The sequence below is a fragment of the Canis lupus genome, chromosome 30 (genome assembly GCF_048164855.1).
Source record: "Canis lupus baileyi chromosome 30, mCanLup2.hap1, whole genome shotgun sequence".
NCBI lineage: Eukaryota > Metazoa > Chordata > Mammalia > Carnivora > Canidae > Canis > Canis lupus.
The window spans coordinates 13276299-13348387 of record NC_132867.1 but is presented as its reverse complement, the minus strand read 5'-3'; the positions used below and the strand labels follow the sequence as shown (position 1 = coordinate 13348387).

Sequence of the window (72089 nt, the reverse complement as noted above, 5' to 3'; positions counted from 1 at the left end):
CTGCTTTTGTTTTCTTTTTAAAGAAGAAAAGGTCATTTTCTTCTCCAACTTGAAGTGGTTGAGAGCAGTGTAACAGATGTGACCAATTTCATTTTTTTGGAGTGGAAAGGGACAAAATAAAATATTTGGATGTATAGTATCCCCATTCTATGTAGATCATGGCCAGAATTTAAAATAAAATATAATTGATCTTTGAACAACATGGGTTTGAATTGTGTGGGTCTGCCTATACAGATTTTTTTTTCTATATAATACAGCACTATTAGTGTTTTTTCTGTCTTGTGATTTTAATAATAACATTTTATTTCCTCTAGCTCACTTTATTATAAAAATATACATACAAAATATCTGTTAATTGATTGTTTATGTTATCAGTAAGGCTACTGGTCCATGGTAGTCTATAAGTAGTTAAATCTTTGGGAGGTCAAAAATTACATGCAGGTTTTTGACTACACAGTGGGTCAGCTTCCCTAAACCCCATGTCATTCAAGGATCAACTGTATATTTTTAAAATATATTCAAAACAATAATTTGAATATATAGAATCCTGATCTCATCAAAGCAATCAAAGTTTTGCAGTGTGTTTTCTGGAAATGTTATTTTTAAAGGTATTGATAGGTATTAAGACTAAAGCTCTGTTGGCAAATATATTTGGGAAAAACTGGTTTAAATAAGTCAGAAAAATTTAGATGTTTAGATATTTCTTCTCAGAAACTTTACAGTATCAATTTAGACTGTCATATATATGTAATATATATAAACACACATGTATAAATAATATAGACATGCACATATATAACAAATATAGAGGCAGACCAGTTTTCAAATGCATCTATTTTTTCTTGTTTTTAGAGCGTCTTATGGAGTAGGGTTCTGTAAACCATACCTAAGAAAACTGAAATAAATGCTGCCTCAACTTACCCACTAAGTCTTTAAGATGGCCATGGTGTACTGATATTCACTAATAAATAGACTAAGTAGTACTTAATTAGTCTGAAAATGCTAAACAATCTCAGATAAACAAATCATGTACTGGTTTCTATTTAATTCTGGTTAATTATGTGTAACCTGTGGAAGAAGGTCATTATTAAAATGTCCTTTAATTTTAACCTAAAAATCTTTGTCTATAAGAAGGAGGGGAGAAAAAAGACTTTATTTTTACCCTGAAATTATATCAGGCTGTGCTTCTGATTAGGTTAATAAAATACTTAGATCCCTCATGAAAGAAATCATTGAATAACAATATTTATAATCATTATTTTCATTTATGCAGAAAGAGAATTGACTTCTGGGTATTCTTAGACTAATTCTGTTTGCCACCACCAAATTTGGACTCTGAAGCAAATGCATTAGGTATTTCCTGAATCACATCCCCAGGTAATGAAGAGCTTCATTAAATATAGAAAGCTCTATATACCCTCTGCTTCTTACTAGTTTAATATATAAAAGTTTCCACTAGATACAGAAATTATATTTCCATTATCAAATCCATAAAGTTGCAGAGCAAGTTGTGTAAGAGAGACTTGAGGTCACACTATCTATCATCCAACAAGAGCTAGTATTTGGATTTGCCTCCCTTCTTTGCCTGATTTCAATTAAAAAAACAACAGCAACAATAGTAATGACATAAAACATTTCAAATCAAGTTTTCAAGAAATGATAGCTTGCATTTCTGCAAGAAAGCAAAGATATTCCAACTGAAAACTATGCTAACATCTGCTCTGGCGATCTTTCAAATCTATGCAAGGCGGACAAAAAACACCTATCTGAAAGAGTATAAGCTGAAAAATGAACTAGGAACCTGGGTAAATCTGCTATGGAAAATTATTGGATTGTGTAACAATTCATAATCTATAAATAGGATTTAAGTGAGAAAGTCAGGCCAGGCAAATGCTATTCTGATGGTCTGCAAGTCTAGTCTCCAGTTCAAGGCTCTGGGAATAAAAGCCTAGGAAAGACAGTAGATACCTGAAGAAACATCTTAACTGACAATTGACTGAAACATCTTGACAATAGTCAAGAAACATCTTGACCAACTTGACTATTTCTTGTGTATCCTTTAATAAGAACTTCAAAATTGCTAATTATAAACTTCCTAATAACCCATAAGATAAAAAAAATAAACCATAAGATAGTTAAAATCTATTGTAGGAATTTGAATTATCTGGAAAAAATGAGCATTTATCATGAGTTATGTAAAAATGAAGCTTTGCCAAATTGTGTAAGAGTATATATGTCAACTTGTGTGAAATGGCCAATGGCTAGCCAGGTGCCCCAAAACTACTTTCTTAACACAACAAAAGCCTAATCTTAATGGACATATTTTGGTAAATTTTACTACATTAAATTAAAGTCACCTGTGTATCAAGACAACTATAAACAAAGTTAAAAGACTTGTGATAGACCTAAAGAAGATTTTTGTAACTAAGATAAGAGAGTCTGTAACAAGGAATTACTAACCGGAATATACAAAGAATCACAAATTAATAGGTAAACCCAGAAAACTGATAGAAAAATGGATGAAGTATAAGGACAAGTAAGCACCAAAGAATAAATACTAATGTCTAATTCTTATAATTGTCATAATAAATTACTATAAACTCAGTGGCTTAAATAACATAAATTTATTATCTCATAGTTCTTGAGGTCAGAAGTCTGAAACAGTTCTCAAAGCATTAAAATCAAGTCATCAGCAGGCTGTATTTCTTTCCCATACCTTTGGGAGAGACGATTTCCCATACCTTTGGGTTTTTGGTGGAATTCTGTTTCTTGAGTTCACAATAACAAGGTCCTTATTTTCTTGCAAGTGCAAACTGGGTCATTTCCAGTTTCTAGACAATGCCACATTCCTTGAAAACTGGTGCCCTTCCTTCATTCTTAAAGCCAGCAACAATAGGTAGAGTCCTCAGGTCAATTTTGTTTGACTCTTCCTCTATTTTTGTGCTTTTAGGAGCTCATGGGATTAAATTAGAAGAATCCAGATAACCCAAGATGATCTTCGCACATCAAAATCTTTAATTTTAATCTGCAAAGCTCCTTTTTCCATGTAAGGTAACGTATTCATAGGTTCTAGAGATTGATGTATGGATATCCGGGGGACATTATTCAGCCTACCCCAGCTAATAAACATATGATGTTAGTTAAAATTCATTTATAACCAGAGAGGGATCCCTGGGTGGCGCAGCGGTTTGGCGCCTGCCTTTGGCCCAGGGCGCGATCCTGGAGACCCGGGATCGAATCCCACGTCGGGCTCCCGGTGCATGGAGCCTGCTTCTCCCTCTGCCTGTGTCTCTGCCTCTCTCTCTGTGAGACTATCATAAATAAAAAAAACAAAAAACAAAACACAGAGAATGTAGGTTAAAACAATGAGAGATGGATCGGAGGAGCAAGATGGTGGAAGAGTAGGGTCTCCAAATCACCTGTCTCCACCAAACTACCTAGAAAACCTTCAAATTATCCTGAAAATCTATGAATTCGGCCTGAGATTTAAAGAGAGACCAGCTGGAATGCAACAGTGAGAAGAGTTTGCGCTTCTATCAAGGTAGGAAGACGGGGAAAAAGAAATAAAGGAACAAAGGCCTCCAAGGGGGAGGGGCCCGCGAGGAGCCGGGCTGAGGCCGGGGCGAGTGAGTGTCCCCAGGACAGGAGAGCCCCGTCCCGGAGGAGCAGGAGCTGCACCGACCTTCCCGGGGGAAAGGGGCTCGCGGGGAGGTGGAGCAGGACCCAGGAGGGCGGGGATGCCCTCGGGCTCCCGGGACACTAACAGCAACTGCGCGCCCAGGAGAGTGCGCAGAGCTCCCTAAGGGCTGCAGCGCGCACGGCGGGACCCGGCGGGACCCGGAGCAGCTCGGGGGGCTCGGGGGCGGCTCCGCGGAGGGGGCTGCGGGGCGGGAGCAGCTCGGGGGGCTCGGGCAGAGGAAGAGGCTCCGTGCAGAGGGGCCTGCGCGGTTCCAGGAGCAGCTCGGGGGGGCTCGGGGGCGGCTCCGCGGAGGGGGCTGCGCGGCCCGGGAGCGCGAATCCACCAGCGCAGGCTCCGGAGCACAGGGCGCCGGGACACAGCCCAGGATCCCGCCTCCCCCGGGACAGGCAGAGGCCGGGAGGGCCCAGGACAGCGAGGACGCTCCTGCCCCAGCTGAGCAGATCAGCGGCCCCGCCCAGAGCCTCCAGGCCCTGCAGACGGAGTTCCTGCCGGAGCTGAATCCAGGTTTCCAGAGCTGCCCCGCCACTGGGGCTGTTCCTCCTGCGGCCTCACGGGGTAAACAACCCCACCGAGCCCTGCACCAGGCAGGGGCACAGCAGCTCCCCCAACTGCTAACACCTGAAAATCAGCACAGCAGGCCCCTCCCCCAGAACAGCAGCTAGACTGACAACTTCCAGGAGAAGCCAAGGGACTTAAAGAACACAGAATCAGAAGATACTCCCCGGTGGCTCTTTTTTTTTTTTTTTGGTTTGTTTTGTTTTGTTTTGCTTTTTGATTTGTTTCCTTCCCCCACGCCCCCTTTTTTTTCTCCTTTCTTTTTCTTTCTTTTTCTTCTTTTTTATTTTCTTTCATTTTTTTTTCTCTTCCCTTTTTTTTCTCTTTCTCTTTTCTTTCCTTCTTTCTCTCCTCTCTTTTTCTCTTTTTCCCAATACAACTTGCTTTTGGCCACTCTGCACCGAGCAAAATGACTAGAAGGAAAACCTCACCTCAAAAGAAAGAATCAGAAACAGTCCTCTCTCCCACAGAGTTACAAAATCTGGATTACAATTCAATGTCAGAAAGCCAATTCAGAAGCACTATTATACAGCTACTGGTGGCTCTAGAAAAAAGTATAAAGGACTCAAGAGACTTCATGACTGCAGAATTTAGAGCTAATCAGGCAGAAATTAAAAATCAATTGAATGAGATGCGATCCAAACTAGAAGTCCTAACGACGAGGGTTAACGAGGTGGAAGAACGAGTGAGTGACATAGAAGACAAGTTGATAGCAAAGAGGGAAACTGAGGAAAAAAGAGACAAACAATTAAAAGACCATGAAGATAGATTAAGGGAAATAAACGACAGCCTGAGGAAGAAAAACCTACGTTTAATTGGGGTTCCCGAGGGCGCCGAAAGGGACAGAGGGCCAGAATATGTATTTGAACAAATTCTAGCTGAAAACTTTCCTAATCTGGGAAGGGAAACAGGCATTCAGATCCAGGAAATAGAGAGATCCCCCCCCCTAAAATCAATAAAAACCGTTCAACACCTCGACATTTAATTGTGAAGCTTGCAAATTCCAAAGATAAGGAGAAGATCCTTAAAGCAGCAAGAGACAAGAAATCCCTGACTTTTGTGGGGAGGAGTATTAGGGTAACAGCAGACCTCTCCACAGAGACCTGGCAGGCCAGAAAGGGCTGGCAGGATATATTCAGGGTCCTAAATGAGAAGAACATGCAACCAAGAATACTTTATCCAGCAAGGCTCTCATTCAAAATGGAAGGAGAGATAAAGAGCTTCCAAGACAGGCAGCAACTAAAAGAATATGTGACCTCCAAACCAGCTCTGCAAGAAATTTTAAGGGGGACTCTTAAAATTCCCCTTTAAGAAGAAGTTCAGTGGAACAGTCCACAAAAACAAAGACTGAATAGATATCATGATGACACTAAACTCATATCTCTCAATAGTAACTCTGAATGTGAACGGGCTTAATGACCCCATCAAAAGGCGCAGGGTTTCAGACTGGATAAAAAAGCAGGACCCATCTATTTGCTGTCTACAAGAGACTCATTTTAGACAGAAGGACACCTACAGCCTGAAAATAAAAGGTTGGAGAACCATTTACCATTCGAATGGTCCTCAAAAGAAAGCAGGGGTAGCCATCCTTATATCAGATAAACTAAAATTTACCCCAAAGACTGTAGTGAGAGATGAAGAGGGACACTATATCATACTTAAAGGATCTATTCAACAAGAGGACTTAACAATCCTCAATATATATGCTCCGAATGTGGGAGCTGCCAAATATATAAATCAATTATTAACCAAAGTGAAGAAATACTTAGATAATAATACACTTATACTTGGTGACTTCAATCTAGCTCTTTCTATACTCGATAGGTCTTCTAAGTACAACATCTCCAAAGAAACGAGAGCTTTAAATGATACACTGGACCAGATGGATTTCACAGATATCTACAGAACTTTACATCCAAACTCAACTGAATACACATTCTTCTCAAGCGCACATGGAACTTTCTCCAGAATAGACCACATATTGGGTCACAAATCGGGTCTGAACCGATACCAAAGGATTGGGATTGTCCCCGGCATATTCTCGGACCATAATGCCTTGAAATTAGAACTAAATCACAACAAGAAGTTTGGAAGGACCTCAAACACGTGGAGGTTAAGGACCATCCTGCTAAAAGATAAAAGGGTCAACCAGGAAATTAAGGAAAAATTAAAAAGATTCATGGAAACTAATGAGAATGAAGATACAACCGTTCAAAATCTTTGGGATGCAGCAAAAGCAGTCCTAAGGGGGAAATACATCGCAATATAAGCATCCATTCAAAAACTGGAAAGAACTCAAATACAAAAGCTAACCTTACACATAAAGGAGCTAGAGAAAAAACAACAAATAGATCCTACACCCAAGAGAAGAAGGGAGTTAATAAAGATTCGAGCAGAACTCAACGAAATCGAGACCAGAAGAACTGTGGAACAGATCAACAGAACCAGGAGTTGGTTCTTTGAAAGAATTAATAAGATAGATAAACCATTAGCCAGCCTTATTAAAAAGAAGAGAGAGAAGACTCAAATTAATAAAATCATGAATGAGAAAGGAGAGATCACTACCAACACCAAGGAAATACAAACGATTTTAAAAACATATTATGAACAGCTATACGCCAATAAATTAGGCAATCTAGGAGAAATGGACGCATTCCTGGAAAGCCTCAAACTACCAAAACTGGAACAGGAAGAAATAGAAAACCTGAACAGGCCAATAACCAGGGAGGAAATTGAAGCAGTCATCAAAAACCTCCCAAGACACAAGAGTCCAGGGCCAGATGGCTTCCCAGGGGAATTTTATCAAACGTTTAAAGAAGAAACCATACCTATTCTCCTAAAGCTGTTTGGAAAGATAGAAAGAGATGGAGTACTTCCAAATTCGTTCTATGAAGCCAGCATCACCTTAATTCCAAAACCAGACAAAGACCCCACCAAAAAGGAGAATTACAGACCAATATCCCTGATGAACATGGATGCAAAAATTCTCAACAAGATACTGGCCAATAGGATCCAACAGTACATTAAGAAAATTATTCACCATGACCAAGTAGGATTTATCCCTGGGACACAAGGCTGGTTCAACACCCGTAAAACAATCAATGTGATTCATCATATCAGCAAGAGAAAAACCAAGAACCATATGATCCTCTCATTGGATGCAGAGAAAGCATTTGACAAAATACAGCATCCATTCCTGATCAAAACTCTTCAGAGTGTAGGGATAGAGGGAACATTCCTCGACATCTTAAAAGCCATCTATGAAAAGCCCACAGCAAATATCATTCTCAATGGGGAAGCACTGGGAGCCTTTCCCCTAAGATCAGGAACAAGACAGGGATGTCCACTCTTACCACTGCTGTTCAACATAGTACTGGAAGTCCCTAGCCTCAGCAATCAGACAACAAAAAGACATTAAAGGCATTCAAATTGGCAAAGAAGAAGTCAAACTCTCCCTCTTCGCTGATGACATGATACTCTAGATAGAAAACCCAAAAGTCTCCACCCCAAGATTGCTAGAACTCATACAGCAATTCGGTAGCGTGGCAGGATACAAAATCAATGCCCAGAAGTCAGTGGCATTTCTATACACTAACAATGAGACTGAAGAAAGAGAAATTAAGGAGTCAATCCCATTTACAATTGCACCCAAAAGCATAAGATACCTAGGAATAAACCTAACCAAAGATGTAAAGGATCTATACCCTCAAAACTATAGAACACTTCTGAAAGAAATTGAGGAGGACACAAAGAGATGGAAAAATATTCCATGCTCATGGATTGGCAGAATTAATATTGTGAAAATGTCAATGTTACCCAGGGCAATATACACGTTTAATGCAATCCCTATCAAAATACCATGGACTTTCTTCAGAGAGTTAGAACAAATTGTTTTAAGATTTGTGTGGAATCAGAAAAGACCCCAAATAGCCAGGGGAATTTTAAAAAAGAAAACCATATCTGGGGGCATCACAATGCCAGATTTCAGGTTGTACTACAAAGCTGTGGTCATCAAGACAGTGTGGTACTGGCACAAAAACAGACACATAGATCAGTGGAACAGAATAGAGAATCCAGAAGTGGACCCTGAACTTTATGGGCAACTAATATTCGATAAAGGAGGAAAGACTATCCATTGGAAGAAAGACAGTCTCTTCAATAAATGGTGCTGGGAAAATTGGACATCCACATGCAGAAGAATGAAACTAGACCACTCTCTTTCACCATACACAAAGATAAACTCAAAATGGATGAAAGATCTAAATGTGAGACAAGATTCCATCAAAATCCTAGAGAAGAACACAGGCAACACCCTTTTTGAACTCGGCCATAGTAACTTCTTGCAACATACATCCACGAAGGCAAAAGAAACAAAAGCAAAAATGAACTATTGGGACTTCATCAAGATAAGAAGCTTTTGCACAGCAAAGGATACAGTCAACAAAACTCAAAGACAACCTACAGAATGGGAGAAGATATTTGCAAATGACATATCAGATAAAGGGCTAGTTTCCAAGATCTATAAAGAACTTATTAAACTCAACACCAAAGAAACAAACAATCCAATCATGAAATGGGCAAAAGACATGAACAGAAATCTCACAGAGGAAGACATAGACATGGCCAACATGCATATGAGAAAATGTTCTGCATCACTTGCCATCAGGGAAATACAAATCAAAACTACAATGAGATACCACCTCACACCAGTGAGAATGGGGCAAATTAACAAGGCAGGAAACAACAAATGTTGGAGAGGATGCGGAGAAAAGGGAACCCTCTTACACTGTTGGTGGGAATGTGAACTGGTGCAGCCACTCTGGAAAACTGTGTGGAGGTTCCTCAAACAGTTAAAAATATACCTGCCCTACGACCCAGCAATTGCACTGTTGGGGATTTACCCCAAAGATACAAATGCAATGAAACGCCGGGACACCTGCACCCCGATGTTTCTAGCAGCAATGGCCACGATAGCCAAACTGTGGAAGGAGCCTCGGTGTCCAACGAAAGATGAATGGATAAAGAAGATGTGGTTTATGTATACAATGGAATATTACTCAGCTATTAGAAATGACAAATACCCACCATTTGCTTCAACGTGGATGGAACTGGAGGGTATTATGCTGAGTGAAGTAAGTCAGTCGGAGAAGGACAAACATTATATGTTCTCATTCATTTGGGGAATATAAATAATAGTGAAGGGGAAAATAAGGGAAGGGAGAGGAAATGTGTGGGAGATATCAGAAAGGGAGACAGAACGTAAAGACTGCTAACTCTGGGAAACGAACTAGGGGTGGTAGAAGGGGAGGAGGGCGGGGGGTGGGAGTGAATGGGTGACGGGCACTGGGTGTTATTCTGTATGTTAGTAAATTGAACACCAATAAAAAATAAATTAAAAAGAAAAAAAAAAACAATGAGAGATGATTGAATTGAGTCCAATAAATGGCAAAGAATAAAAATTGATTTTTTTTATTCCTTGAATTGTCAAAAATTAGAAACATGACAAAATCAAGTGTTCACTAGGATGTGGGGATATATTTATATACCACTGATATACACTGGTATAGGTAATAAACAAATGGCAGATGGTCATGCTAATATATATAAATAAAATCTATATTTTATTTATAAATATGTTCTACATATGCTTATATTCATATAAATGTTATAAATGTATTTTAAATAAAAAAATCCATCAAAATCATCACAATGATTTCCTCAAGAAGAGAGAGTATAAAGAGAATGTGACCTTGGGTAGTAATAAAAATAAGCTTTATATTATCTGTAATTTACACATCTTTTAAAAAAAATCCAGAAGTATAATGTGTAAAATAAAATAAGAACAGGTCTTTATTGTGGGAAGTGGGATGTAGGATTTGTTTCTATCTGTGTATCTGTTTATCTATCTATGATCTATTAATTCATTTGAATTATTTTTTACTTATAAAATAAGTATATCTGAAGACAAAAATAGAATATCTCTTTAGACTATACACATATACTCTCCAAAATATATTCTAACAATTGTTTAAACCAGGTGTCAGCAAAGTTGAACTTTTGGTCCAAGTCTTGCCTTATGCCTGCTTACATAAATAATTTATATTGGAAAACAGCCATTGTTAACATGTTGTCTATGGCTTCTTTTCTGATAGAATGGCAGAGCTGGCCGTTGCAGCAGAGACCATATTACCGACAAAGCCTAAAATATATACTATCTGGCCCTTTAAAAATATTTTTTGCTTAAAAGGGACACCTCATTAGAGTTGGCTAAAGATTATGTAGGACTATAGCCCATTGCCTAAATTTGGATAGTTGGGTTGCAGAATTATTTAGCATCAAGTAAATCAAATCATACCTTAATGGCAAAGATGATTACAATGTTGGATTAAGAACAAGTGCCAATGAAATAACAATAATAACTAGAAAAAGAGTAAGTGCCAATGGAATCATTAAATGTATAAATCACATCTTATACTCAGTCACAGACTGTTCTACTTAAAGGCATGTATTGAAAGATAGAATTTTGTTTGTTTTCTGACTGGGGATAGCTCCTCAATAATAAAAAAAAACATAATCAAATCAAATAATTATGCTTCAGTGTGTTTATATAGAGCTCTCTGCTTACGTTTTCACAAATAGTTTTAATTCTTTTAGCTTGTAACTCAATGATCGGACTACTCTCATTTTATCGAAGTAGATAGAAACTGAGGGTCTAAGAACTTAGATGAAAGTATTTGTAATTTATGACATGAGGACTAGAGCTCTTACTACTTGTTACCCAGTGTACATTTTTTTCTATATGTTTTCTTCTCTCTTGAATGAGGATAAGGAAAGTGAATATTTGATGGGTATATATTGCTGCTTTTTTAAAAGACAGGATATGACTTTGTTCTAGAAATAGAAAACTTGGAAATCATGTACATACTCCTTGTAAACCAAATGTTCCCAGCCGTCCCTAATCAGTAGGTGCAGTTAAAGTCATCTTTGGGTTACTACTGTCCTACCATCTTCAAGTTCCTAGTTGCTTACACAGTTCTTATCTCTGTTACAGTTCCCCACATGTATTCTTCATGTTGATTGTAAACCATTCTAGGTATGGTATTCCAGACTCACAATCTCTCCCTGGACCTTTGGGCACCAATGCAGGCTTTAATTGTTCTGTTATCTTCCTTTATTTAGAGCCCAGCTAATGCTGTCAGCTTTCAGTTTCCCCCTCCAAGTCCAATACAGCATGGCAGTCTCTTGGAAAAGGGAAATAATACATCTTGTTTTCTTTTGATGTTCTTGCAGTAGGGTTTCTGGAGCACAAAAATTAAAGGGCTTCCTATTCATTCACCTCAGGTATTTTTCTCTTCAGGGTCTGCAATGCCACCAGATGGTCATATTGCAATAGATTACTGTGTCTGCCTCCTCATTGCACCTGAATCCACCATTCTCTTTTAGACAGGCCTTATAGGTAAGATAATTGACAGTATAGGTTCTTATTTCTCTTTCAACTTAAACTGAGTCACTGGCTCTCTTCTCTTTTCTAGGTCTCTAGCCTGGTAGCCTTTGGACTTGACCTTACAACATTGGCTCTTGTGTGGGTCTCCAGCCAGTTGGCCCATCTTTCAGACTTTTGAGTTGCCAGCCTCTATAATCTTGTAAGTCAATTCCTTATAATGAATTTCTCTCTCTTTTTCTTTTTCTTTTTCTTTCTCTTTCTTCTTTCTTTCTTTCTCTCTCTCTCTCTCTCTCTCTCTCTCTCTCCACACACACACACACAGATACACACAGACCGTGCTCATACTCACAAAATATCCTATCAGTTCTATCTCCCTGGAGAATTTTAATACATATAACTTATAAAATACATTATTAATTAAATATATTTACATTTAAAGATTCATGCTGTGTAGGTACTCAATAAACTCTTAGGTTACACCATTTAACAAGAAAAACGTGACACATTATCTAGGACTCTTTCAGCCACTAGGATAGCCAGATTCTAAGATGGATTCCAATGATCCCAGCTTTCTAATGATATTCATACTTCTGTGTAGTATCTTCCCACACTGTATCAGGATTAGTCTGTATAATTAGTAGAACACAGGAAAAGCAATAGTATGTTATTTCTGAGATTAGGTTATAGAAGTCTTCCTGACTGCTTCTCGTCTCTATCCTAGGTCATTTTGTCTGAGTTTGAGAGTTGTGAATAGACCTTGTGGGGACACCCTTATAGAGAGGAATGGAGGCCTCTGTCCAATAGCCAGTGAGAAACTTTGAGTTCCTGCCAATATCCATGATAGAAACTTTGGGAGTGTATTCTCTAGCCCCACGACTTCATCCCAGATGAACTTCTCGACTACAACAGTATGAGAAGTTCTGGGACAGAATCATCCAGTTAAGCTGCTCCTGAAATCCAGATCCTCTGAAAATTTGTGAGATGATAAATATGTGGGTTTTAAGCTGCTGACCTTTTTGGGTAAATTGTTACACCATAGTAGATAACTAATACGGATTTTGGTACCAGGTGCATGATGCTATATAACAAATACCTATAAATGCAGAAGTGGCTTGGCAACTGGGGATAGAGGATAGAAGCTGGAAAGATTTTGAAGAGAACATTATTGAAGTTTTAATGCATCTCATGGCTTTCGAAGAGGCTGACAAGGAATGTCTAGAGGAGGGATGACTATCTTATTGGTAACTAGTAGAAAGTGAATCTTTATTATACACTGGCAGAAAGTTTAGCAACACTGTTGCTTTCAGTATAAAGTAGAATGTGGACCTACCCAACAGCATAATTTAGATCAGGAGAATTCCAGCCAGAGTGTTGAAGATGCTGCCTGGTATGTTCTTGAGCTTATCATAAAATTCAGGAAGACAAAGATAAGCTAAAGAAAAAGTACTGAACATGAAGGAACTGAAACTTACTTGATTGGTGGTCTGGAGTGCTCATGGGCTTTCCAGGCTACAAACAATACTAAAATTAAGATACGGCTTCCTAGCAAAGAGCAAATTCAGTCACCATCAGAGAAAAAAAAAATGTCTTATGATAGAGTAGACAATATACCTGTCAAACCCATGGTTAAAAGCTTAGAAAAACCAGAAGTTGAAATTTCAGAGCACTACTGAGTCAGATAAAGGGTTTTCTAAAGATGTTAAGGCCTTGACTCACAAATCCCCTTGAACAATAGGCCTCTGAAGAAGTTTTAAGGCAGTTTCCCTCACTATTTTAGCAGCTCTTCAGGTCCTTCTTGGCCTTCAGGTCGAGAAGGACAGGCCTTTGGATTTTCAAACTTCTACAAGCAGGAAGCAGCTGCAAATACACATTTCCTTCCATGAAACATAAAGGGTAACTTCACTCAGAATGAAGATCCCAGAGGGTGGACCCCAGAACCACAATAGTAAGTCATTTACTACAAGCAGTAGTTGAACTGAGTCTTAGTCAAGAAATATTCATTGCTTACCTGGATGGTTTTTAGAACAGCTGTGGATCAGTGGGTATGCCTCTCTTTTCTCCAATTTTTGAACAGGAGTTCTTACAGAATTTCTCTTGTGTTTGCCCCACCGATGTATACTGTGTGTGTGGGGGTGAGGTTTGGGGAACAGGATCATGTGTCTCTTTTTTCACAGGATTCTAAATTGAAAGGATCCGGACTCAATAAGCTTTTCTTAAGGAATTATATACAAGTAGACATCCCTGCACCTGAACCTGATTTTAGATGATAAGATTCTGGATATCACACTGAAGCTATAATGGAATGACACTTCGGGGTCTTGGAGAAGAGTGAGAATATTTTGCATGTAGGACAGCATGAATTCTTGGTGGAGAGGGCAGATTGCCTCCAAGATAGCTCCCACCATCTGACATACAGACTTTTGTAGTCCCATCCTACACTGTAACAAGATTGGGTTATGTGAGAAATTTTTACAAGTAATGGTGCCTAACTTATTTTCTAAAACTATTTATTTATTTATTTTCTAGAGAGAGAGAGCAAGTGGAGGGAAGGGCAGAGGGAGAGAGAGAGAGAATGCTGAAGCAGGCTCCACGCACGCACGGGGCTGGATCCCAGGGGCTGGATCCCAAGACCCTGAGATTGTGACCTGTGCCAGAATCAAGAACCTGCCACTTAACTGACTGAGCCACCCAGGCACCCCAATGGTGCTTTACTTCTATCATACATTACATTAGATATAGTGCCTTTCATTTTGCTGGTCTCTCCCTCTCTCCTTCTCTCTATTCCCCCTTCCCTCAGATCACTTGTTCTGAGAAGTTAGCTGTCATGTCATGAGCAGCATAACAGAGGGTCCCATGTGTTATGGGAACCAGGGCCTCTGATCAACCCCCAGTGAGAAAGTGAGGGCTATCAACAGCCACATAAATGTGCTTAGAAATGTATCCTCTGGTCTCAGCCAAGCTTTCTGCTGATGTCAGGCTAACTATTGACTACAACCTTCTGAGAAATGTCGGTAACCATCCAATTAAACCACTCCCTGCTGCCTGGATTCCCTTCTCAGAAACTATGTGATAAAAATAAATGTTGTTTTCATATTAACTGTCATGTTTTGGGTGTAATTTATTATATAGCAACAAATGGCTAATACAATCATCTGAGTGTTTATTGATATCTTAGTAGATCTCCTACTTTGTATAAGAAGCTGTCAGAGATAATGAGACAGCATATCTGACCGCTATATCAATCAAGACTCAATGCTCAAAATAGAAATCACCATAGGAATTATCAACTATAAGAGTTTTAACAGAAGGAAATAGGTACTAGAAATACTTTGGAGAACTTCAAGTGCATGGTCAAGGCAAGGCCTACAAGGAGCTACTGATTTTGATTTGAATTTTTTTTTTTTTTTTTTTTTTGCTGGTGCCAAGAGTTAAACAAAACAGAACAAAACAAAACAAACAAAAAACACACTCCTGTTGCTAAATGAGGCAGATGGAGTTAAAAAACAAAACAAAACACCATAGCTCCTGATGCTGCTGCTGAGGCATGTCTGTCTGTCTGATAAGATGGGAAATGGACACAATGTTCCTGCAGAAAACAGCACATGGCTAATAACATTGCACATGAGTATAAGCAATGAAGTGCAAAAAACGCGGCTTCTGCCTCATTCTTATCCTTTAGTTTTTCTCAAAGGAAATCCAACTAGTGGAACTTCATTCTCTTCTGAAATCTTAGTTGCCAGGAAGTTTAGAAACGTTTTTAGCTTTCTGATTTTTTCAGCTTGAAAGGAGGTAGACCAGAAGATGAGAGAACCAATTCTCACTCTTCCTCATCGTCTGTGCTCACAAGGGCTTTACAGGCTTAATGGAATGACAAGATTAACATAATGTGACAAAATTAGAGATGGGGCATGTGCTAAATGGAGTGTTATAGCTGAAGTTCAAGAGAAGATCAGAAAAAAAGGAGATTAGAGTATCATGGAGAATTTAGAGAAAGTTTCATGTAAGAACTTAGCCTTCAGTTGAAGCTTAAAAAGATGATAGGAATTGAACAGGAAAAAAAAAAAAAGGAATTCAGTGAAGGTAGATGTCAAGAGTAAAGGCATGAATTAATGCATTTGGCCGCAGGTAGTTAGCCTGACTCTAGAAAAGAATAAATAATTCTAGGTGGTGATTATAATGGACTTTGAAATAAAAAAAACTTTAAAATTGGAAGTAAAAGTTCAAATATATTGCCTCTGAGTATGCATGTTCTAAATGTCCATGACACATATCTATATGATGATGTAAAATTATGGATACCATTGTCATTCAGTAAATTTGTTTCTTTGCTGGATGATGATGACATCTAGACTGAACTACAGAAAGAGACATGCCCACAGATATCTCAACATTTTCTTCCCCTTAATCCCAGTTACACGTGTGTAGTGACTGTAAGTCTTAAGCCTTATTTTGATTCTTTTATTACAAAAAGCTTTCCTTGAACACCCTAATCTTGCTACTTCTTTCCCTATTAAAAGGCTATACTTTTCTTCATATTTTCCTACTTCATGCCTGTGGTCCTGTTTCTCAATGGATAGTTTTGGCAATGTCACATGAATTTGTCTGAGTAGTGCATATACCTAGAAATGGCCTGCTACTATGCCTCCTCATTAGATAAGCTCTTTTTATTATATTAATAATAATACTACTCATCACTTTTGAGCCTGTGCTGTATTTCAGGAAAGATATTAGATGCTTTCCAAAAGCCTTAAATCCAAATGATTTTTCTTTACATTTCACAGATGAAAGAATCAATGGGAATTCTTTAACACCAAAGCCTGTATGGTCGTCTTTCCACTATATCACAAATATTAGAACACAAAATATTTCCTTGATGTCATAGTATCACAGATCTCACAGCTTACAAAGTATTGCTATTGTTTATTATCTCATTTAATTTTCAGAATTAGCCTGAGAAATGAGAAAGGCAAAGATTTACTCTTCCTTTTTTTATAGATTGGAGGCACAACTAACTTCCAAGTCACCTGCCCTAGCAAGTTGAGTGTTGAATAATCATTATTACATTTTGATCAAATCATAGATGAAGAAGATTTTTGTTCACATTAAATAGATAGATATGTAAATTGACAGCTAAATAGATTAATTTAAGGACTTGAAGCTTAGAGAATTGAAAGTTTGGAAACTTCTTAATATCACAAAGAATATATATATTCTTTTTCAATAGAAACCAATAAAATAGAGTTATAAAACTGTTTTTCTTATATAACTGATTCAGGGTTGGTAACAGTTATTCATAATCCTCACCTGAATGTCACATGTCACACTGTGGACAAAGGAAACAAATCAAACATCTCTCTGAGTTTCTAACCAATGATTATTATCTTCTGTTGATTAATGCATTATTTTTAATGGTGCAAGAGTCAAAAGAAACTTTCCTAGCCCCCAGTGGCCTCTACTGCTATAGACCTCATAAGAGTATTCTTTAGCCAACTTATACATGTATGTTGACATTTATGTTGGAAGATGAGTTTTCTACTGGGGTTCACTATACGCTAGTTGTCTTTGAAAGTGTTAATGCATAAGGCACTAAGAAAATAAAATTTAACCTCAAATTTTTAAAAAATGGAATTTCGGTTATTTTTCAGTATGTGGGAAAGAATTATAACTTCAGAATGACCTCTAGTTCTCAAATTTCATTTTTTCAGCAATTAGATTCCACAACCAGCCTGTCCTCTTCCGATCAAGAAACAAAAATTTATGCTTATGTAGCATCAAAAATTCCTTGGTTATAATCAAGAGGAACATAAAGGTGAACATTTTCATTAGTGCATGTCATGAACATTGTAGAAAAAAGAATTATAACCCATCCCAGTTCAATCCATCTTCCCTGAGGAGCCGCTTAAAGGAGGCAATGGGGCGGGGGCAGAAATCCTTGGTATTTTAGTTATTCTAACTCCTTGAAATAAGTTTTAAAGTTGTACAAGAAGGTCCTTAAGGAATACCTAGGCTGCTTGATCTCAGTTGGAGCCATGTGAAAAAAATTCTAACTTAGAGACTAATGATTTTACATTAGGAATAATGTATTCAATTCTTAAAATCAGTGCTATTGATTGAAATCCAAGAGATAGATGTCAGACTTAAGCCTGGAGAAAGACAGTTAATACATTTTTTCCATATGTTTAATTAATCATGGTCATTACAGGATAAAGAATTAAAGATAATATATCATTTGTCTAGGCCTTATTGAACACTTTATAATTACATGAAATTTATATGAGAATTCAAATATTTTGCTTTCAAATCACAGGGAAGGAACTTTGTAGCTTAATCCTGAAAATTAAAAGTTGTTGGGAAACAATCAGTAGTTGGCTTAATAATAATATATTACTACTTCTGTAAAGAGCATAGAATCACCTTCTAAACTAATAGAACTACTAATAGATACCCAAGTTGTTATTACGTATGTGTATCTTTCTCAAAGGAGTATATTTTGGGGTTGTCAACTCAAACCATGTTGAAGAAAATTAGATTTTCTTAACTTGTGGATTTAATTACTATAAATTTGATGTTACACAAGGCAGAGCATTCTATATCACTGTTTGCTTATCCATGTTGATATCTATAGTCTTCATTATACTGGAATAACTTTTATTTTTTTAATTTTTAAAAAAGATTTTATTTATCTATTCATGAGAGACACACATAGAGAGGCAGAGACATAGGCAGAGGGAGAAACAGGCTCCCTGCAGGGAGCCTAATGTAGGACTTGATCCCAGGACCCCAGCATCATGACTTGAGCCAAAGTCAGATGTTCAACTACTGAGCCACCCAGGCACCACATCATTGTACTAGAATAATTTTCAAAATCTGAGAAAGGATCTGCTCTAGAGCCTACAATTTTGTAGAAGAATTCAGAACATTTACAGATCAACTTTGTATGAGACACTTCACATATTTCACAATCACACAAACAATTGTATATGGCAGATATCATTTTCCTTGTCTTACAGCTAAGAAAACTAAACTCAAGATCATGTAGCTTGAATTTGACTGACTGCTAGTTACAACTAAACTTTGCCTAATTTCTAGTCTTTGGAAGATTGCATATCTGAGTTAAAATCCTCATACCTTCCTGAATCTAGTCCCTTCATAGATCCTCTTAACAATTGTTTGGTGGCCTGAGTTTATCCAGGCCACCAGGGACTTGCTTTGATCAACGAAATTTCAGCAGTCATGATACTAGCAAGGATTAAATTGAGGGTACACAATGGGACATGATCTTTTGGATCTCTGTCATTGCCATAAGAATAATATATCTTGCTCACTCTTTTGGTTCCAGGAAGAAGAGAGACATAGGAGCATAACCTCCCTGGTTAAGTTGTCCAAAGTAAGCAGGTAAAGAACAGAATTCTCTTGGACTAGCAAATTGCAATGAGTAAGTCTGGTATACCTGGGTAAGTTTACTTAGACCAACTGTGTCTAAAGGAGATTCAAATAAATAAAATCAGAAATTAAAGAGGAAACATTATGGCTGATAACACAAGAATACTGATGGAGGAGTGTGAGACTATTATGAACAATTATATGCCCACAAATTGGACAACCTAGAAGAAATGGATAAATTCCTAGAAAAATATAACCTACCAAGACTAGATCATGAAGAAATAGTAAATCTAAATAGACCAATTATAACCTACCAAGACTAGATCATGAAGAAATAGTAAAGCTAAATAGACCAATTACTGATAAGGCTACTGAATCTGTAATAAAAAATGTCTCAGTAAAGAGAAGTCCAGGACCAGCTGGCTTCACTGGTCAATTTTACCAAACATTTAATGAAGAATTAATGCCAATTTTTCTTGTACTTTAAAAAGAAAAAAAAAGAAAAAAAAAAAGAAGGAACAATTCCAAAGTCATTTTATGAGCCAGATAAGGATGCTATAGGAAAAGAAAACTACAGGCTAACATCTCAGGTTATATAGATGTAAAAATCCTCAAAAAAGGTTATCAAACAAAATTCAACATTCGTTAAAAAAATCAAACACCATAATCAAGTGAGACTTACCTCTGGGATGCAAAGATGATTCAGCACATGGAAATCAATCAGCATGATGCATGACATTAACAAAATGAAGGATAACAAAATCATATGATAATCTAAATGTAGAAAAAGCATTTGGCAAAATTCAGTAGCTTTTTATGATAAAAGCTTTCAACAAGCTCAGTGTAGAAAGAACATTTCTCAACATAATAAAAGCAATATATAACAAGACCACTGTTAACACCAAACACAATAGTAAAAAGCTAAAAACTTTTCCTTTAAGATCAGGAATAAGACATGGTTGCCCACTCTTGTCAGTTCTATTCAACATAGTACTGGAAGTCCTATCAGAGCAATTAGTAAGAAAAATAAATAAAAGGCATACAAACTGGAAAGGAAGAAGTTAAACTGTCATTATTTGCAGATGACATGATATTATATAGAGAGAAACCTTAATACTACCTCATAAAACTATTAAAACTAATAAATTCAGTAAGGTTGGAGGATACAAAAATCAGACGTATTTTTATATACTAGCAATGAACTATCAGAAAGAGAAATTAAGACAATCCTATATGAACAAAATAGTATCAAAAAGAATAAATATTTGAAATAAATTTTAATCAAAAAGGTGAAATTTCTGTACACTGGAAATCTATAATAAGACAATAGTGAAAGAAATTGAAGAAGACACAAATACATGTAAAGATATTCCATGTTTATAAAGTGGAAGAATTGATACTGTTAAAATGTCCATACTTCCCAATACATCCTACATATGCAATGTAATCCCTATCAAAGTTGCACTTCCATTTTTTACAGATATAAAAATATCCTAAAATTTGTAGGGACCCATAAAGGACCCCAAATAGTCAAAGGTATCTTGAAAAAAGAAACAAAGCCACAGACATCAGAATTCCTGATTTCAAACAAACTATAGTTTGTAAACTTCATTACAACATTACAAACTATAGTAATTAAAACAAAATGGCATAAAAACAGACACATCAATTAATGGAACAGAAAAGAGTTCTGAAATAAACCCATATGTGGTCAATCAATTTATGACAAAGAAGCCAAGAATGGGTAATGAGGAAAAGATAGTCTCTTCAATAATATTGTTGGGAGAGTGGATAACCACATGCACAATAATGAAACTGGACGATACTTATTTAGATATCTCTTATTTGAGATATCATCTCAAATAATTTAAACCATTGAACATAAGACCTGAAATGATCAAACTCCTAGGGAAAAAAAACGTGGGTGGTAAGCCTTTTGACATTGATCTTGGTAACAATTTTTTGGACTTGATACCAGGAGCAAAGGCAAAAAGCAAAACAAAATTAAAAAAAATAAACAAGTGGGTCTACATCATAGTAAAAAGCTTCTGCACAGGAAAGAAAATTAAAAATGAAAAGAAAATCTATGGAATGGGAAAAAAATTGCAAATCACGTATCTGAAAAGCAGTTAATATCCAAAATATATAAGGAACTCCTACAATTTAATAGCAAGAAAAACAAAATCAAAAAACAAAACCATAATCAAAAACAGGCAAAGGATTTGATCAGACTTTTTTTTTCAAAGAATAGATAAAAATAGTCAAAATATACATAAAAGGGTGCTCAATATCACCAATTATAAGGGAAATAGACATCAAAACTAAAATTAGATAGCATCTTACTCTGGTTAGGATGTCTATCATCAAAAAGACAAGAGATAAGAAATGTCAGGAAGAATGTGAAGAGAGGGATTCTTTGCACACTCTTGGTGGGAATATAGTTAGTACAGCCATTATGGAAAAAGGTATAGAGGTTCCTCAAGCAATTAAAAACAGAGCAACCATAAAATGAAAAAAAAAAAAAAAAACACTTCTGGGTATATATCCAAAAGAAACAAAAATCACTATCTGGAAGAGATCTCTATACTCCTATATTCATTGCAGCACTACTTAAAATAGCCAAGGCATGGAAGCAATCTAAGTGTTCATCAATGGGTGAATAGTTCCAGATATATATATATATTTCAACCTTAAAAAAGAAGGAAACTCCGCCTTTTACAACAACATGGATAACATGGATGAAACTGGAGGATGTTATGCTAAGTGAAATAAGCCAGACAAAGACAAATACTATGTAATGTCATTTATATGTGGACTCTAAAAAAAAAAGTCAAATGCATAGAAATAGTATAACGGTAGATATCATGGGGCTGGGGCATGGGGAGAAATAGGAAGAGGATGGTAAAAGCATAAAATTTCAGTTATAAGATGAATAATTTCTCAGTATCTACTGGATAACAGGTGACTATAGTTGTTAATACCATATGTATAATAGAAATTTGCTAAGATGTTACAACTTAAAGGTTCTCATCCAAGAAAGAAAGAAAGAAAGAAAGAAAGAAAGAAAGAAAGAAAGAAAGAAAGTGAGAAAGAGAGAGAGAGAGAAAGAAAGATATGTGAAGTGATGGATGTGTTAATTAACTCAATGGTAGTAATCCATGGTGTATAACAAATCATTACATATACTTTAAATATCTTATAATTTTATTTGTCAATTATACCTCAAGAAAGATTTTTTAAAAGGCAGAAAGTCCTGGGTGCAGGTGACGGATTAATTTTTTTCACCTGGAAATGGTTCTTGGTGACCTCTATTAGTCTAGGGCAAAAGTGCAGAAACAGAAGGAAGAGAAGGATACTATCCCACAGTGTAACTCCGTGATTTTCCAGTACACGCCTGAGTTTACACACACACATTAAGAGGAAATATCTGCAACCGACTCTTCACTATTTTGTAAACTCTGCTCGGAGAGGTATAATTACTGACCAGACTCCTCTTTGTACTTTAAAGTAACCACAGACAGTTTGAATGTTCCATCAGGGATTGGCAAACTGTTGAGCTCACTGACTGTTTTTATAGGTAAAATTTCATTGGAATGCAGTTACGTCCATTCATTTCCTATTACCTGGTGTTGCTTCTGTTCTGTAATAGCATATTTGAGTAGCTGAGACAGATCTTATGGCTCCCACAATTGAAAATGTTTACTCTCTGGCCTGTTTCAGAAAAAGTTTGCCAAGCCTTTATCCTAACGTGCTGTAGAAGGGCAAGGCTGGGAGCTATAGACCAAGGTAGGAAAGTAGTGCTAAGGATGTTGAGAGATGGCAGCATGTATGTGTGGTTGTGGCTGTGATTGTGGCTGTAGTGATTGTAGGTTTTTTTTTTTTTTTTTTTTTTTTTTTTTTTAAGGGAAATGAGAAGTGATTTCAGGGAATTCTGAGTGGGTCTCTTGTCAGATTTAAGGCCAATTCTTCTGTCATTTGCTTGTTACAGAAAATTATTTCCTGGCTCACTCTCTTGAATAAAGCCTTATTTTGTTGCAACATGCTTATTATGTTGGTGTCATCTGAAAGATTTTATTTGATATTTGATATCCAGCTGGAAATTTGAGCCAAGACTAAGGAGACCTTCTTAAAAGGTAACCCGTCTCAGATTGTACTCTCTTTAAAGTATCATGTGTGTATATGTGTGTGTTTTAAAGATATGTCTCAGAGACTGTCCTAGCAGTAGGTGTATAATATTTGGATTTAGATGCAAGTGTGTAATTTGTTACAAGGTATATGCTGTTTGGCCAAATTTAGGGGCACTTTGTTATATGCATCCATTAGCCCTGACAAATCCTAAAGGACCAAATACCATCATTTCATCCACTTCAAAGTTCCTCTGAGTTCTTACTGTTCAGATTGCCATAGTGGCTAAATCCCCCTTTCCATTTGCTCGTCCTTTGTCTGTTTTCACAGTCCTCCTGGCTGTGTAATCACGTATTCTCTCTCATTTATCACAGCCTTTCCTGGTCCTGACTACACTATCTCCCCATTTTTGTCATGGTGCACTGGTACATTACAAATACAATTAAACCTCTTATGATACTGCAGCTTTTGGCCAACACATCCGAGCTTCAAGGTTGAAAGATTTCTGATATTACCTCTGATATCACTTCTTTCCCATTTATCGGCAGTGTCCGGACTAATGCAGTAGTGTTGCATTAATTAAAGGAAGCATCTAGTAATACTGCTGTTTTTGCCAGTCTGACACTGAATCAGGAGCCTGATGCCTGCTCATGTTTTAAGAACCATTTATCACCCATGTCATCCCAAAGCAGCCAGCTGTCTGAGCCAAGCCTCATTTGCATTTCATCAACCACGGGCTCTCTTTCCCCCATTTCATTCTCAAGTCTTTGTATAGCAGCTCCAATTTTTTTTTAAAGCACATTTTTCAAAGAAGGAGCTTAGCTAAAATTAGTATGCTACGTAGAAAGATGATTTGAATACCAGACACAAGTCTCCACACTCATTGTGGCCAAAAATAAGTAACAGAGATTGTGTATTAGATTTGTTCTTTCTCTTGGTGAGGTGGCGCAAGTTGTAACTACCACCGCACTCCCCAACATTACCACATGAATCTCATCAATATTCATACTCGATAGCAAACATAAAGATTCAATTTCATTTCTGATTATGAAAACAATTTTTACAGTAACAAATGAAGTGTATTTGATCCAATTTCATCCCTCATTTTGTATATGGCCCACTGTTCTCTTCACTCTTTCCAATCACGCATTATACAACCTTTTTTTCTACCCACCAAAGCTTCTTAAAGATATATCTTAAAAATGGCTCAAAATGTCCCAAACCAGAAAAAATTAACTTATGAAACTGCATTTTGAAACAATTTTGTAGTAAGTTTTGTGCTTGTCTTCATAATTCCAAAATCAATGTAATTAATATTTTCCTTTTTCATATAGGTAAGATTGCATATCATTTTTTTTCTATTTATTTATCCACTTTTAATACCTCTTGAGAAAATTTAGGGTTTTTTTTTCCTCCATTCCAGGCAAAATAATACTTCCTCATTTCCCTGAATCATCTTCTTAATAAATATGTTTTCACTAACTGTATGCAGAATCTGTTTACATATGTGTGTGAGTGTATGTGTATGTGTGTGTGGAGAGAGAGATTATTTTAACTCACTGTGCATAGACTTGCCCACTCTCAATGTTTGGACCAAACCAAATCTCTGGTGATCATTTTAAGGGGTAATCATACCCTTTTATGTTCTTGCTTCTTAACCCAGATGGTCAACAACAGTGGACACCTGTCTCTCACTGAGACCATATGATAAAGGTCATTTAACAGCCTTTCCTGGTAATGCTCTTTAGTCCCTGTGGGTTTGGTTTCAGATTCCATTCAGTGGCCTAGAAACTTGAAAGCTCTGTATCCATAACTAATCCTTTGGGATTTTTAGTCCTCAATAGGTAATTATTTCAACAAGTTTCTCTCTGAAAAGAAAGTGGTCTTTTGGAATTTCTGTTAAATTGAATAGGAAAATAAAAACTTTGTATGTATTAATTTTAGTTTACATCCATATTTTAAAATTAACATCATTTAAATTTTAGTCAGCCACACATTCCATTTAGAGCAAGAGAACAAATACTCTTTAATAAACTCTGTAATAGGTTTTAATTTGATTTTAGGATGTTTGTGATTTATTAATATGTATTGATAATCTTTCAATCTGTTCTCAAAGCACCTTGCAATCTTAAAAAGCAGCAAAATGTGTTTCAGTAGGGAAAATTATCTTCTAGAATTCCTTTTAATTTAACCAGGATACTATAATTTATTGCAAAAACAATATGAGTTTATTTTCCATTTACTTGAAAATTCCATGTTGATAACACCAAAATCAAATTCATTATTTAAATAGTAAACTGGTTTTCTGTAGCTTATGTGTTGCCATATATTCACAAAGATTTATGAAAAAGACATTTATTCTTTTACATTTTTCCTATCTTCTTCTAATGCTTTTATTTTCTACCTATTTCCCTTCAGATTTATGAACTAAGACCTTAATGCTTGAAGTTGAAACTTTCTCCCTCAGCTTTCGCGCTTGTAAATCTTTTTACATTACAACACTTCCTGCCATATCCAAGGATATTAAAATACATTCACATTTGTGCAGATGGATTGTTTCATTAATAACATTTTTGTAAACACTTTTCCTTTGACTAATTTGCTTTCGTATTTTTTCATGATGCATGCAATATCGTGGATTTTGAGACATGGAATAAAGGCTTCTAACATCAAGAAGAATGGATTTAATGAAACCAGCTTTTTCCATTTCTGAGTAGATTATCATGTCCCTCTTTAGCAAGGATATAATAAAAGTGTAATGGATATGTCTGTTGGTCGATGGATTATTTTTAAACACTAATTGGGTATGTATATGGAGACACTTTTTCAAAAACTAAATTTTTGTTTTAAAATTGTTTGGGAATGATAAAAATGTTATAAATATAGCTTAGAGAACTCCCATATAGCCCATACCCAGTTTCCTCTCCTGTAAGCATCTGACATTTGATAGGGTATGATTGCCACAACTAAGGAGTCGATATTGATACATTATACTGACTTAAGTCTGTACTTTATTGAAACAGATTTTCTTAGGTTTTTTTTTTTTTTTTTTAATTGAATGTCACAGGACCATTCCTACAAGAGAAAAATTTTATGGTGTATATCCATAGGTTGGCCACCTCCAAGAAACTGGGGCGTGTGGTGGATAAGAGTCCCTTTGAGTTAGAATTTTGAAGTTCATGGTTTTAATCTAAATTCATTAGCCATGTGATCTTAGTCAAGTTACTTTGTCTCTCTTTTAATCCCTTTATGTAAGTAAATATGAGTAAAACAATAATGCCTCTCTCATAGAGTGATGTTGAGCATTCAAATAAATGTTGCAGACAAAGTTCTTAATTCAGAATCTGGAAAATATTATGTTCTCAATAAATGTGCTCAAGGAACGTTGGATATTTTTCACTTTATTGCTGAATTTGAAGGCTGGGGGAAAAGTAGTAGCCTGAGAGTGTTCAGAATGACAGAATGTTTGTGTTGCTTCAGACTGATCAGTATCTTCACACAACGAATATTCACATCATTTTCAGGTATAGGTCATCAGAGAAGATATCTGATCTACCAAATGGCCCATCAGGTATCCAGCAGTGAAAACTAAGAAAGAGAAAATCCTGTTCTAGCTGGTTTGTCTATACGTGTGGCTGAGTTTTTCAATTTAGTAAAATAATGGTGATGTTTTTGATCTTTGAAGTTTTTTTTTACCAGTTTCAAAATATCTAGGAATTGTTGTGAAACAGAGAAACTAAAGAGACCCTCTTAAAAACTGCTTTATTCCCTCCTTTTCCTGTTTCCATTCTTGATAGGACCCAAACTCCCCACCTTATGCACACCATGTAGAACAAATAATTTATGTCCTTGTAAAGGTCAAGGATTTAATGATTTCTTTGGAGACTTCCAGCACAATAGATAACATCTAAGGGGTGACCAGATGGGGTTATCATGAATGTTTTTTAAGACCAAGGATTCATCAAGACCCCTAGCTCCAGGGTGTAAGTAACTTATGGAGGACACCTGAACACTCATCTTTATTCCTGGATTACTGAGAACACATATGCACCAGACCACCATCCTCAATAAAAATTGTAGGCACCAAAGACAAGAATTCCCTCCACTTCCCTCCCCTCCCCTTCTGGTTCCCTCCTGGGTGCTGTCTGTATGTAGTCTCTCTAAATCTTCGAAAACTTCGAAAACATGAACTTCCTCTTGGCTCAAGTTTCATTTCCATCCTGTGCAAATCCTGTGGAACCCCCTCTAGGTCATCAGAACCAGCAGCCAGCACCAGTTGTGGAAATGAATATTAAAAATTCTGACAAAATATGGAAAGATTTGTTTTTTTCCTAGTAAAGACAGAGAGTGGCTACTTTGCCTTATGCATAGAGGAAAGTGTCTTTCAGGCATTCCCAAAATCTAACATGAATGGACAAGGCCTTATTTTTTATTTTTTTAATAAGATTTTTTTACTTATTCATGAGAGACACAGAGAGAGAGGCAGAAACATAGGCAGAGGAAGAAGCAGACTCCCCTCAGGGACCCCAATGTGGGACTTAATCTGGGACATCAGGATCACACCCTAGGACAAAGGCAAATGTTCACCACTGAGCCACCCAGGCATCCCAAAGAACAAGTCTTTACACTTACTACTGTCTTCATATTGGTACCATAGAGGCTCAGAAAAAGATTTGCTTTAAAAAAACAAAACAAAACAAACACCCAAAAAAAACATGCCTTTGAGGAAAAAAGAGAGAAAAGGAAATAAAAGAGTTTTGAAAGGTCAAGTTTTGACAATGGCCTCAGATTGAAGGACACAAATGTAGATTAGTTTTAATTCATCAAAAATCAAAGAACAATTGCAGATATAACAATGAGTCCAAAAAATAGTGTGTGCACTGGGGGGAGAGAATTAGGCAGGGATTCAATAGCCATCCAGACATTTTCCCAACAGCAAGACTTTACAAATTGTGAATTGGTAACAAAAATTTATAAATTAAGAAACCCAATATACAGTCTACCCTAGGATAAAGGCTGCTCTGTGCACATAGATGGCTGTTTGAGTATGGCTTTGTGCCTTGTCATAACACTGGGTGATGGCAATAGAAATAATAAGAATGTGCATGAGGCATTGTGCTAAGATAACATGACCGGTAAGAGCAAAAGAAAGTGTTACAGGATTTTTTTTCTCCATCAGTGCCTGTGGTTCGTGGTCACACCGCTTCAAAGAATGAAGAGGTAGATGAGACAGGCTGGTGGGCAGGAAAGCAAGGTTTATTGAGTGATAGCAAAGTGATAGTACTAAGTTCCCGAGGAGGGAGGGGACCCGAGAGGGTGGAGTTTCTAAGTCTAGGGGTTTTTATGGGCTTCATAAAAGTTGCAGACTGTTTTAATCTGATTAACCCTACCTGCACCTGTCTTCCAATCAGGTTTTTGTCACATGGGAAAGGGTGGAAGGCTCCTTCCAGGGTTGTATAAAATTCTTTTAAGAGTGTTTTCCTCTTGGGGAGGTGGGTGGTTTGTCCCTGCCTGCCTGCCTTCCAACTATCCTTCATCAAAGAGCCATTACATTTAAGCAAAACCTAACATGATCAAACATTGAATGGGCTTATTCGTATTTAGATTTTATAACCATACATTTATAACTGTAAAGAAGAAACTATATTATTAAAATTTCTGTAGGTGAAAAAAACTTGTTGCAAATATGAATTATAAATTGACTTCATATAAGTTGATTATTATTATTATTATTATTAAGCAACTCAGAATAGACTTCTTATAAACAGGAATGAAGTGCTTTGATTACACTATAATATGAGACATACACCTTTTTAAAAAATATGCATATCCCTTCTCAGTCTTTCCTCAAAATATTGTCTTTGCAAATCAACACAAATCTCTTCTAGCAACCTGCCCCCAGAATACCTCTATTCAATCAATATCCATAAACCTCAGATAGAGATACAGAATGTTAAATTATTATTATTGGAAGTCAATGTGAGTTATTCAACATCAAGAATTTCAGGAGCAGTGTGCATCACACAGATCTGATTCATATTTGTAAGGCATTTAAAAAGTTAGATTTTACCAATTCATAAATTCATGAATATTTTGTTAATGGATATGAACAACTTGAAGTATCACTTTGACTTACACTTCTTTGGGAAAACTAAAGAATGAAATGATATTATAGTAACAAGCACATGGTCATGTGTCATTCATACTTCATGATTTTCAAAGCACTTGTCTATTTATTATTATTATTGTTTTATTCATTATTTCATGTGAATTTGCAATAGCCCAGTGGTTAGGACTTTAGATATCACCTAGAGTGGAGACTACATTACCATTAGTTTAAATGTACTTAACTCTTCATTTCCCCTTCCCCTTCCTTCACTACCTAAAATTCCAATCTTGGGTTCTAAAATAGTCATAGTGTTTCCACATGCAGTTGTACCTGCAAAAGAATTGTACTACACAAATCCATCTATTAAAGTTGTGGAGGGATAGACACAGAACCATTAACATTGATTATCTTAGTGCAGGAGGAATTTGAGGAGGCAGATGATGGGGAAAATGAGATGATTTTACTCTTTATACGATCTTACCATATTTGTGCAGATACAAAGCTCACGCATTATTTGTAATGAAACACCAGAATACTAAAATGCTCATATATTTAATGTACTGTAAAGAAAATATAAGGTCACAAATCAAACATTTATTCTTCAGGTGATTGATCCTGGTAAAGGTCAAGTCATTCAGAACTTGGAGATTGAGATATTTATGGAGATATTCAAACAAAAAACTATAGAGAAAGGAAAAAATACTGAATGCATTTTTCTTTATTATGTAATCACTGTTGGTAGATTGAAAGCATCTAATTTATAGCTCCTGAATTAAATCTGAGCTTTCCTTGGAGAGTAGTGAGGAGTGGTGAGAATGGATAGGGAACAGAGTATGTTTTGAAAGATAAAATTTAGAGAAGCTTAATTTAAAAGCTCCTTATGTGTCAAATAGCTATTAAACATAATTTTCATGATTTTAATATAAGTGAATCTGAACTAGCATATGGACAAAGTTTCTTTTAAGTTGCACATGGGTTTAAAATGTAGGGGAAAAAGATCACTTGGCAAATATGGTTTTGGTTTTGAAAAACTTCCAAATGTTTAAAAAGTAGTTTTCAAATCAACCATATCCATATGCACCCAGGTTTTCTCATCCTCACTATTGAAGGATAAAAAGAACTAGAATTGGGGCAAAATGGTTGGAGATGAGATACATATGCTGTAAAACTAAAAATCAGTTGATACTCCAAGGAATTGGTTAAAAAAATAAATTTGGTCCTTATGGCAACTTTACCGAAAGAATCTAACACTTTTATTCTTAGCGATTTAGGATCATGGATGATATTAATCTGTCACAAAATGATCCTATGACCATTTCCAGAAATGGAAAAATGCAGAAATAGAAAATGTGTATAATATTGCTATTTTATTTTGTTCCAAGTCCTGTTACTATCTGTGGAAAGCAATGTTCCAAGGGAATGAACATTTAGATGAATTATGACATGGAATATCATTTCCAATGCCGTATGCATAGATAAATTAATAATAACTGAACATTGTTGGCATATGGCTTCCAGACACAGAAAAGTTTCCCTCATAACATCTAAAAGTTAAAAATATGTGTATGCCTACTTTTTTTTTGTATGCCTACTTTTAAAAAATATAAAGACATTAAGTTTTGTCAAATAGTTATTTGAAATTTATTTAAAAAATAAGAAGTTATAGACTTAATTAATTTTTTTGAATGAGAAACTGTATTTGGGGGATTAGTTACCAATTGTTTCTCCCAAATAATGTATAAAGTATATTTTATTTTTACTTTTGTTTTAGATGAATTTGAGTATATTGATGCAAAACAAATCAATTGGCTACAAATAAAATATAGGTAGTGTTAGTAATCCTCAAATATCAAATAACATTCAATGAACTTCCTTATATGCATTTGGTAATTCATTATTAAATTAAGAAATAAACACATTTTCCTATTATTTTTGTCTTTGTTGATTTCTTTCATTTTCACTACCTATACCAAGTAATAAGTGTGACTAAAGACATTTGATGGGTTCCCCAATTCATTTAGCACATTTCTTTTTGTGTCTTTTTAATTTTATAGAATTTTCAGAAGCCAGTGAATATAGATCCTATAGTAATACTCACATGTATATTTGGGAAACACAAAATACTTTTTAGTCATTCAACATCAAATGTACTGACAGGTAAATTTGATGAAGAAAGAAATATTTTAGCTTAAGAAGAGAATTATATTAGAAAATAAATTGTATAGTCCCAGGCATGTGACCCTTCTATACACTCCCATTTTGGCTATTGTTGTGCTTTTTTTGTACTTTTTCTCTTCGAAGTGTGTAAATAAAAGTTTCTTCATATTATTCATCTTATTTTCTTCTGTAGAACCACCTACAAATACATTTTCTGGAATATATTAAAGGAAAAAAAGCAAAGAAACTACACGGCATCAAAATACAGGTAAGTGGCTGGGAGGGGGAGATATTACACATAGTTCAGATAATCCTATATGTATACAAGGAGCCCAAAGCAGTGCTCATCAATAAACTCACTTGGGACAGAGACATGGTCAATAATATGACCATGCAAGGTGATGCATCCTTTTTATCTTTTTTTTAAAGCAATACATAGATCTTTGGGAGAGAGACATGGAGTGCAGAAGAGAAGCATGGAGTGGTCTAAATGGTAAGTCTGATTTCAGTGTTGCCTTCTCCAGCTGAACACAAATATTGCCATTACCTTCATTGTCCTGAAGCATGACTCTCCACTTGGGAAAACTTCCATAGTTTATATTTACATCCAAAAATTCTTATACTACATTTTAAGGCCCCCTACATTTTCAATAGAACTATATATAAACTTATTTTTCTCAACTCTCGTTCACCATATCCCACCCTCCTTCATACCTACACCCCAGCCGCACTGCTCCAGATTGTAAGCTTCATGAACACAGGACTTATATTTGTCAGTTTCTCTCCTATGTAATGGTAGACTTGGTACAGTTCTAGTATGTAGGCAGTTGTTCCTCTTATCTACTAATCTTGCAGCTTGTTACCCTAAATCTTAGTGGCTTAAAACAAAAGCACTATTTCACTCCTGAATATGCATTATGGGCAGATTAAGAGTTCGTGAGATTGGTTTGTCTCTGCTTCATATGCACCAACTGGTGCAATTTGATTAGGGCATGAGGATACATGTCAAACATGGGTTATTCATATGGTTTATGAGTGGATACTGGTCATCAGCTTGGAGCTAAGTTGGGATTGTTGTGATTTCTCTTCACATCTGTCTCTTCACATTGCTGCTTAGAGTTCTTTACATTATGGGAACCGAGTTTCAGAAGGAGGTATTTCGAAAGACAGAAAGTAGAAGCCTCTTAAGGGCTAGACCCAGAAACTAACACAGTATAATTTTTACTATATTCTATTAATCAAAGGAGAGCCGTCTTAGAGTCAAGAGAAGAATCATCTTGAAAATTATTGAATGAATAATTATTTAACATTTCCAATATTTTTTTTTTTTTTTTTTTTTTTTTTGCATTTCCCACATCCTTTGTGGCTGGGCTTCTCCATTCATTCTTTGAGGGATGACTTTATATCTCTTAATCCTTCAAGGAATGCCTTTCTACCAACTCTACTTGCCAATGTCTTAAACATTACCACCATGAAATTGGTCATATTCTCTTTCTTTTATTTTCTTGTTTTGTATGTGTGTATGTGAATATTTAATTACTTCATTATCACTGATCACAATCTGCTTTGCTAAATTATTACGTATGTGCCTACCTTTCTCATTAGACTTTGGACTTCCTAAAACTAGTTTAACTATGTTCCAGTCTGTAGATATACTTAAATCAATGGGAAAATGGGGCTTTTCCAATAAGGATATAAATGATAGAATATATAACACATTCAGTTACACAAGCAGCTGGAAATAGAACTTCTGTTTAAAAGGTGATCTGGTTAAGCAAATTCTGAGGACTCTTCCATTTTTTCTAAATTAAAAACTGAATTGCTAGTGACTTTATGAAATGTGAGGTAAGAATAAGCTTTTTAGAAAATATACTAAATGGTTTTGAATACCTTTGATTAAAATCTTAACATTTTCTAATTCTTATGAAATAGAGCTAAGTATTAAGACTTTGAAGAACATCTTATGCTTTCTTTCTCTTCATTCTTGTAATGTTTAAAAAATTATTTCTGGGGAATGGACTATCTCAAGCCATGTATTCAGCTTCTTTCCTAGAACAGTTGATCAAATTCCATTTTTCTCAGGTGAAGGAAGATACATCACATGGTAAATGGCCAAGATGAATCTTTAACCTCTAAGACAGCAATTTTCAAGAGTTACCTGCACAATCAACCATTTGTATGCCATCATTCCCTCACTTTTATTATACAAGTTACTGGAATCGGAAAATCTAAATCTTGCAACTGAGAGGGACTATGGATAAGAGGTGGAGATGAGGTGAGATCATGGTGGGCACAGGGATGGAGACCAAAGAGAAACACAGACACAATTAATTATTCTTTCCCTATTTTAAATTGGAAGTAAGGTATTTTAATTGTAGAATTGTGGGATTCTTGCTGAAAATGAAATATTTTAGTTGCAGGTGAAATGCATCAAGAAAAAAACAGTGAAAACTAGCAGTCATCCTTTTCAATCATATCTACTTGTATCTATCATTTATCTACCTATGTCTATATTTACCTTAAAAATAGAAAAGAAAAAAGATGAGAGCACTGTTATTCATTTCTTAAAATCTGCTGACTTAGTGGAAATACTGCAACAAATGGTCTATGAAATGAGAGCCTTTGCACAAGTCAGTGAGCTTTACAGGCACTGACGATATCCCACTCTGCAATGCTATACTATGTGAGGATTCTGCATTTCATTATAACCAGAAAAAATTTAATTGTATTATTCTATTTCTAATGTTGTAGATAAAATGTATGGTATCTCAAATCCATTAATCTAGAATCTGAAAAATTGTCCTTGACCTTCCTCTGGATGTTTTGGATGCAGTACAAACAATGTGTAAAAACACCTGGGCTCAACCTGGCAAATGAAACCATGAGGTAATTGGTTAATTGCAGGTGAAATTGGCCACTCACCTCTTTTATTGGAAGACCAAGTGACTAATTGCACTTGTGAATACTCTAAAAGAACAAATTGCTACCTAATTATGGAGTAACATAGGTTTGGTGGGCATGCAGAGGCCCATATAGGAAAGAAAGCCATAGATCTGTCCTAGATCTGTCCATTGAAAGGAACTGGCAATGATAATAATCCAATGGAAATGATAGAAATGTGGAAATGGGCAGTGGAGGGAAAGTATAAGATGAACCTACAATATACAATTACGCCAGAAAGCAATGACACTCAAAGAATGATGAGAACATCAAAAAAATACAAAAGCCAACTAGAAGGCCTCCCTCTGGACACATAGGAGACACACTGAATATCAAAACAGGGACTCCTGAGTGGTTCAGCAGTTAAGCACCTGCCTTTGGCCCAGGGTGTGATCCTGGAGTCCCAAGATCGAGTCCCACATCGGGATCCCTGTATGGAGCCTGCTTTTCCCTCTGCCTCTCTCTCTCTCTCTCTCTCTGATGAATAAATAAATAAGATCTTTAAAAAAAGAAATAAATAATGATAATAATAACTTATGGTCCAATGAATACATTAGGAAAACACAAATCCATATTGATAGACTAAATAAATGAATCAATTGAAACGTTGATGAGAAATGTGGATATATTAAGTTACATAGTTTCACAGTACCTATACTTCTCACCTCTATTTTTACCATTATCAGTCAGAAAAGGATGATGTGCAATTTTACAATGGAGAAGCTGAGAGATGTCATCTTAAATAAGTGATCAAAGTTTATCAACAACAGTGGGAAAAATAGAAATCACATGACACTTGATGTAATGCAGTGAGTAGAAAATAGCATTATTTCTATGATATCCCTGCCAGAAATACATAACCTTATTCTCTAATCATGAAAAAACATTTTACAAAGCAAAAAGAGACATTCTACAAAATAACTGGTCTGCAAACTTCAAAGATATTAAGGTCAAGAAACCAGTGAAAAGTTGAGGAGCTATTCCAAACTGAAGGAAACGGGGCATGACAATCAAATTCAATGCATGATTCTGAAATGGATCTTTGTGCTATAAAGACATTTTTTAGAGCCATTTGATTAAGAAAAATATTGTTCTTTCTACTGTACTTTTGATTTCTCTGAAAGTTTGAGATTATACAAGTTTCTCTTCTCACCCATTAAGAGTTACTTTCACTACTTCTTGTCATCTAAAATGGCTCAAAAGATTTTAAAGCATTGTCTTTTCACCTAAACCATTAAATATTTTAAGATATAGTAAAACAACTCAGTAGTTTTTACTCTGCCCTTTTTTACTAGAGAAAATGGAAATATAATTTCAGAAGATTTAGCTCTCCTTCCAGCCAAATTCTCACAATTTAGTTTTTCAGTTTGGGAAATGACTTTTCTTTACTCAAATTAAAAAAATTATGGCTTTAATTTAGGCCAAGCAGTAAAGGTTGTTGTCTCATTAAGATTTCGTATATGTGTATAAAAGCCCAAGATACTTTCTTTAATTCATTCAAGAAATACCGATTGACTCCTTATTTTGTTCTAGGCACTGAGGGTGTGTCAGGAAACAAAACTGATGCAAATCTCTCTGACCTCATGAAGCTCACACTCTAGTGGGGAATATAACAAGTAAATTATGTTGTGTTTCAGATTCATGCTCAATGGAGAAAATGAAAACAGGGAAAGATAAATGGAATTTGGGGGCGGGGGCGGGGAAGCTTTAAATGGAGTAGACAGGGAGGACATTGATGAGAGGGAAGTATTCAAAGACCTGAAGAAAATAAATAACTATACTATGCATACGCTTGGGGTCCGGGTGCAAATCTAAGTAGTAGTGTTTTAGTTAACAATGGAGTGGTTTCATATGTTTATGGTTTAGAAGATTTATGCAATTGTTGAAAAGAGACTGCCGATTGAATCTCTCTCTCTCTCTCTCTCTCTCTCTCTCTCTCTCTCTCTCTCTCTATATATATATATATATATATATATATATATATATAAAACAAAGAATTGAACTTCTCCTTATGGGGCTAAGTGTCCATTTGGAAAAAAATTAAAAAATCTTTATTTGGGTATAATATATGCAAATATTTCTGTGTAGGACATACACATATGCAAAAGTCAAAAAAATGGAGAGGGCATAGGTAACATAAAAGAAAGATTTGAGAGATACAAAAGAAAGAAATAAGGGGGATCCCTGGGTGGCGCAGCGGTTTGGCGCCTGCCTTTGGCCCAGGGCGTGATCCTGGAGACCCGGGATCGAGTCCCACATCGGGCTCCCGGTGCATGGAGCCTGCTTCTCCCTCTGCCTGTGTCTCTGCCTCTTTCTCTCTCTCTCTGTGACTATCATAAATAAATAAATTAATTAATTAATTAAAAAAAAAGAACTTAAAAAAAAAAGAAATAAGGAAAGGAAGGAAAAAGAAAGAAAAAGGGGAAAAAGAGAAATTGAGAATGAGAGAAAAAGAAAGGGAAAGATGAATAGACCATGAATCAAGAGAAGAAAAAAACCTAGGGCAGTGTAAGGAAACATTTTCTCTAGAGGGCCAGGTGGTAAATATTTCAGGCTTTTCGGGCCACAATGGAGCTCTGTCACAACTCCTCAACTCTGCGTTTATAATGTAAACTCAGCCACAGGAAATACCTAAGTGAAAGGGTGTGGCTGTTTTCCAATTTAATGTTACAAACGCTAACATTTAAATTTTGTATGTCCAAAGACACATCACAAAATATTTTTCCCTTTTTTATTTCATTGTTTTCAACCTTCTGAACATGAAAAGAAATGTTTTTATACTGGGCTCTAAAGACAGTGCATGGGTCTTGATTGACCCTTAGGCTATAGTTTGCTGTTCCCTTGATCTAGAGTCACAGAGGCAAGTCACGTGAATCAATATGGTGCAATGGGAGGTGGAAAGGAATCGGATTAAGTACCTGGGTTTTTGTCCTGGCTGGACAGCTTGTTAGTCCTCTGGCTTTGAGTAAGCGTCCACCTCACAATGCTTTACTGTTTCAACCAATGAAATGAAGGTGTTGAAAGAAATGAACATCAAATTCTCTTCTTGCAATAAATTTTGTTTTATTACCTTTCAAAACTAAAATGGATACCTATAAAGGAGGAAAAAAAAAACATTTGATTTCAATTAGAGTTCATGATTTCAGTTCTATTCTTTGCAAAAATCTCTTCTTAAGACAAAAATGTTTTTACACCCCTTGTGTGTAGAAGTTAGTGCTTTATGCCCTTTAGGAAATTGGTGTCACCATGATTTCAATGATGCCTTTCCAGAAAAGCCCTGAAATGATCAATCTCAACTGCCATGAGCAAGGCTACAATATGGCCCGACAAGATGTTAGTAGTTTATTTCTAAATAAAAGCCATTCTTAAGTGATGGGTGAAAATTCTTATGCATAACAGTCAATCTCATTCGTTCCAGTTTAGATTTCTTTGAGGGCCAGGTGTGTTGAGGGTTAGCTTTGTAATGAAGCATGGGCTTCTTGTTGAAACAGCTCTCTCTGCAATGCTCTAGGGCAACCATGATGCAGATTCTGACTTATTTAACTATTCTTCAGGATGATTTCAATTTTATATATTTAGCAAGGAACTTTTCCCAAGGTATTTTTTTCCTCTCTTCCAGAGACAACGTCTGTAAGGTTTATCATTACCTTAAAATGTTAATTCTATAAAATATATGACATTTTTAAATAGCAAATCAAAAAATATTAAACTGATTTAAGTTGTGTTTCTGAAGGTAGTTGCAATAATATCGCCTCTTCTACTCCCACGTGAAGCTTTGGAATCTATTTTGCCTTCCCCTTGAATCTACTCTAGTAAATTGGTGTTGACCAATAGAATTAAGTGAAACTGATACTGTAACTTTTGAGGTCAAGCCTTTTCTGCAGCTTTCAATTTCTCTCTTTAGGAGTCCTTATCTGACAGGGGAAAAGGTACAGCTACTTTATTGAAGAGATGACATTGAGAAAGAAAGAGATGCCCAGGTGGCCTCCACCTGTTCTAACCATTGAACCAGAGACACCATGCAGGTGAATAAATTCATCCTGGGCATTTCAGTTCCTGCTAGCCCAGTGCCCCAAATTAACCCAATTTCTAGCTGATAATATTTCTAAATGCAGCCAAATGAGTAACCTCAGGAAATGTCATAAGAAATGCCCAGTCAGGGGATCCCTGGGTGGCTCAGAGGTTTAGCGTCTGCCTTCAGTCCAGGGTGTGATCCTGGGGACCCGGGATTGAGTCCCATGTCGGGCTCCCTGTATGGAGCCCGCTTCTCTCACTGCCTGTGTCTCTGCCTCTCTCTCTCTCTCTCTCTCTCTCTCTGTGTCTCTCATGAATAAATAAATAAAATCTTAAAAAAAAAAAAAAAAAAAGAAAGAAATGCCCAGTCAGGTACACCTGGCCTGTGAATTCCCGACTCACAGAATCTGAGCAAATACAATGATTCTGATTTTAAGCCATCAAGTATTAGGACAGTTTGTTGAGCAACAATAGATAAGTTAAATGAACTTTATTCCAATTAAATTTCATAATGATCAATTATATCACCAATTACACTTCAGGTAACTGTACACAGCTTATCAGTAGGTAGCTGCTCTATGGTAAAACATGCTGAAATCAGTAATCTCACTATATGTCTTCTGCATTTTAAATAGTCGTTGTTCTTTAGGCAATATTTCTTGCTGGCTAAAATAATTAAAAGATGCAATGCAACTCACAATGAAGTAGCATATATAAAATTTAAAATTGAATTTAAAATTCTTAAATTTAAAATTATCTACAATAAATTTAACATGAATTAATTCTGGTTTATTATTATCAGAATTAGCTATTTTATCATAATGCCAATAAAAATGGAGTTATATTGTTCTGCAGAATGTGTTTATTCTATATGAACATAAATATATTTTAAAACTTTTTAAAGTATAAATATATTTATTTTTAAAATAACTGGAAATAAATATATTTTTAAAATAGCTGGTAAATCACAGAAAGATGGAGATTTATTTAATTCATATGTCATTGTAATTAAAAGATTTTTTCTTAATGTTGTGGTAAAGTTGCACTATATAAAACTATGGATGATGGCATGATACACATGAGTTTCATTATGATCATATAGCTTATTTGAAATTGGCCTAATGTTTTCTCGATGCTCCTTCTTCATGACAAAAAAAAAAAAGAGTAACTACTTAAATGGTGACACAAATTGATGTTAATAAGTTAGTACATTCATATAAGAACTCCCAATTTTACTGCTAAAAGCACACCATTATATGCAGCATTATGTAGTTTAAAAGGCACACAGATAAGTGCCTGTATTCAAATCCATTTCTGTGCCCTTTGTATTCTTATCTTTCCCGGGCCAGCAGACAATCCGGCTTTTCACTAACCTTTGGCACTCCACCATCAGCAATAAACTGTGCTCCTTCCTAGTCCCTGAGCTTCCCTAATTAGCATCACCTGTGGTATGTTCCATTTGAGCCCCCCCATCAGCGGCATACACCTGCTTTGGTGCCTGCAGGTAGAACAAGGCTCAGTGTTTCAGGGCTCTGGGGAGTCCATCTGCATGCCCTAAAACCCTAACTAAACGAACCTATCATCTTCAACGAGTTTACTGTAGTCTCTAATCCTGGCAATTGTGCCTCAATGAGGTAGAAGTAAAGTGATAAACAAGAACCTGAATGGATCCACAATACCGTGGCCCAACAAATTAAGTAGAACATTTTCCCTTTGTTTTCAAAATGAAAAATACTTGTTTTTACCTAGCAAATTATGTAAAATATTTTCTATTATTTTCCAGAGGAAATATTGTTTGTTTTTGCATTTATGTTTTCTCTAAGCCTTCTTTCATAAGTCATGTAAGTTGTAACTTAAATGTAATCATTTAAATCTTTTTTTTGATCACAATATATTTTTAAGCATACATTTTGAAGCACAGCTTCCAAAATATTCAAGGTCCTGTTTTCCCTTAAAATATTTTAATGATATAAAGCATCTCACATGAATGTTAGTTAGATGGGTAAAATTGACACATTTAAAACATTTAAAATAAAAAATATATAGGAATGAATCATAAAAAATTTAATGAATGTCTTTCACTGAACAATGGATGAAATGTAGGTTGTTAAACCAAAGGAATTTTAAAAGGCTTAATTTGTGTTCTTCTCACGAACTCACACTTTTCTTTCTTCATACCTTTTTTCTTTGCCAAGGAGAATTGGCTGTGACACTTAATGGGTATATTTTGTTAAAGCTAAGTTCTTTTAATGTCAAGCTATTATATCTTCTACATACAGGAGAGAAATGGTGCCAAGATTTCTAACAAGTAGGTACACATTCGTCTTTAAACAGAAAGGCACTAAAAAAGCTTTGTGTTGGTAGATTGATGTGTTGAAAGATATGCAAGTCAATTCTGAATCTATTAGACTAAAGGCTGTTTTTGAGAAAAAGAAAAAGCCTATAGATTAATACTCATGCTAAAAACAAGTGTCTGATCTCCTTGCCCAATTCGTAATAAATAACACATATCTTTACTTGGACTAGAAAAGTAGGGTAGAAATTTGCTTTGTTGTACAAAGTTTTACTAAAGAATCAGAATATCATATCTATTTTGGTTTATAATTTTTTAAGTAAAAGTAAAAAAGAAAAAGTAAATACAATTTTAGTCTTCAATGAATTCCATTTGCAATGACCTACATGTGTAAGAAAGGAATAGCCATCATAACTTAATACTTACCTAGTTTTGATTTCCCATTTCATGCTCAGAATGAAAGATTGTTATATATGAATCACACACTCTTTATCTTACATATGAGAAACTGAGACCCCGAAAATGACTTGTCTGGGATTGCACCATGATTAGTGATTAAACTCCAGTGTCTTGATCCTTAGCATAGTGCTGTTTCCACTGCAATATTCCACATTTCTTCACTGATTTTGAGTCTCTGAATGTCAAATGAAAAAGAGATGAATTTTAATAAATAAGTCTAAATTAAAGTGATCAACTATATAACTTTGCAGTCTCTCTTACAAAGTGGGCTGGAAACATCTCAAGAGTTCTAGATTATGAAGCCATGCCACCATAGTTATAAAGGTGGTAGGTAGTTCCTGTAACGTAGGTCATTTTCATCACCAATGGTCATCCACCTATTTAGAAGTATTTCAGATAAAGAAATAGACTACTTAGACAAGGCTCTAGGTCTATAAAGTAGCAGAAGGAAAAGAAAATAGAATACATAAACAGAGAAGTTTGCACAGGTTGTAGCACTACATTTGAATCAGAATACTGACAATAATAAGGTCAACCAAAGTTCTCCCTTGTATCTATGAATGCAGCATTGAGTAGCACTTTTCAAAATATGCTTTGCGGAATGTAAGTTTCTTAGAATATGAATAGGTTTTAAGTGAAAACAAAGGTTTTCAAATTCAAATATACTAGAGAAAAATTGCATACAATATCCCTTTCTTGGTATTTACAATGCATGTGAGGATACCAAAAGCTCTGCAAAGTTGTATACTACAGATACCTATTTAACTATCTTACCAAGTACTTCTCAAACTTACCTTAATACAGAACTTTTTTCAAATGATAACATTTTATAGAACACAATGGGAAACACTGATTGAGCGTATACTTATGTCCCAAAAAGCCAAAGCAAGGAATTCTATTGTCCATTCTCAAGCAGAAGAAATGTTATTTTGAATCTTTCCTGAGAAAATGAGATACACAAAATATCATTTCATGATCAACATCTTTCCTTTCCATCTGCTTTCCTTTTCTAAGCCCTCTCAAAATTAAAAACCCACAAGAGATTAAAAAACAAACAAACCCCATAACGTTTAATGTGGCTACTTCAGTAGGTGAAAAATGAGAGATACATCTTTTCATTTGCTTACAAAGGTCACTGCATCTGTCATGAGGGCCAATCACTTTAGGTAAGATTATGGATTACTCCCTATCCCTAACACGTACACACACGCACATACACACACACACACACGAATCTATTTTATGGCTATATATAATAAGTATGTCAGGGCTATATGGAGCTGAGTGCCGAGAATTCTGTATGGCTACTTTTTATGAGTTCGACTTCATTTTTTTGCCCTTGTCCCCTTTAGCAACGGAAGTAGAAAAGCAGGCTTCCTGCATAAAAGTTATGAATAAGCAAACTCGCAGAGTCCCCTGTGGAGCAGAAATTTTTAAATGTAAAAGATAAAGAAGAACTTGGCAAAAGCAATCTGTGAATTGACTTTAAGAACCCTCCAAGGAGTTTTTCTAGGTAGTTGCTAATAATTCAGAGGAACTGCTAATAACCACTCTTATTCCCTGCTGATATGAGGTCTTAGCTGCTAAGGTCCTATCAGGACGGAAGCATTTAGCATTATTCTGTACAGAGCAGATTTCCTTTAGATTATGTAAGAATGTGTAAAATATGGTGAGTTAGGATTTTTCTTTCCTATGCAAGCTGCACAGGACAAGGATGGGAGTGAATATGTCTGCTCATGTAGTCTGGAGATTCAAGGCTCCTTTTGTGAACTGATGATGGCAGAATGAGGAGAAGAGCTAAAATTTGCTGGGTTTTGTTTTACTTGCTAACTTTGTCAGTTCAAATTTAACATTGACTTCTAAACGGATGGGGATGTTCCTAGAAAGGTGATTTAACCAAGTATTGCTGAACAATTTAGCATTGCGTTAGTATTGACTTACAAGCTTTAGAGTAAATCAAATCTCAGTGATAAAACTGTAAATGGCTTCCCTCTGTCTTCAAATATGTATATATATATTTACATTCTCAACAATTCACTGAGCATAGACCTACAGCTTTGTTTAATGCAAAGTCTGGCCATGTGGAAAATATGGGCACTGAAGTGGAGAATATTTTCTCATTCTTCTATGCTAGTGTTGCCCTTTCCTGTCAAGATACACATGCACGTGTCCACAATAGGAGCGATATTTACAAGCTGTATTTTACATAATTCCAGGGAATGACTATCTACTCCTCCACCGAAGAGAATTCCCTTGGCACTCCTGCTTGCCATTCTAGCCTGCTGGTTCGTTTGTTCTATTGTATATCCTGCAGAGTGATGCATTGCAGCATCTTTGCCGGTTGTAGCTGAAGTGGAGTCATCCATCATCCCAATCACTGGAACTGAGGACCTTATGGACTGGGAGTAAATTATGAAGCTATGAGGAAGGTGATCATTTTTGCAGAAACAGCTATTTTATGTTCCTGTTCTCTCTACCATCCTTTCTTTCCTGTGTGGGATAATGAAAGAGCAAAAGCCACAGGACCGGTTTGTGTCCTACAGATTCATACTGAAAGAAGAAAATACAATCAATAAAAATGCACTTAACAAGCCTAAGATTGACTGGTCTTTTTCTTGTTTATTTTGAATTTCAGATGTGATTTTCTGTTGACCTGCTGTTAATGCCATATAGCTGTAGATTTCCCAGATTTAAGTGTGTTATAAATGGATAAACTTCACCACATGGGATGATTTAAACTGATTTGAGATCCAGTCTGGGCACTACAAAGGGAAAGTTGTCAATTATCCTAGGAAATTTCAGCCATGTGGAGTCAAACTAGATAAGTTATTCTTCTCCTACACTCTCTCCCCTACTTTCCGCAGGTGGAAGCATCAATTAATGGCTGAAAACTTGCCATTTTGCTTCAAGTAATTTACACAAGTCTTTATTTTATTCTAGTAAATTTAGAATCAGTTTAACCTTCAAAATATGGAAAAAATGTTTAAATTACTTCAAGAAAATTGAATAACTTCCCAAATATTATTAAGGGAAATTGAAGATAATTATAATATCTTAAAATTGAAGTAGTTCTAATACATGACTAATTTTACTGAACATTTTTTCCTCCAATTATTCTGCAGTTATATAGTTTTATCTTCTAAAATCCACCAGTATTGATCTGCTTTGATTTATTTTTGTTGCATATGTATTGACTATTTTCTAATGGAAGAGTGTTATATTGCTATTATGGATACTTACTATTTCTTTCATAAAAGATTTTAAATCTAAGAAGTGATTATTAAAGAGAGCTAAATAGCCTCACTTGGTAGGTGGATTTTAATGTAAATAATGTGATAACACTTCAATGTAGTTGCTTTAAAATGGCTTAACTAGTAGAACATGTCATATTTAAATCTAAATTAATATTTTATTTTGGAAGGTGCATTTTTTATGGATAATAAGACATTAAAGGAAACATTCTAACTAAAAATTAAATACTGGGAAAAAACTAAACCTCAGTTACATCTGGTTGCTATATGAGAGATAAATATTTAAAACAAATTATACTATGTGTGGTATTTTTGAAACAAATATTTACCTTTTATTTAGGATGACCACATACATACTTTTTGTACCATAGCTACTGAATGTTTATGCAAAATGCCAACAGATGCAGTAGCAATCAAGTCTAATGGAAATGAAAGTTAGAAAAGAAATTAAACTTTCTTTGAAGGGGGGGTTGTTTTTCATATGAAGTGTAGCAAAGCAAGCTAATTTTACCATGTTTAAATGCAAATTTTATTGAGACACATCAAAGGCAATGAAAGGCAGACATAATGGTTTCGTTCTATTTTAAACTACCTTATTGGCTTCAGCTGCTCTTTTTGAATGACACCAGTCTCTTACACTTTATTGATAATAGTTTACACCCAATCTTTCACCAAGGAAGAGAAAGTTCATTAACCTGAAGAATCAACCCTTCCATAACCTTTTTTTTTTTTTTTTTTTTTTTGGCCAGGTAGTAAAATAATGAAAGAGAGACTCTGTTAAAAAAAAAAAGTCTTTTTCTATAGTTTTAGTTTAAAAAATGGAAAATTTGAGAGTTTTACAGGAATTACAGAAGCACCAACTAAACATAGTTCCTGAGATACTCTTAAGTGTTACATCCATAATTTTCAGTTGGGTGTGGAGCGCTGTCCATCTAAGGGTAATTCAGATAGGGTGCTTTTAAAATTTGCACAATAAGCCAAAATCAGGCCCTAGATGGACAAGGTTCTAGAATTTCACATGTCCTTGTAATAAAATATTGTGACTCTTATTTCAAAGAGATTTATAGGGTTGTGTGTAACTTAGGTTGCTCAAATTTCACATGAACATCCAAAACCAGATTAAATTCATATGGTTTTCTGTATGGGATGAAAAACAGCTTTGGATGTACCACCTTCTTGTATCTGATTTTACTAAAAGCTAAGTCACATAATCCATAGTTAGTGGCCTCTGACGCTTAGGAAGCTTCTTTACTGTTCTTTGTAAGACAGTTTCCAGGTCCATGGTATAATTTAAAACAATTTATGTAATCGACAGAGAAAGAAATTCCCATGTCATATCTTAGACAACGATTTGGCTGACAAGCACTCTAACATGACTGAATTCTACAATTTGTTGTTGAGCTAGTTCGAACTAAGGAGGCAAGTATGTCTAATCCTTGGCATACATATATTTCAAAAATATGGTATTACAAAGTACTGCACCTTAATTAAACAATGTAATATTATTAAATATTACTAGTTTTGAGCCCTATCTTTAACTTAGAAAGTAATTCCCACATATAAACTAAAATAACTACTTAAAAAAGTTATAGAAACATGACAATATATACATCATGCTTACCTCAGAAGCAAGCAAACAAAAAAATACCATTGCTCAGTGTTGTTTGACTTACCATTTCCTGCTTAAAATTCAGAAGTTTCACTTAGTAGGTTTCTGTGCTCAGTATTTTTATAATGTAACACAACTGTTTTGATATAAATCACAAAAGCATACATGGCTCTTCTTTCATCAATCCACTTGAAAATGTCTTCACCAAAATAGCCTTTAACTGTTCCAAAACTTGATTTCATATACCCAAGAGGAACCCCATTTTCTATCTGAAGAACATCGGGATTATTATTTCATAGGAAAGCAATCATTACGGTGCCTGTAGCACCTGTGACTGATTTTCTGCGTTTACATGTTCCTACACATCGTTAATCCTTCCCTTGTGTACTGCAAGGCATATGGCATTAGTCAGTAGTGAATTAAAGATCTTCTGTTTGCTTCAAAGATAACTTTAAGGCCCTATATTCATGATGTAAGTGCATGATTATTCATTTTTAAAGCCTGCTGTGTAATTTACCTAAGGTTGTTTTTTAAATTAAAACATTAAAATACATAGAACAAAAGATAGAAAATAAAGTTAACTCTTACACAGCTGTACAATAACAAATGATTTCCACCTTCTGTTTTAGAAATGATGCCATCCAAATAACAGAAAAACAATGTCAGAAATCTAAGAATACCTTTAGAACAGCTATGGATAATTCAGAAGTTTTCAAATACTCTGTTCAGTAGTATGCAAAAAATTCTCATTCTGATGCCAGTAATACACAGTGCTATGGAATCCCAAGCTAAGCTTTCCTCTGGATATTTCTTGATCTTTTTATGTGGTTGTTTAGCTCTCTTACTTTTTATCTGCCTCAACTCTGGTGAAACATAGAATAAATCTGTCTGGAGTATCAGGCAAATGACTTCTTGGTACTTCTTTATTTTCATTTCTTTGCAGTGATTTTTATAGCTCATGGGGCTGGAACCGATGTTAAGACATGGTCAGCTGTTTTCATCTGCTTGTAGCAGGAAGGGCCAGAAGGCATATTGAGGATAGCCAAAGAATGCAACGTTTAAGAGTTCAGGGTAGAAAATCAGATTAGGAGCTATAAAAAGATCAAGAGACCAGTGTTCTTGTGTGTTAAAATACGGGTGGAGAAACCATTAGAATTTAAGGTCTATGAAGGCAGGAATTTCTGTCCTGTTCACTGCCATAACCAGAATAGAACATAGTAGGCACCCAATGGATATTTGTTTAATGAATCAATAAAATGCACAACACAAAAGCAAACAAAAGATATAGCAGATAGTACCATAGAAAATGAGGTAAGAGAAGAAAGGCCACTCAGTAGAAATAAAACTGATCAATGAAATATACAGGAAGCAGGTATACAGACAGGAATCCGGAAAATGCCAACAGATGAGAGCAAGGCAGGCAAAAAAAACCCTTTATAATGATGATGACTTTTTGAGCACTTGCTATTGCTTTATGTGGTTTTTGTTTTTTAAAGATTCTATTTATTTGACAGAGAGAGAGAGAAAAAGAGAAAACCAGCAGGGAGGGTGGCAGGCAAAGGGAGAAGCAAGCTCCCCACTGAGCAGGGAGCCCAACTCCTGGATTGATCCCAGGGTTCTGGGATCATGACCTGAGCCGAAGGCAGACAATTAACTGACTGAGCCCCCCAGGTGCACCTAAGTGTTTTACATAGATCACCTCTCTTTGTCCCTGATAGTACAGACAGGAAAATAAGTCACGAGGTCTCGATTTTAGAAGATGGTAAACATCACATCAGAATCCAGGGTTTCTGCCCCTGAACACTGCTGTACTGCCTCCTTTTGGATTCTCTAAAGATCATGAATATTAAATAGGCCCTGGAAGAGCAAGCAGAACAATGGATGCACAAAACTAGAAAGAGAACTTGATTTTGAGCCAAACATTTAGGCTGGCCAGGAAAATTTATAAATTGGATTACTGTTTGGAGTTAAGCTGACCCAGGACTTGATGTTAGGATGACATGGAAGCACATCACAAGGTATGAGCAGATTAGGAAAAGGGTTTGTTTTTGCCTTTTATGGCATGCATCATCCATTTCAGTTTTCTTAGTCGAAGGATTTCCAATATATTTTTTAGCATCAAAACATTTTATGGATTTCCAAAGATCAGTATTTATATTTTAGTACTTGACCTGCTGATTGGTGAAATATATATATATATATATATATATATATATATATATATATATATACTCTTCTAAAAATAGTGTTTTCCTGCACATTTGAATTTTAATCTTTCTTTTTTTTTAAATTTTTTTTAATTTTAATCTTTCTAAGAGAGCATCTGCATAATTTGAAAAATGGAAAGCCATCCATTTAAAACATATTCTTTATACAATTCACAGGTATACTGTTGAAGCATTTGGATTGTTAAACTGTTGGATGAAATAAGATGGCCACCAAAATTTATCTAAAGAGTAGATTCTAAGCTATTAGGTTTACTACAATTTATTAAGATCTTAATTGTTATTTACTTGTATTAATTAGAGCAGGTTTTCTCAACCTTGACACTACAGATATTTTGAGCAGGACAATTCTATGTTTTGGGAGATTGCATTATAGGATGTTTAACAGCATTCCTGGCCTCTACCTATTAGATGCCATGAGCAACCACCCTTAAAAATAAGGTGCTTACTTCTGAGGATTTACCCCAAAGACACAGATGCAGTGAAACAGCAGGACACCTGCATCTCAATGTTTCTAGCAGCAATGTCCACAATAGCCAAACTGTGGAAGGAGCTTCAGTGTCCACTGAAAGATGAATGGATAAAGAAGATGTGGTATACGTATACAATGGAATCTTACTCAGCCATTAGAAACAACAAATACCCACCATTTGCTTTCATGTGAGTAGAACTGGAGGGTATTATACTGAGTGAAGTAAGTCAGTCGGAGAAGTAAAAATATTATATGGTCTCATTTATTTGGGGAATATAAAAAATAGTGAAAGGGAATAAAAGGGAAAAGGAGAGAAAATGAATAGGAAATATCAGTGAGGGTGACTAAACATGAGAGACTCCTAACTCTGGGAAATGAACAAGGAGTAATGGAAAGGGAGGTGGGCGGGGGAATGGGGTGACTGGGTGACAGGCACTGAGGTGGGCACTTGACGGGATGAGCACTAGGTTACATAGCATTATGCTATATGTTGGCAAATCAAACTCCAATAAAAACATATACAAAAACATAAGGTGCTTAGCGTGTAAAATTAATGCCCTCTCAGGTCACATACTACCTTACTCTGGTCTGAGACCTGGTACATGTTGTCAAATGTCTTCTTGGAGACATGGTGGGAAAATTCTACTCAATGAAATACCAAGTTAGAGGACTACCAATGGTTTTAACAAGTCCATTACAAAATGTATAAAAGGGCTCAATAATAAATAAGATCATTCTCATTCAAATAATAGGTTAAATATGTAGAGGTTTTTTCCTACTTGACCATTCAGGGACTGTTGGAAGAGGTCATCCAAAGGACACGACTGTCTGTTGCCCAGTGAGCTGGACTCAGGCAATTGGAGTGGTTACTTGTTCTCTCCTCTGTCCTAGGAACATCCGTTCCACACACCATTTCCACAGTAGGAGCCATTTCAAAGATGCCTCCTTGAGAAAGTAATGTTACTGAGGCCACCTGAACCGAATATGTCACTGAACCCTGTTAAGGTCTCTATAAAAACTCTGAAGATTTGGGCAGGCATGTGGGAAGATGGACTCATCTTACCACTGCCCAAGGCAAGCCTCATATGTAAGTAACTTCCCTTGCTTACTGAAATTGCCACCCACCAGTCGGGAGTGGCCTGCCTCTTCTTTGGTCTCTCCTAATGCTCCATGTGTGAGAGACCGTTTCATATTTCATCTGGGAAACTCCCAAGGTGGTGAACTAACAGGGACCCAGGTTCTTTCTACACTGAGCCTTCACCATCTTCTAAAGCCTCTTATTTTCTGTGACCAGTTGGTAGCAGGGGAAGAGAATGTGGAAAAGGTGAACACACTTCTTAAAAGCTGCATCCCAGATGTACGATACTTGGTCTCATACCCCATTGGCTAGAACTCAGTCACATGCCTATGCCAAAGAAATCTGAGAAATGTCATCTGTGTGTCCCGTATAAACAGGAAACATATAGTTAATGAGCAGCTTGTACATACACCCTAGAGAACAGAGAGGCAATGTTTTTGACGGAAAAAAAGAGAGAGAAAAAAAGAAGGACATACCCTTCCAAAACTTGTACTAATTCAAATCACATTGACAAAAAAGTGAATAAATAAACTGGGACAAATTCACACAATTGGATACAATGCAATCATAAAAAGAAAGAAACTACAGCTAGTCATGACTGCAGGAATGAACCTTTGGAAATATATCAGGGCAACATAACAAGTCCTGGAAGATGACACATACTATTACAGATAACTATAGAACTTCAAAACAAACAAAACACAACAATAAAACATATGTCAGGCACATGATAAAACTAGAAAACCTAGAAAGTGGTAAAACGGGATGAAAAATAGTGGAGACACAATGAGAGTGGAATAAGAGAATGGCACAAAAGTAGATGCAAGTTATTGGAAATGGCCTAGTTTGGGGGTTGGGTGGTGGGTTCAGTGCTACTGTTCATATTTTTATTCTTTATAACTTACATATAATATTGTTAACATATTTAATAATGTATTACACTATAAAATATTGAAGCAAAAAAAGATCAAACTAGAACAAGCACATTAGAATTTGTTTATTATTGAACATTATGTACTTACTGAGCATTTGCTATTGGCAAATTTAACCAAATTGTTAAAGCTTTAGGACTCGCCCTGCTAGTTATTTTAGAAATCTTGAAGCAGGATGAAGCAGCTAATTAGACTGCTGTGAATTTCTGGTATTATATTTCATTTTTGCTTTAATTACTGTTATTTTGTGATTTATTTTGATTACAACACATTAGTTTTAGTATTAAGATTTATTAGTACACTATTTTGAATGACTTGGAAGAAATTGTTTTTCATTCTATTATGCATTTGGAAATGTAATTTTATTATTTCAAGGAAGAGATTTTTTTTCAATATTTTAAATGTTTAATGGAATTGAAGAGCAAGTAAGAGAAAAATATACAGAAATATGTTTTTTTTTAAAGATTTATTTATTTATTTATGAGAGACAGAGAGAGAGAGGCAGAGACACAGGAGGAGGGAGAAACAGGCTCCATGCCGGGAGCCCGATGCAGGACTCCATCCCAGGACTCCAGGATCGCGCCCTAGGCCAATGGCAGGCGCCAAACCGCTGAGCCACCCAGGGATCCCCAGAAATATGTTTATAGTAAACTATTAATATATTTTTTTAGATGGATAATATTTAAAAGAAAATTTTAAAAACCCTCTTTGGAGCATATTGATAAAAAGTTTGTATACTGTAGAGTTAATTCATATTGGAATAGAAATACCTAGAAATAATGTTTGGAATCATAGAGAAAGGCAGCAATTTATCAAAATCAATGTTGGCCTGTGGGCCAGTTAGTGGACAGATCTTTATTTATTTATTTTAAAGATTTCATTTATTCATGAGATAGAGAGAGAGAGAGAGAGAGAGGCAGAGACACAGGCAGAGGGAGAAGCAGGCTCCATGCAGGGAGCCTGATGTGGAACTTGATCCAGGGACTTCAGGATCAGGCCCTGGGCTGAAGGCAAGCACTAAACCGCTGAGCCACCCAGACGTCCCTGGACAGATCTTTATTATATTCAAATACCCTCCTGTGTACTCAACTTAGAGTCACAAAATCAGAAGATGTCTAAACTTAGGACTCCTGCTACCACCTCAGAGTCCACCCCCCCGCCCCCCCAATCTATGTAGTTTTTAGCCTTCTGTCTGAGACAATCTAATTGAGGATCACAGAAACTGAGAAAATGATGGGGACAGGCAGAAAGGAAAAAAAGAAATTCATTTAAACTTCTTTTTCCCTTTTCTTTTCTAATATCATAGGAATGTGTCTAGGTACCCATTTAAAGTGCAACAACAAAGAAAGAGTTCATACTCTAGTTAGTAATGGGTGATTGATGAGACTATATTGGAGAACTACTATTTTTAAAGATTTCTTTATTTATTTGAGAGAGAGACAGAGACAGAGCCAGTAAAGGGAAGGGCAGAGGAAGAGAATCTTTAAGCAGACTCCCCACTGGAACATAGAACCTGTCCTGGCTCCCAACACAGGGCTTGATCTCCACCCATGAGATCATGACCTGAGCAAGAAACCAAGAGTGGGACACTCAATGGACTGAGACACCCAGGCACCCCAGTGAGAAGTATTCTTTAAAAAGATTTAACATGCTCATTTATACTCCCATTTATATTTAGTTATCATTTAGATGTGAGCATTCATAGAGATGCATATTGTTTAAACATCTTGTTTTGGCAAAAGTACATAAAAAAAATCTCAAGCAAATAAATTTGCTTGGGGATGGTCATGATATTTTGACAAGTTTAGGATGGATAAATATAAAACTGACGCAAAAACTATGATAGACATTGGTGTTTGCTTCATTATTGTCATGGAAATTTTGTATAAAAATACATTTGACAAGCTTTGTTATGTTTGGTGCAATTGAAAAAGTTGTTTGTGTAATTCCTTTGATGATTAACTGACTGGAGTTTTAATGATGCCATTGAAGAGGAAAACAATGAGGCGTCATTCCTAACAACTGGTACCCGCAGCATAGAAAATGATTTTCACATTTGGCAAATTTACCTTGAATACAGCTGTTGGATGAACATAAAATTTGAGTAGTTGGAAGAAAAATGAGATATGGAGCCTGGCACTTATAATGAATTATCAAATGTGAGTAATTGTACTTAGTTGAACCAAAACACTGAACTTTTTGAAGCTGACTCATCACTTTAATAATTTCTTTTTTAAAGCTATTTTATGCCTAATAAATCCATAAAACATCAAAGTGCTATGAAATATGATCAGTGCTAGTTCTTTCATTATATGGGGAAGGAGTGAGCTTTAAAGTAAATTTTCCCAGAAAAAATTTTCTCCATTAACAGGGTGATTACCACACTTTTGATTCTCTCTGCCTGTTCATGATTTGGCTCTATGAGGTAGCAACTGTGTAACTAACTATACAGCAGTTTTTCAAGCAAAATTTCATTCCCAGAAACATGAAATGTGTCATAGAAAAAGAGCCCAAGAACATCAACAGGATGGAGGGTGGATGGAGAAGGAAAATCTTGGGATCCCTGGGTGGCGCAGCGGTTTGGCGCCTGCCTTTGGCCGAGGGCGCGATCCTGGAGACCCGGGATCGAATCCCACGTCGGGCTCCCGGTGCATGGAGCCTGCTTCTCCTTCTGCCTATGTCTCTGCCTCTCTCTCTCTCTCTGTGTGACTATCATAAATAAATAAAAATTAAAAAAAAAAAAAAAGAAGGAAAATCTTGATCTTTACCTTTTCAAACATGCTAGTTGTTCAGGGCCAGGTATCCAGAGCCCAAGATCTGCGAACTTAAACTCAGTTGGCATGACTTTATCAGGGATTATCATGGTGCCATGCTCTATCGTAGCTAGATGGGAAAAATATCACCAATACTTCCTATCATGTCAAAGGAATTTGCAATATTATTACCTTTTTCTAGAAATTAAAAGAAGGCCAATGAGTCTCGTTTGATGTGGGTTTCTAACTTTTATTTCCCCCTTATACCTAGTGTTTATTGGAATAAATATGCTCCATTAAGTTGCAAGAAGGAAAATAAGGAAAATACAGGCTTAGGCCATCCAAACCTTTATAACTTGCTTTCTTGATCAGGAACATTGAGAAACAGTCTGGCACTTAGGGACAAAAATAATGCATAGAAATTGCGATCACTTTGGGTGAATTTAAGATTTAGGGCATCAGTAAACCAGGCTATGAAGCATTTGAGTTTTCAGGGTCCTAAATTAGAAAGTTGTAGTTGATGCTAGGAGTCGGGAGACTACTTGTTGGTAGGCAAAGGTTCAAGAAAATACAAGCCTGTTGAGCCTTGTAAAATTCGTGTTGCATTTTAAGTTTTATTGCGACTGTTTTCATATTTAATTGGTTTTTAAAATATTCTGCATGTTTTAATGCATATTAATTAAATAATACTATAAATATTCTTCAGAAACATGAATTTTTAAGTTCATTGTCCCTAGGATATAGCTAGGTTGGTCCTTTTAGCTGTGATTAATGATTCTCTCTGCTGCATAATATCTCATTACCTGGATATACCACCATTTATTTACCATTCTTCTGTTTATAGATGTTTTAATGTGTTTGGTTGTTTTTCTAATGTGAACAATGTTATTTGAATATTCTCATACTTTTTCCCTGGTTATATTCAGGAGTTTTCCTAGTGCAGTGGCTTTCAATAATGTTTAACCCTGGCACAGAACATGAAATTTATTTTACATAGTAACTAAGTAAACAAAAATTTCCCCAAACAACAAAAATAATTCTTATTTGATTCAATCTCATATTTTCTACTCTATTCTATTAAATTTATCATTTATCCTACGTTATTTTTAGTTTTTAAACTTCTTGGTCACCTTCTTAGAATCATGACCATAAGATCATGAAAATTAAAGCTCAAGTTCACCTGATTTGGCAAACGAACCCAAGTGAAGACTGGAGTACTATTAAATTAATCTCTTTGAGATTCCTCGTTCACTGAGTCTGGGTCTTAGAGGACTATCTAATTTGTCTGTATGAACCCTTGGTATATCAAAAGCTCTCTTCTCTGCCTTGCCTACTGTCAAGCAGAATGAATTCTTCTCTTGTTCCTCTTCCAGAGTAATACATATCTGGGGGATCTATCCTTCCCTACAATGAAATGGAGAGTTGAGGAAGAGGCTGATGCTCTGAGATTTTAACTGCAACTAGTTATGCAAATTCAAACAGGAGGAAGAAGTAGCATATCTCTGCATTTTTGCCAATCCAGTTTTACCAATAATACATACTACGATCCTCATTTAGCTTCTCGTGTCTGCTTTCAGTTGGTTGGATTTAAAATAATTACAAATTCCTTGACCTTCTTTTCATGGAAAGTTGGTTCTATATCTATGTATATATATCCAATCTCCTAGGCACTGAGTGGAGAAGTGATGCTGTAAGATTCTGAGGCTACAGCATAACAATGCCACATTCCTTCTGCATTGTTCTCTTTGAACACTTACTCTCCAGATGCTTCCTGGGGATCTCAGAACTCCGTTGTCATGATGAGAGAAAACCTAATCACCAAGGAAGATCATATGAGAATATATAGTTGACAGTACAGCTAAGTCCGGGATTAAGTTCTCTTATCCCAGGCACTAAACATGGGCGTGAAGAAAGCTCCAGAATAATCCAGCACCAGGGTATTTGAGTGACTCCCATCCATTTGAGTCTGCTCAGCTGAGGCTCTCTCCGGAATTGTGAGAGACCAGACATATTTGCTGGAACCCATCTTAATTCCTGACCCACAGAACTTGTGAACATATTCGATGGTGGTTGTTTTAGGACACTTACTTAGGGATGGCTTGTTTTCCAGCAATAATGACTGAAACAATTGGAGCAAGGAAAGTGTGGATGAGGGAAAATAAGAAAGTTTTCCTCCAGTCTCCAACAATATGTTCAGGCAACAGATGAGCCATAAAAAGGGAAAGGACAATTCTTGGGAAAGGGAACTGTCAGATATGTATATCATTTTTAGAAGGTCTTCAAGGTCTATCTGAATCTAACCAGTCAGGATAAATTATTAACAAGTAAGCCCCTAATATTTATAAACAGTTATTAGAGGGATTTTGAAATGGCTTTAGGACTTTAATTTTGGATAACTAAGTCCAGGTTGTAATAAATATCACCCACCTGGCCAGTTCCATGTCCATGGCTTGGAATGCAAATATATGTATAACAAAAATTATAAATACGTACAAAATACACACCCACACATACATACATACACATACACACATTTATTTAGAGAAAAAGGCAAATCATCCCATGCACTCCTCACCCAAATTTATATCAAGGTTTGGATTTAGTAATAGAGAATCATCTTCAGATAATCCTAGATTTAGCACAAGCCACATACCATCTCTTATATTGTCTACATATTTACCTATATTTCTAAACAATGAGAATTAGTATCTATTTGAAGATCAAAGATAATTATTTATTTTTTTATTATATGTTGCCAAGAACATAGGTTAAAACCTAAACATTTAAATAATAAGGACAAAACAAAAAAGGTAAGGTGAGAAGCTAAGGTCATAGAAACCATATTATTCCCATAACTTTATTTTTTTTCCCATAACTTTAAAATTAAAGCTTCCTCCCTTTTATGACAGCAGATTGGTTGCAAAATTTATTTTGGAATTTTTATATAAAATCTATGCCAGTATAGTGCCTAATAATGTCCTTGGAAAAAAATCAACTTTATTTATCTGGTTACTAGGACTCTTAGTTTCAAATTATAGATATTCACAGGTACTAGCTTAAGCAAGAATGGTTTTATTATGGTGCAGGAATATCTCACAGAACTCAAAAATAGGTATAAATTTAGCTCTTAGGAACTGCCTGGGAATGGGAACTGAAAGGTTTGTGTCACTTCAAATTTTCTTTCTCTCAAAGATAAGCTTCTTCTTATTTTCCTAACCATGTAATATATCAAAACAAAATTTAAAAAGAAGAAAAAGAAAAGAAAACAAAACAAAACCAAATGCTGATGAATCCTGAGTTGACATGTTGCATCCTGCAGCACATTTTTCTTTCTCGATCAATTTTACATTCCGAGGGAGTGAGCTTTGAATATCTTAACTAAATGATCATCTTTAGGGAATAGAATCTGATGGTCCTGCCTGGCGTGGTGAGAGGATAAGGTTATGTTGTACAAAATATCTGTCCAGACTGACCCTGGCCAGGCTGTGGAAAGATAAGAAAGGCAGTCCCCAAGCAAAGATGGCATGCAAAGATGGGGCCACATTCCTTCCCCAGAAGAAGCCATCATGAATATAAAGAGTTTATTTTAAAAATTTAAAATGATTTACTAGAGAAACCAACAAGTTAAATCAGAGTCTTGTTGTTCCTCTACACAACTCATCTACCAGTTACACTGACCCATGTGAGAAGCCTCCCGATAAGAGACCTGTCTGTATTATCTTGCCACATCCTGTTGCCTTTCCACTGGCTACATAGTTAACAAAGAAGTGCTGCCTGGCAGTCTATGTAAGTGACCTGGGGAGAACCACACATATGAAGGACACACCTTCCTAGACTGTGGTGGCCAACCTTCAAGTACTCCTTCAAGACAAGCTTGAATTGAAATTGTTCACACTGACATTAGAACAATTAGACATCATTCACATTGACATTCAGTTCAGGTTAGCAGGCTCAGCAGAAGCAGCTGGGTACCCAAGAGGGAGAACTATTTTCCTAGAGTCCAGGCAGTACCTGTTTCTGCAGAAATGAACAGTAGAGATGCTTCTGAATCACTACAGCTATAGCCAATCCAACAGAGCCAGTGTTGCATGAGGAACGGTAAGAAGTTATATTTTAGGTCTAGCATAGCTTTGAAGACCACCTCCTATTTTTCCAAACATCCTTGTATATTATAAAAATAAGCGCTGATTATCTGAGGATAACTAATTAAGGTTATCTAATGTGATTCTGTGCCATGGAACTTTAAAAAGCCTAACTGATACACTTCTCAGGATACAAATAGTAATACTGACACTTGAGTGAGACACAAATGATTTCAAAGTTTTTGTTTTGTTTTTTTTGTTACTTTTTTTAAAATTTTTTTTATTTATTTATGATAGTCACAGAGAAAGAGAAAGAGAGAGGCAGAGACATAGGCAGAGGGAGAAGCAGGCTCCATGCACCGGGAGCCCGATGTGGGATTCGATCCCGGGTCTCCAGGATCGCGCCCTGGGCCAAAGGCAGGTGCCAAACCGCTGCGCCACCCAGGGATCCCTACTTGTTTTTTTTTAGAAAGAAAGAGAAAGTGGAGCGGCAGGGAGGAAGAGACAGAGGGATTCTTAAGCAGGCTCCAGCCCAGCATAGAGGCCAGTCTATGCGAGGTTCCATCTCATGACTCTGAGATCATGATCTGAGCCAAAATCAAGAGTCAGATGCTTAACCAACTGGGCCATCTAGGTGCCCTGAGACTGAAATGGTTTAACAGTAAATAATTTTGCAAAATGTTTTCTTAGTAGTAACAACAACAACAACAAAAGTAATAGTAGTAACAATGACAATGGTACCAGCTACTTTTTATTGAATGCTATGTTCCAGTGAAAAGCATTTTACAGGTATTATCGGAATCTTAGCAACACAATTTTCCTATAAGGTAAGTTTAACTATTTTCATTTGCATCTTGCAAATCATGAATCAGTCTTGGAGAGGTTAAATTTCCCAAGATCCTCTAGCCAGAAAATGATAAAGCCAAAAATGTGACTACAGAATCTGAGCACTTAACCACTTTGCTTAACTGCTTCCCCCAAGGGATTTAAGAAATACATACAGTATTGAGAACAGATTGCAATTTTATTTTGAGAAACAGAGTAAAGTTCAATATAAAGACACTCGCATAGAAGACTCCCAGTAGCAAATGTGTGGTAACCTTTCCACATATTTTCTGAAATATTTGTCCTTAGATACTAATCCTAAAGTTTTTCAACATCTGGTTCAAATTATGCATTTTGCTTTATCTATAAAACTGTAAAATGTTATGTCATTAGCACCAAGCAAACATGTGTTCTTCATTATGTTTTATTCTATTCATATTGAAATAGTTATTAAAATAACATGACACAGTTTCTCTATTCTCTTTATTTGTACTATTTTAGTAGCAAATAAAGTATTTTGTTAGCATAAAAAGCCACATTGAAAATTTTGGAAAACTTTCTTTTTCTTTTATTTTGTTTTTGCAAATTATCAACTGTGATAAAATATTAAAATGTTGTAACCCAGAGTTATTAAAAACAATTCCCACTCTAGTAATGCTATACTTTCAACTGTATTCAATTATTGTCTAAGAAAAATTGGAAAGCTTTTTAAGAAATAGCTTGTCTCTGTTACCATTTTAGAAATCTTAACACTGTGGATCACCTCTTCTTTTTCTTCCCTGAAAAAAATTTTCCTTTTTTGATTTTTTTTTTTTTTGGATGTTCTGTTCTGATCCATTTACATCTCTGACTGCTCCTCTCACTCCCTCTATCTTAACACAGTTGTCTTTCAAAGCACAGTCTGTTATATTAGATTTTTGGTATTTTTCTATTCAACCAGGAAAACAAAAGGTGTCACTGTGATTTAATGATTGCATGTAGTCCTAAGGAATATGGTCCTGAACTGATATTTCCTTCATTCAGTTATCTCTCCAGCTACTATATATGTGACCTTGGGTGGGAAATCTAGCATCTTCATACTTCAGTTTCTTTATCTTGTAAAATTTGAAGAACCATAATACTTTGTCTGGGTCATCCAGACAAAGGGGGGGTCATCTATGTGAGCAAAATGCATATGGTGCATTTTAAGCACTTAATCAACATGAACTGTTTACTTGAGCCCTGACATCTCAACTATACTCCAATTCTGCGTTTCAATCCCTCAACCCCCCACTCCAGACAAAATACTTAGTAGTTGGGAATGAAGACTCAGTTGGGAATAAAGATGAATAAGGGTCAATAAAATACTTCAAGAAGAGTAGTGAAGTGATGTTTAGGGGCCTGAAGGCAGGAATACCTGACAAATGGCTGCTGTGGTAATTCAACCATGAGGTGGGGTGGGTCTGAAATAAGGGAATGTTAATCCACATGGATGGAATGATCTTTTGAAAATGGAGCTTTTACGACTTTAAGACTGACTGCATGTGTAGGATAAGGAGAGAATAAACAAGTAGAATTATTTCAGTGTTTGGAATACTGAATAAATTGTTTAACAATTCCTTAGTACAGAGAAGAGAAATTGTTAAGAGAGGAAATGAGAGCAGAAGTAGAAGTGGGTGCTAAATTTAGTTCTGGACATCCTAAGGGTGAGCCTTCTATAGGAAATCTGGTTATAGTACTCAATGCACACACAGACACATTTGCACACACACACATGTATATACATATATATGTGCATTTATATGCAAATACATAAATACTATATGTGAATATATATATAATATGCAAGTTCTAAGATATATAGATATATAAATATATAGGTACACACACACAATTCCAAAACTTTTTCTTGTGTGGGGCATAAACATACACTTATCATTTATCATTTATCATTTACTAGTACATGGATATGCATAAGATCACTTAGGAGAGAAATTGGAAAGTGAAAAGAAAACCAAACCAAGGAAAGAATGCTATTTGACACCAACTATAAATAATATGTAGAAGAAGAAGAGCTCACAAAAGTAATTGAGAAGGAATGTCTAGAAATATTGAGGAAATATTTTGTGACATGATTTCACAAGACGCTAGTTTCATGGGAGCCAGGGATGAGTGTATTTTTTTAAGATTTATTTATTTATTTGAGAGAGAGAGTATGAGGAGGGGCAGAGGGAGAGGGAGAAGGAGAGAGAGAATCTCCAATAGATTGTAAGTGCAGAGCCTGACACAGAGGCTCAATGCCAGGCTCCTCAGGACCCTTGAGATCATGATCTGAGCCAAAATCAAGAGTTGGATGCTTAACCGACTGAGCCACCCAGACATCCAGGAATGAGTACATTCTAAAAGTTGAGATATGATACAATTCTACAACACTACATGCCATCAGAAAGAGAGAAGGCCCCAGACTTAAAAAAGTGTGCCTAAGATTTGGCAATTTGGGGAAACTTGTAATTTTCTAAGGACATTTTCCACCTGAATTATTGAATTGGAAGCCACACTAGTGAGTTGAAAAAACAAATGGGAATTGGAATGTGGAAAATACAAGAGGAAAATATTGCTTCTAGAACCTTGGTTATGAAAGAGAAAGATGGTATAGCTCTAGCAGATTACAAGTATATAAAAATCAAGTAAAAATTATTTGTGTATTTTTCTTTTGAAAATGATGGAAATGTTTACTTTCTGAAAGAAAAGAAACAATAGAGTGAGAGATTTGGAGCCATAGATGAGTTAGAAGATGACCCATAAAGCAAGATTCATAATTATGGAGAAGATGGGAAATGATCCCTCACCAAAAAAGTCAAACATTAGATTTGAGAATAATGTGACACATTGCTGCAAATGAAAAAGGGCAGAAGGTAACCATCGATGCAAATATTGGTAAGTATGTAGAGATGAAGAGTGAGAAGTGAAGACCTGCATTCTGATATGTTACTGGGGCTACTATTCTTTCCCTCCTGTTTCTTCTTCATGATCTTTCTCCTGTAATTCTTGGTATCATCCTTCTTCCTCCACTTTCTTCTGTCCTCCTCCCCCACTTCTTCCTCTCTGCCCTCCTGCTTTTCCTTCTCCTCATCCACTTCTCCACCCCTTCCTTTCCTTTTTCTTCTCTTATTTTTCCTGTTGAGCACAAGGAGAGTTTATGGAGTGAAAAAGCTTGAGAGCTTGTATATATATATATATATATATATATATATATATATAAAACCAGGAAGCTTTTTTTGTTTGTTTGTTTCTATAATATTTTCTTCAATTATATGAAAATAAACTCCATTTGGTCCACGAGCTTACACTCCAGTGCATAATCAATGTTCTTTCTGGACTTTATTTTGAATATCCATTTCTTTTTTTTTTTTTTTTTTTTTGACTTTTTATTTTACTGAAATTCAGTTAATTAAAATATACTGCATTATTAGTTTCAGAGGTAGAGTTCAGCAATGAATATCCCTTTCTTAATGAGAACTTGAAACTTTAATTAATAATTCAGAAATTATTTCTACCTTTTGTTGGAACTCTGTTGTTTGGGGTTTACTTTGAAAATAAGTGGCCTAACATGTTTCCATTTTACTTTGAGTAGAAAAAGCAAACACCATGGTGAAAAGGTTCTTTGAGATTCTAAATCATTTAATGTTCATGCCCCTGTGCTCTGAAACCTGTAAAAGTAAAATACTGATGGAAAAAAAATGGCAATATTTTGCAACTATGGGTAAAAGTAAAGAAATCACTTTAGGGCTCATAAATATCTTCAAAACTTTGTTTTAGCTGAATGTTTCAGGTCAAATCCCTTTATTAACATTGTTGTCTTTAATTCTACATTAAAGAGATTTACATTGAACTTTTTCATATTTGTTTTTCTCCACTATTTTTTTAAAGATTTATTTATTTATTTACTTATTTTTAAAAGAGGAAGGGAGAGAAATCATGCACACAGAGTGAGGGGCAGAGAGAGAGAATCTTCAAGCAGACTCTATGCTGAGCATGGAGCCCCACATGGGCTTGAGACCACGACCTACAAAATCATGACCTGAGCCGAAACCAAGAGTTAGAGGCTCAACTGATTGAGCCACTCAGGAGTCCCCTTCTTCACCCTTTATTAATGCTCCTTTATCTTTGGTAGCTCCTGTACCCTGAACAGGTCCAGAAATAAAATAATTGAAGACAAACAAGCACTATGTGTCTTCCAGGACACTTTTCTCAGAAGTATAACTAATAGCCCTTGTTGTTATTGTTAAACCCCTACTTATGCAATTGTGAACGGGAAAATGAAATGTATTTTAATATTCTGAATAATGCTAGATTCGAACAATTTGATTAAATACATTTGTGAAGTTCTCTATATTTAATTCATTTAAAGAGAGGTATGTATTTCATACATAATGTATCTATATACACACATATGGTTCATCAAATTGTTTTTTTTTTTTTTTTTGCTTTTTGGGAATCATTTTAATATTTCTTCATATAACTTTTTAAAAGATTTCTTAGGGTTAAATAATAGCTTCAAACAACTTTAAGTGAGATGTTTTAAGAGTACTAGAGTTGAGTCAACAATAATTCAACCCCTTCCTAATGAAATCTCCCATAATGAATAAGCTAGTAAACTAAAAGTAAATAAATAAATTAGATAGATGATAGATAGACAGATACTATTTTCAGATTCCCTTGAAACTATGTTTCTTCCAAGTAGCTATAACTGGTGGCCTCAGAAGGAGGACTGGAACAATGCAAGGAAGCAAGTATCTCAGGAATGAACATCAACTCTTTTTGAAAGCATGGTGGCAGCTTCTGCACTGATGTCTTGTCTTCAGCTTTAGTACAAGTTCTAATGTACAGTTCCTATCATCCTAAGTGGCTAGTACTATAATGAGCAGAGTTGGATCTTACATTAGAAGAGGCAAATATGACTGAGCTTTTAATAATTTCTATTATTGCCGGACATTCTTCTAGTTCTCTAATAAACTTCTTTCTACTTAAAGTACTTGTGAAAGAAAACAAAGGACAGAGACCAATAATGAAAGAGGAATTTAGTTAGGCTAAAAACTACATTTGGATAAAAATAGTAGCCCTAGTTGGTTCCTAGAGACATGAGAGTAGAGGGGAGGAGGGAAGGAAGGTCAAAGCTTAAAAGGAAGGAGAAGAAGAGATAGAAGAAGAGAAATGAAGGCTTTGGGGAAGCAATGGGGAGTGCGTGCATTGCAACAGCCTCAGAAATGTCCAGGAAACATTTACAGACGATTCATATTTATTGATGCTGTTGATAAAAGCAGGCCACCTTTAAATTTGGTGTCACATGCTATTAAACCTTAGTTATAGCATCCAGATACCAATTGGATCACTTCTATGCTCCATTCATTACTTCTTATGATGTCAAATGTCTAGACACCTTACCCGATTCACTTCTACCCAGCCTCAGTATCCCAGGACTCCCGAAGAAGGCCTACTTTTATTTGAACAACAGCAGTTCAAATGTAGTGAGATCCCTATCTGGGATAGTGTATCCTTTGAGTTTTATCCACTTCGTATTTGTCCTCTAAACACAGACATCTTTGAGATTAATCTATAGGTCCTTAGCTCATCATACTTTCTTTTTCATTAGGGAAATACTCTGCATTCATTATCTATGTCATCCTATACAGGGTTTGTTCTGAATCTTTAGCAGGTTTTTCTCTTCCTCTCCAATTATTTTAAATACCTGTCCTTTACAGGATCACCTCTGCATCTCCTCCATGAAGCCTTTCCAAATTTCTCTTGCTGAGATTCTCTGTATTTATTGTGTGTGTATACGTGTATACATATATGTGTATACATACATACATATATGCTGCTATATGCTGCTTGAGCATATACATATATGCTGCCTTTTGTTTTTTTACTGCTTCATTTTTTTTTTTTATTTATTTATGATAGTCACAGAGAGAGAGAGAGAGGCAGAGACACAGGCAGAGGGAGAAGCAGGCTCCATGCACCAGGAGCCCGATGTGGGATTCGATCCTGGGTCTCCAGGATCACGCCCTGAGCCAAAGGCAGGCGCCAAACCGCTGCGCCACCCAGGGATCCCTACTGCTTCATTTTTTGATGTATCATCTCACTCAGTAGATCTAAGACCCTGAAGGGCAGAGAAAAACAATATTTTTGATTTCCTTTTATATACTAGCTTTACAAATAATGAATGAAATGCAGTGACAATGAGAAAATAATCAAGCCACATGGACATTGGTCATGATAATTGGAAACAAATAGACCAGAAGCATATTAAATTTTAGGCAACTTTATTGCCCAAGAAATCCCAAACATTCCTCTCAAAGAAGTCTGATAATTTACAAATAAATCTCTGGGCCTTTAAAATTGCAACAGTAGGAAGCAAGCTATGTGTTCTATACAGCACCCCAGAGGGGCACACTGTTCAATACTCACCTCAGATACAGTTGGGAGAACTTGGGCAAGGAAGATGCTCTCAGAGGTCAAAGTCAGGGCCTTGGAATAACCTGTGCAAGAGATGAATCAGGGCCTATCAGATTGGCCAATCAGGAAACAAATTCCACCGCCAGAGCCAGGCCTCAGGGCTGTTTTTATTAGGTAGCTCTTGACTACTGTGTATATCTTATTTTCCTCTTACAGCATTTTAATCTACAGGTCACAAGAGCCACACCCAACATAATGTGCATGGATCTTCATGTTACTTGGAGATCTTGGGCCTTGAGGGCGGAAATTCTATAAGACATTGGGTTTTTTTCCTTTGAGAGAAGGTTGTGTTTCTTCCATATATGGGGAAAAAAAGGTGCGTGTTGATGTTTGGATGGGCAAATATGCAGCTGGTTGCCTGCCCGATATTCATTCTCCTTTTCTTGCCAACAGAACCCTGGGCATTATGCCCAGATGAAGATAAAGATAGGGGAGCAAACTGAGATTTAAACAGATGTTGTGTGAAGATTCAAAATAAGGATTCTTTTTTCCTTTCCCTGTACATCTTTCTTTCTAATGCCTCCCATGAGGATATATACTGTGTTAAGAGTTCCCAAACCACTGTCAGAGTTGTTGATTTGCTAGAGGGGCTCACAGGATCCAGGAGTTCTGATTTTCATGGTTATAGTTTATTATAGCAAAATAACATAACACAGAATTCACAAAGGGAAAAGTTTCAAGGGACAAAGTCTAGAGAAAACCAGTCTGAAATGTCCAAGATTCTGCTTTCTATAGGGTTGCATAGCATGTGCTCAATTTCTTCAGCAACAATATGTGAAAATATGTGTGAAGTTTTTTACTATCAGAGAAGTTCACCTGTGTCTGAACCTAGGCATCCCAGGCTCTCAATGGGGATCGGCCACATGGGCACACACAGGATCTGCAGTCCCCCCACATCTCCAAAGCAGGTGTTCACTATGAATCACACTTGCACAATTTATCTAGAAAAACTGGCAGCACGATTAAAGGCTCCAAGCCTACAAAACACATTTACCAGAATATTCAAAGACCTCAACTGATAAGAGTGGCCAAGGGTCAATTCATTCACAGAGAGGCCCAGTGTTGGGCTTGCTGTGCAAGGTTTGAGCAATTCAGGCCTGCTTTGTTAACTCTTTCTTGCATAGATGGTTGGTGCACTAGCAGCCATATTGTGATTTGGGGAGTGGATCCAAGGGCAAACTTAGATGTCTTTCTGGGTCTACCAATCTAATCCTAGCCTGCTTAACTCTTCATTGTGTGTGTGTGTGTGTGTGTGCAGTGTGTAGTGTGTAAGAAAGAGAGTAACCTAGCTTGTATTCTCAAGCTACTATTAATGGTCATCTCCATTATCATTGACCAAATCCAATTTTCAATTCTTAACTGAAGCTAAAGTGAATGTTTATGGACTTCTTTCCTCAGTTAAAAATGACAACTATAACATGGTCTTTGAATAAGATTTTATTCATTGATAATTATCACTGAGCTATAAATTAAAGACATATTTTAATTTTCTGTGAAACATTTAGTCTATAAAATTTCTAATGCTCATTACCACTTGCTATGAGTTTAAAGAAAATAGAACAAAAATATCAGGAGTTAGTCTACTGGGAATCTTGAAAACCACAATTTTGCTATATGGATCAACATCACCTTATGATGACTTCATATAAAAAGGAATAAAAAAGTGACATTTATATGATTCTGAATGCCCACATAGCCAGTGTTATCCACTTTACATCCTTTATCTCTCCCTCTCTACCTCTCACTCTTCTCCATTACATACTTCGAGTCCTTAGGTTCTGAGCTATTTTGATAAAACTCAGAGGTTGCAAGTTACTTTAAACAATTTTCAAAATGAAGTTTATGAGTAAATACATAATTAAAATAAAATAAATTTGAATTAAAATAAAATACTGTGGGTTGTCATACCTATAACACAATTCATTATATATAGATATATTGAATAATATATGTAATAACATAATATATACAATATATAATCATAATATATAATATGCTATATTATAAATAATATAAATATATTATTTTATCTTAATGATGCTGTAATATTTATGTCTACTCTTAAATATATTTTTTAAATGTTGATGGAGATTTTCTTTCTGAAAAACTCTATGATTTTGATTAACTTTTCTTTTTTTTTTGTTTTTTTTTGGTTTTTTTTTTTTGATTAACTTTTCTAATTCTCTTTAATTCAAATGTGCTTTTTGAGCATAATCAAGTTTGATTTTAAAAAAGAGAAATTTTAGAAAATTTCCAGAAAATGATAAAACAGTAAAAAAAGAGCTTTACACTATTAGTTAAATATTATCCATAAAGTACTCTTTCTATCAATTCTTTTATTTTAAAACTCTACTGTGATGAAATAGAAAGAACACAATCTATAAGTTTCAGAAATATTTTATTATTACCAAAAATCTAAAAACAAAAAACTGCCTGTGTTTAAAAGTATAAAAATTCCCCAAATATAAACAAATAATAATGTAAAGAAACAAGCGGAGACTAGCAAATAAAAGGTGCTCAACGTATATTTTTAAAAGAATGAAGAGCCAAGGTGACTGTGTCATTATACTCCTTGGCCCTTGTTATAAGCAAGTTTTATTTATTTATTATTTAAGTTTTAAAAATTTATTTTAGCGAGAGAGAGCAGAGGGAGAGGGATGAGCAGACTGAGCAAGGAGCCCTTCACAGGGTTCAATCCCACAACCCTGAAATCATGACCTGAGCTGGAATCAAGTCGGTCGCCCACCAAATGAGCCACAAGGTGCACCTAAATTTCTGAAAATTTTTAAATAAAATCATGTCAGTGTCTCTCTGAATTAGTAACAGTTTGAGGATCCTTTTTTTTTCTTTTTTATATTTCAAGTGTCTTCCTGAATTTTATTCAACTCATGATACAATTTTTGCCTTCCACTCATGCTTTTCTTTTAAATCAATGTACTTGGTTTAACCATATTCGAAAAAATGGTTTAGCCACACTTCAAAAATATAAAATCTGTATTTAAACTACATGTGTTCAATCATAACATTCAAAGAAAGTTTTATGCAGGATCCATGACTTACTTTGTGAAGAGCTCTATAAAAGCTGAAAATTAATGGAATAAAATGAAGTGCAGAATATAGCTTTCGGTCCTGAAACAGCCTGGTTCCTCAGTCTTAAGATCTAAAGGTCAAATTGTAATGCCATGCCAATATATTTCGTAAAGTATACTGAGGGTACTGCATTTAGAGAAGCTAATTTGCATGACAAAAATTGTGACAAGAACAGAGGTTGGCACAAAAATCAATACATTCATGTGACAAGCACTGCAATAAATAATAGAAACGAACAACTGAGTGAATTTAGCCCAATTTTATTATAAGTTAAAGTCAGAATAATACCTCATGCTATTGGCTAAGAGCAGCATATGCAAGAAAATGCAGAAAATTATAAGCTGTCCATTAGATAATTTAAGTCTTCACTCATTCTCAAAAATAACAATTGAAAAACGTTTCTGACCTTTACTTTTATATATATATATATATATTCATACCTGTATGAATCTATAAATTGGCTAGTTTTTATATAACATGAACATAATCAGGCCATAATGTGTAAAACGAGAATTCACTCAGCATATACATCACGCTTCATCATGTAAACCCAGAAACACCTCTTCCCCCTGGGATCAGCTTTATTTTCATACTACATTTCACAAATAAGGAAACTGAGGCATGAAAATCATTAACCTATTTTCTGTAGGTCACATGAAAAAAATCTGTGCCAGTTATCAAATTATGGTTTTTAGCTGCTGGAAGCAGGATTCAAGACCACTCAGCCTTTAATCTCCTGAATTTTTATTTCTTGGGTCATGTCACCATGGCTATAATTGCTGATGTACATAAGCTAAGGGATTTTCTGTCAGGATGATTTTCCCAATTACTCAAAGAGTCACAGCTATGAAAAACTAGCTTCAGTTCCAAGAATAGCATTTCAATGGCTAAGGGACAAACAGGGATGTCCACACATATATGCATGTGCATTTTTAAAGTTAAAGGAAGTTAAGTATGTGAGAGAGAAAGCTCACATATAAATGTAAAGTACTAAAGTTTCTTTGTGTAGAAATACACTCACTATGACCTTGTCCATGGCCATTCTTAAAACTAAAACATTTTATCAACCATAGACATGACTATTGAATGTTTTGAATTATCTAGAACAATCTTAATTTAATCACATTCTTTAAAAAAGATAGTTCATTGCCTATATAAATATATGTGATTTATTAAAATGTAAATGCCTTTTCAAGATTTTCCATTTGCAGAAATCTATAAATGTTAAAAATGTCTTTGAGAGACTTTATATCCAAATTTTAAATTTATTATCAATAGAGAGTAATGAAGCCAGGGAAATAATATATTACATTTTCCAAACTCCCAAATACATTTTCATTGCTTTGGGTAAAATCAAGACAGCTTCAAAAAGAAAGTGTGGCCATGTGAAAGGCAATTGAAAGGAGATATAGGTGGTAGGGCAAAAGAATTGCTTTGGTAATCCTTTTGGGAGATACTGCGATAATTTTATTTAGCAGTTGCTGTCTCTTAAAATATGATATGATGTCAGAAATAATGAGTCCCTTAAATTCCCAAGTGACAACACTCACTGCGACACATTACCAAAAGTGGTTCTATCCTGAATTTGAAAAAAAAAAAAAAAAAAAGTGTTCAGGGACACCGCCTTCCTTATTACTGGAAATAAATTGAAATTCAGAAAAATATTCATATATTTCTAAAATTTATCCATGTACACGATTTTTCCCAGGAATGCCTATATGTAGATGAGTATGGATAAATATGATTAACAATATAAACTTTGCATATATATTTGTATTACATATATATTATATATATATAATCTTAACTCTATCTGGCATATAGTGCATAGTAATTACCCTTCAAAGTTTTTTTGTCCTATCATTAGGGACATTTAACAAAATAGTGATGCTGATGCTGCTGGTAAATGTTACTTGAGCTGATTTAAGAATATAAAGAGTGAAAGAAATAGGATCATTGGCAAGAATCACTGTTTTCTAACAAGGACTTATTGTGTTTAACTCCTAACAAGTTCATCTAATCATCAGTAAATGTGAAGTCTTAACAACTGTTTTTGAAAGTTAGGAACAGAGGTACCAGGGTGGCTCAGTGGTTGAGCATCTGCCTTTGGCTCAAGGGGCTGATCCCAGGACGCTGGGATTGAGTCCCATATCGGGCTTCCCGCAGAGAGCCTGCTTTTCCCTCTGCCTCTCTCGGTGTGTCTCTCATAAATAAAGAATTTTTTAAAAAAATTAAAAAAAGAAAAAAGAAAAAAAGTCAGGAACAGATTACAACCTCAGCAAGGGACCCAGTTACACTCCTCTTCCAGATTCGACAATGGCATCTTCCTGTTTCAGTCAGTTTTATTAATATATAGAAAACATTCTAATCGACACAAAGTCAACCTGATGAAAGTTCCCTTCCCTGTCTTCTCTTGTTCTCCTCTACCTCCTCTTTCCCTACCTTTCAGTGATGCCTTGAGGCCTAGAGAGTCCAAGAGGCAGAAATAGAGTCCTGTTAACAAGTGACAAGGTGGCCGGGCAGAAGCAGACCCCATTCCAGAGAGAAGCTGCTGTTCATCCTGACATCTGTTTTCCTGTCCCCGTTTCCCACACTTGGGCTGTGCAGCCCCTCTTCTCTAGGGTCCTCTTCAAAGGTCGTATTTCTTCTAACGAAATTTCACCTTTGTAAACACATAGAATCACCTATTTCCTTGAGATTTTGCCCTCATTCAAAACTTCCTTCCTATTCCCCCTTCTCTCTATTTCTGTTTTTCATCTCGCCCTCTGACAGATTTGGAAGCAAGCATCCCCACTAAGCAATATGCATCAACTAATCATGTCATAACTTCTGAAGTCCATGAATATTGGGCCTATGTAAAATTGTATTATTTTGTGCTAGTTAATATTTTGTACTAATTTCTCAGAAGAAGACATGAAAATTTGTTAAAAAACTAGTATGCAACCATACAGTGTTTAGAAAGCATTGGATAGTTTTGTGACTTTGCATCCTTTAGAAAAAAATGAATATACAAAATTATGATTAAGAAAATATTTGAATCTTCTTATAAAGCATTGGACTTTATATTCTCACATTTGAAAATTTTGTTCCAGACTATTTAGATATTGCCTCCAATCAATAAATCTGGATTGTCATTTTGTGGTCACCAAAGATTTTCAGCTTTCACACTTTTTTTACATAGTCCCATTGTATTTTTTTCTTTTTCTTTTTTTTTTTTTTTACTTTTAGCATTAGATTTGGTTATGGGACTTGCTTCTAAATGTGAGCTACAGTGATATATGAAGAACCAGGGCTTAATTTGCCAAATTGCCTCCTTACAGATGATTTTGAAAGCTTCCTTCAGTCTGGCTCTTCATAGAAACACAGTGTGTAAAGTCTCCTAATAACTTATTTTTTTTTAAATTTTTTATTTATGATAGTCACACAGAAAGAGAGAGAGAGGCAGAGACACAGGCAGAGGGAGAAGCAGGCTCCATGCACCGGGAGCCCGATGTGGGATTCGATCCTGGGTCTCCAGGATCGCGCCCAGGGCCAAAGGCAGGCGCCAAACTACTGCGCCACCCAGGGATCCCAGTCTCCTAATAACTTAAATTGATTATGTGAGAGAGAGATAATCTTTTGTAGCATTAAAATACTGATAATTTTTGAAGACCAAAATAAGTATCCTGTCTGTAAATATTTAGTACATGGGAGCCATGAAACAAATGCTCAATAAATGTATTTTCTTAATCATAACCCAAATAATATATTTCACTTGAAAGCAAGAAGAAACTTTAGATATCAATTCTGAATGCTTAAAAAAATATTTATATATTTATTTGAGAGAAAGAGAGAAACAGAGAGAGGGGGCATATGCAGGAGGGGCAGGAAGAGGGAGAGACTCGCAAGCAGACCCTGGGTGGAGCGTGAAGACCAAGGTGGGGCTCCATCTCAGGACTCTTAGATCACTACCTGAGCTAAAACCAAGAGCTGGAGGCTCAACCCACTGCACCACCCAGGAACTTCAGGCTTCAGGTCCTAAATACTTTCCATCCCCCCGCCAAATAAATAGCAAAGACTTTAAAAAAAAATAGAGCTATAATTGAGGTTCTTTCA

The 72089-nt window shown here is 35.7% G+C and overlaps 1 long non-coding RNA gene across 2 annotated transcripts; it reads right to left on the bottom strand.

Annotated features, from left to right (window-relative positions):
• Positions 1-37199: 37199 nt before the first annotated feature.
• Positions 37200-55174, bottom strand: LOC140621844 (uncharacterized). Of its 2 annotated transcripts, XR_012021571.1 has the most exons (5): positions 55041-55168; positions 53515-53629; positions 41974-42119; positions 41147-41354; positions 37200-37505 (listed from the first exon to the last, which is right to left on the bottom strand). It is a non-coding gene; the product is annotated as an uncharacterized lncRNA (long non-coding RNA). The 2 variants fall into 2 exon arrangements; XR_012021572.1 differs by lacking the exon at positions 53515-53629 and having other exon boundaries at positions 55041-55174.
• Between the last annotated feature and the right edge of the window lie 16915 nt (positions 55175-72089).